This window comes from Anabas testudineus, chromosome 18 (assembly GCF_900324465.2).
Source record: "Anabas testudineus chromosome 18, fAnaTes1.2, whole genome shotgun sequence".
Taxonomy (NCBI): domain Eukaryota; kingdom Metazoa; phylum Chordata; class Actinopteri; order Anabantiformes; family Anabantidae; genus Anabas; species Anabas testudineus.
The window spans coordinates 9,652,260-9,724,348 of record NC_046627.1 but is presented as its reverse complement, the minus strand read 5'-3'; the positions used below and the strand labels follow the sequence as shown (position 1 = coordinate 9,724,348).

General features: G+C 37.9%; 5 protein-coding genes across 5 annotated transcripts; all 5 read left to right on the top strand.

Moving 5' to 3' along the window:
- Positions 1-20,402: 20,402 nt before the first annotated feature.
- LOC113168286 (low affinity immunoglobulin gamma Fc region receptor II-like) lies at positions 20,403-25,802 on the top strand. The gene is made up of 5 exons (XM_026369304.1): positions 20,403-20,433; positions 20,552-20,596; positions 20,880-21,137; positions 24,309-24,554; positions 25,789-25,802. The coding sequence occupies exons 1-5, from the start codon at positions 20,403-20,405 to the stop codon at positions 25,800-25,802; spliced, it is 594 nt and encodes a 197-aa protein (XP_026225089.1).
- Positions 25,803-30,095: 4,293 nt separating this feature from the next.
- On the top strand, positions 30,096-34,051 carry LOC113168285 (low affinity immunoglobulin gamma Fc region receptor II-like). The gene is made up of 7 exons (XM_033326765.1): positions 30,096-30,193; positions 30,306-30,350; positions 30,645-30,905; positions 30,992-31,237; positions 31,466-31,555; positions 32,047-32,103; positions 33,996-34,051. Exons 1-7 carry the CDS (start codon positions 30,139-30,141, stop codon positions 34,049-34,051), a joined length of 810 nt encoding a protein of 269 aa, XP_033182656.1. The 5' UTR covers positions 30,096-30,138.
- Positions 34,052-35,354: 1,303 nt separating this feature from the next.
- On the top strand, positions 35,355-40,573 carry LOC117153116. The gene is made up of 5 exons (XM_033326764.1): positions 35,355-35,385; positions 38,256-38,516; positions 38,603-38,884; positions 39,020-39,217; positions 40,383-40,573. Exons 1-5 carry the CDS (start codon positions 35,355-35,357, stop codon positions 40,571-40,573), a joined length of 963 nt encoding a protein of 320 aa, XP_033182655.1.
- Positions 40,574-43,321: 2,748 nt separating this feature from the next.
- LOC113168284 (low affinity immunoglobulin gamma Fc region receptor II-like) lies at positions 43,322-48,750 on the top strand. The gene is made up of 7 exons (XM_026369301.2): positions 43,322-43,355; positions 43,476-43,520; positions 43,695-43,955; positions 44,042-44,287; positions 44,458-44,589; positions 46,693-46,761; positions 48,734-48,750. Exons 1-7 carry the CDS (start codon positions 43,325-43,327, stop codon positions 48,748-48,750), a joined length of 801 nt encoding a protein of 266 aa, XP_026225086.2. The 5' UTR covers positions 43,322-43,324.
- Positions 48,751-51,592: 2,842 nt separating this feature from the next.
- LOC113168283 (Fc receptor-like B) lies at positions 51,593-53,449 on the top strand. The gene is made up of 6 exons (XM_026369300.1): positions 51,593-51,623; positions 51,725-51,766; positions 52,015-52,275; positions 52,363-52,608; positions 52,818-52,963; positions 53,441-53,449. Exons 1-6 carry the CDS (start codon positions 51,593-51,595, stop codon positions 53,447-53,449), a joined length of 735 nt encoding a protein of 244 aa, XP_026225085.1.
- Positions 53,450-72,089: the final 18,640 nt, after the last annotated feature.

The following is a 72,089-nucleotide window of genomic DNA, read 5'->3' as shown; positions in this document are numbered from 1 at the left end:
CAGCCTAGACTTAAATACTGAGACTGTCTGAGTCCCGAACGCTATTTGGAAGGCTATTCCATAACTTTGGGGCTTTGTAAGAAAAAGCTCTGCCCCCAGCTGTAGTTTTCATAATATGAGGTACTGACAGGCAGCCTGAAGCCTTTGATTGAAGTAGGCGTGGTGGATCATAAGGTACTAGCATCGGGATGCAATCACACCAAGGTCTTCTACTGTTGCACTAGATGTAACAGAAAGACCATCTACGGCGTGATCTCAAATCTTGCTTCTAGCTGCAGATGATCCTATAACTAGTACTTCTGTCTTATCAGGATTTAGCAGAAGGAAGTTAATTAGCATCCAGTCTCGTATATCCTTTACACATTGCTCAACTTTATTAAGCTGTTTTTTCTTATCTGGTTTTGATGAAACATATAACTGTGTGTCGTCAGCATAGCAATGAAAGGTTATACAATGCTTACGGCTTATGTTGCCCAGAGGAAGAGGTAGAGGGGGAAAAAGGCAGTGGGCCTAAACCTGAGCCCTGTGGACCACCAAACTCCACTGGAGAGCATGTGCAGTAATGGCTGTTTGGATAACGATCAGTCAAATAGGAACTAAGCTAGGAGAGGGCTGTTCCCTTAATTCCTACAACATTTTCTAATCTGTGAAGGAGAATACTATGATCAGTGGTGTCAAAAGCTGCACTGAGGTCAAGTAGCACAAGCATAGATACCCTGATCAGAGGCCAACAGGAGGTAATTTACTACTTTAACAAGTGCAGTCTCTGTGCTGTGATGAAGCCTAAATCCTGACTGATAGAGTTTGTGTATGTTATTTCTATGAAGATACGAGCATGGCTGTCCAGCTAATATCTTTTCGAGAATCTTTGAGATAAAGGGGAGGTTTGATATCGGCCTGTAATTGGACAGCTGACAGGGGTCGAGATCAGGTTTCTTGATTAGCGGTTTAATAACTGCTAATTTAAAAAACTTTGGGACCTACCCACAGCTGAGTGAAGAATTGATTATTTCCGTCAGGGGTTCTATTATTTCTGGCACTATCTGTTTTAGAAAGTGTGTCGGTCTAGGGTCTAATGTACCAGGTTGATGATTTTGCAGAAGAGATGAGTGAAATTAGTTCATTCTCTTCAAGGTGAGTAAAGTAATCTAGGTACTGATCTGCTGTGGTTAGTTTATCATCTGCATTAATTACATTGTCTGGTTTCAAAGCCTGGGGTATGGGGTCTGGGGCCCTCTGTTAAGATTGCTGTCCAATCCCTGTAGGACCGAAGCAGGACCTTAGTTTGCATTGCTGGCAGTGAGTCAAACCTGTCAAAACTATCTACCAAGCAAAGCTGGACTGGGTTGAGAATCAGTACCCCGAAGTCTGAGGCCATGGTTCTCAGCAGAAAAAGACGGCCTGCCCTCTCCAGGTTGGAGGAGAGATCCCGCCTCAAGTGGAGGAGTTTAAGTATCTAGGGGTCTTTTTCACGTGAGTGAACAAGGAGCTGAGCCGAAAGACGAAAAATGTATTTATTAATCAGTCTGCCTTCCTACCCTAAAGGATGAGGTCCCAGATACAAGAAACTAAAATGAGTTTCGCTCACAGGGTGCCAGACCGCACCCTTACACATAGGGTGAGGAGCTCCGTCACAAGAGAAGGGTTTGGAGTGGAGTCACTGCTCCTCCACATCGAGAGGAGCCAGCTGAGGTGGCTAGGTCATCTGTTTTGGATAACGCTGGGATGCGTTCCAGAGGAGGTGTTCTGAACATGTCCCACCAGAAGAAGGCCCTGGGGAAGACCAAGGACACATTTGAAGGATTAGGTCTCTCGGCTGTCCTGGGAATGCCTCGGTGTTTCCCCAGAAAAACTGAAAGAGGTGTTTAGCGAGAGGGAAGTCTGGGCATTCCTGCTTAGACTGCTGCCTCTGCGACTTGACCCCATATAAGTAGACAACAGTCTGCAGACAGACCTACTGCCTATGTAGAACATAGTGTAGTGGTGCAGTCATGTGGCCGAAGAAAGTATTATAAAAAAAAAAATCTTCTTTACAGCTTAACAGTTTACTCTTTAAACATTTTTTACTATTGAAGCACATTTGACACCACCCTAACCTCGAGGAAGTACTTCCTTACACAACAGATATTTTCTGAAACAGTCTGATGTGAACGTCTCTCTTCGTGTCATTCCACAACATTTATTTTCATTTGGGGTCTGCGCTCTGACTGGACCTCTCCAACAGGCAGAGTTTGTGTCTCCACAGTTTTGCTGCATCACCCGGTCTGAGCTTCAACTTGCAGGCAACCACAAGGACATTATCCTGTAGGACAGCAAATCATCATGACAATACCACCATACATTGTTGCTGTGATGATATTTTCATGTTGATATGTGTTGCATAGGTTATCATTTTATGACACACATATTGGTACACATATATTTAAATGTGGCTGCCTGTCCACACTGGTATCTCCATTTTTTGTGTCACCTGATATGAAATATTTTGAGATTTGTGTACAATATGCACATTACCAGACCAAAAGCTGTATTTGGCCTCATTTCATTAGGTTTAAGAAATCACCCAGATGAGGAAAATGTACAGATGTAATAGCCCTAATAGAAGGACATAAACAGGGTCATACTGCTGTATTAACAGTGTGTGTGCTGCAGGACGACAGTTAAGAATACTGGTTTAATAATGGAGGTGGAAGAAAAAGCAACAGTCATACATGTAATGTTAACATTTGTATTACAGCAACAGCAGTTTGTATAAGAATTCAAATATGTGTAACTTTAAATAAATATCACATCCTTATTGCTTAGCTGGTTTAGTGAGTGATGCTTGAAATTTTTGCACTCATTTCTATAAAGATGGAGTCTTCATCAATAGCAGCTCTACAGCAAACAATCAACAGTGTTTTCAAGTCTGATGAAGGACTCTACAAGCGTGAACACTGATTCAAACAGATGACACTTTCATTGAATTTTAATTATGTATGAAAAAAAATGTTTATTATATTTAATTCTTAAATTCTTAAAAGGTTACACAAAATAATTAACTAATGACTGCAGAACTTCACACAGAGATTCCTCCTCCGTCAGACCACAGCTGTCAATCTCTTCCTTATTTTAAGAACCTTGTTCATTATAGTGATGGAGGCTCTGCTGCTGCTTCATTTTGGGAAATTTAAAATTAACTCATCCACTCAAATGTAAAATGTTATAATAAATAACATTTGCATCTTGTGCCCATACATTTGGTGTAGAATGGCAGTAATTCTTTAATTTTCTGTCATTGTAATTAGTTTTTTAATACTAACTGTCAGAAATGAGCCTGTATCAGCCACATGTTCAGCTTGTCCAACTCTATTTTGTGTAACTTGTGAAATTGAGTTTTAAAAATGGAAATGGAAATGTTTAGTCATACTGTTAGTGTTGTACTGCAGGGGGCAGAGTAGTACTAGACTTAATTGAATGTGTGTTTCTGTGTGAAAGAAAGACAAAAACAGTAAAGTAAAGAAATAAGACGAGGATAATCATGATACTGTTACTGCATTTATGTGTGTATTTATGGAAACTTGAAAATCAAAGCTTGATATCGGCTGTTGATGAAAACAAATTACTTCATCGTCAACAATGTCAGATAAAGGTTAATAATTGACGGATTACAGAAGATTTTGTAACAGACATTTACTGTTTTATTTGGTGCCATAATGAAGAAGCTATTTCAGTTTTTCTCACCTAATGACAGCTCAGCTTTGCTCCAGCATTCCCACAACCCTTAAAAAGACAAATGGTTAAAAGAATGGATGGAATTTTCAGTTTTACTTTGTGTTTAGTGTTAAGTTGCTAATGTTAGCATGCTAATACACTAAAGATGACATATATAGAAATCACCAAACCTGACAAATGTCAGTGTGTTAGCAGTGTCACTGTGAGATTGTTACAACACAGAAATGAACCATTCTCTCACCTTTCTGCTGTGGTTTCAGCTGAAATGCAGCATAGAGGCTGTAGATGTAGTATATTTATAACTCTGATACCTGTAAAACGTTTTGGTCTACTGGTCATTTCAACTTTTCAATTTGATATTTTTAAATCCACAGTTGTGCTTTGCTTCACCCACTGATGTTTACCCACTAGATTATTTCTGCTGCAACAGTAGAGAGAAGTTCGTAATCTAAAACAATCATCACATTTACAGCAATGAAAGCAGGAAGTGACACCTCTGAGCACCTATGTCACACTTCAGTCTGATGTTCAGTCAGCAGCAAGACAACATGGAGGTCACAGCTCTCTGCATCAAACTGCGTGAGTACTGAGTCTGACTCTGTTACTTTATAGTACAAACTTTTAGCTGCAGTATTGTGAATTTCTGTATCAGCACCTTGATCTCACAACCATCTGTTGCTTTTTTTTTTGTCTCTTTAGTGATGATTGTGATGATGCTGATGTGTGAACATGATCAGAAAGTTTGTAAGTACCAGTTATTTACTCACGGAACACATTCAGCCTTTGAAGTATATGTTTTTACTGTTGTTTTGTGATTTATTCAAAAGAAGTCTGAAAGAGGAAAATGTGTTTATATTCTATTCTGGTGATTTTTGATTAGTGGTTAGAATAAAGGGTTTGTACAATCATTACAGGAATCATGCTCCCATTAATTATTTTACACTAGATCAATCTTTTATTCTTACATTTTGAAAATATATTCCAGCTGTTTTATGAGTCTCTTTCTTCTTCTTTATTTCAGATGCAGTTTCTCTTCGTATTGATCCAAACAGAGCACAGTTCTTTGAATATGAGTCAATAACTTTCTATTGTGAGGGGGTCTCTTATTGTGAAGTTGTACATGAGTCCAAAGGGAAAACACCATCATGCAAAAGCCCTAATAAAACAACATCAACAGAATCGTATTGTTCCATAAAACATGTTTATCTAGCTGACAGTGGAGAATACTGGTTTGAGACTGGAGGGAGGAACAAAAGTAACAATGTCAACATTGTTGTCACTGGTAAATTTTTATCATGACAACAACATTTTGTCATTAACTCAACATGAGTGTTTCATTAAATCAGCTTTTACATCCTTGTTGTTCAGATGGTTCAGTGATCCTGGAAATTCCTGCTCTTCCTGTGATGGAGGGAGAAGCTGTAACTCTGACTTGTAGAAACAAGATGACTTCCTCACAGACCTCAGCTCATTTTTATCATTATGGAGGCTTGATCAGTAACAGGTCTGAAGGAAACATGACCATCCACAATGTTTCCAAATCTGATGAAGGACTCTACAAGTGCAGAATCTCTGGAGCTGGAGAATCAGCAGAGAGCAGGTTGACTGTGAGAAGTAGAGGTGAGACACAGAAGCTTTTGAAAATAGAGTTGATAGGTAGATGTGATATAAATGACAGCTGTAGCTTTAGATACTGTATATACTTTTAGTCTTTAAATCTTTAAAAATTAAAGTCTTTAGACTTTACATTTGTTAATTTTCAAATCCTTGTCAAAATATTGAGAAAGTCTCTGCATGTTACAAGAAGATTTTCTATACTCATTTCAGATGGTCGCAAAGACACAGTTACTCCGTCATCTAAAGAGACTGTTACTCCGTCTTCCTCTTCCAGTTCCACCCCATTTGTCGTTGTCAAGGTTTTCCTGCTGGTTATGCTGTTGTTGGTGGGTCTACTTAATTGTGGTTAGAAATTAAGATTTCTGTCACAGAGGTAAAAATAAAGAAGGAAAAAATACATTTTACTGAAACATTTGCTGCTGTTAGAGCTTCTTACTTATATAGTGCTGCTTACCAACATGTCCGTAACAGTGTGGATAGGTGGGTCCAAACTAACTGTGAATTTAGTTTAAAACAGGACAACTTCAACAATTTTTACTATTTTATTTCTTTATTTATTTTTTTGCGAACTACAGTTGGGTGTAGAGGCAAAATGTCACCACAAGGTTTAGGCAGCAGACTTAAGTTTGAACTTAAATGTAAACTCTTTTTTTTATATACTAGGGTTGTTGTTGCTTTTTGTTAAATTAAGGACTCCAAAATGTCAAACTGGTTCTGAAAGACACAAATATTCTAAATGATTATTGACAATTTTAGATTACATGTAAATGCAGTGTGTTGTAGTGTGGGACTATTTTGGGCTTTTACTAGTTTTTTTTTTTTTTTTCTTTTTCTTCAGCTCTCTTGACTAGTTCCAAAGCAACTTTACCAGAAATGCCTTCATTTCTACAATCCAGTAGGTAAGAGCAATAAAAAAATAACTCATATATACATATGAATGGTTTCATGTCACTAGTAACTTAAGGTAGCTGTATGATTGCAAAACTTGTCTAGAGTATGTGGATTTGGATTTTCTTGTGTTAAATAACTTTAGTTGGAAACAAACACACATATTAACTTCGTTTTCAGACAAGTTCATTTTCTAAGCACCAAGCATGATACATTGGACATTTTCACAATTAACAAATTGTCATTACAACATAGAAATCAACATATACTGTAAGTACAAATTAGAAATCAGCTATTAGAATCACTCAGTGAGAAATGCAGCTTTTATTTTGATGTTTTTAAAGGCTTCAAATGTAAGTATTAAGTAAATATGCCAGCTAAAATGTCATCTAAATTAGATCTTTTTAAAAGGGTGTTACTATAGTTAGAAATCTTTGTAGTAAAATTAAGTTTAATTAATAAATCAATGTGTCAGTAGTCATGTTTCACAGTTTCATGATACAGTTTACAGGAAGTATCTTGTCATCATTTTAGCACAGAAGGATTTTTTTGTTGGTCTTTGTTGTCTTCATCTGTTAAATGATTAACAGCATAAAGTTTGGAAATAAGTTTTGGGGAAAAAATGGTCAGGTGTAAATTACTTTCTACAGTAAAGTGACATGTGGTAATTTGTATTATTTATTATACTTGTTCTGTATGTTTTTTGATTCTTACAGGTTTCAGAGAGTGAGTTGACTGAATGAGGAGCTTTAAACACCAATTACCCTCAGTGTTTGTAAATGAATAACGCAATGATTTGACTTTGACAGTAAGACAGCTGTATGTTTAATGAAGTCACTTAACAAGCTGTTTCAAAGCCATTTGTGTACTATAACATATAAATGATGCATTTTTACATCTGTGTTTACTTTTAAATGAAAAATAAAAACAATAAACACTGCATTCTTCATCTCCTTTACTTATTTAAGGCCATGTCTCTGTTTTGTCAACTTGTTTCATCAGCAGCGTCTGTTCACACATGTGAAAATACATTTCAATAGCACAGAGCTGCTGCTGACTTTTAAATAGACTCGTTGTGGTCAACTTCTATAGTCACTTCATTTAATGAAGCAACACTAACACTCTATCTTACTTCTTTGCGGTCAACAACGTCATGTTCCTGTGAAGCAGATGCAGCACGTCTGACCTTTTGTAAAGTATCTACAAGAGGCATGATAGAAAAAAAGTCTGCTCATGCATTTGTACATTTTATATATACTGGATAATAATGTGATGAATTCTACTAGGGTCATTATAATCAGACAGTTTTTTAGTTTATTTGTTTCCTTGTGTTTATTTAAATTATGATTGAAAACATGGTGTAGTTGGGCACTCTTGGGGTCTAAGTGAGTATTACATAAACAATAAAGCTGCAGTATATATACATATTTACATTTACATTTAGTCATTTAGCAGACGCTTTTATCCAAAGCGACTTACAAGTGAGGAACAAGGCAAGCAAACAAAATCTAAGTCAAGGAGTTTGCTTTGCAAAGTGTTTCTGTTTCAAGAGATGTGAGAACAAAAGAGTAGAAAAGTTTTTTTTTAAGTGCAAAGGAAGATGCGAAGAGTTCTGTTTTCAGCAGTTTTTTAAAGATTGCAAGTGAGGTGGCTGAGCGTGCAGAGATAGGCAGCTCATTCCACCATCGTGGGATCACTGAGCTGAACAGTTTTCCTTGCAGCCACAGGAAGCCAATGCAAAGATCTGAAGAGCGGTGTGACATGAGACCTTTTTGGTTGATTGAAAATGAGGCGTGCTGCTGCATTTTAGATCATCTGTAGAGGTTTGGTCGTGGATGCCAGTAACCCCATCAGCAGTGCATTGCAGTAGTCTAGACGAGATAAGATCAACGCCTGAACAATGAGTTGGATCGTTTACTCCGTAAGGTAGGGTCTGATCTTTCTGATATTGTGGAGGGCATATCTACACGACCTAGAGACTGTGGCAATGTATTCCGTGAAGGTCAGTTGATCATCAATGATGTTTCTGGCTGACTTAGTAGGGACTATCACTGCTGATCCAATGTTAATGCTGATGTTGTGTTGAGTTGAAGGTCCGTTTTGGGAATGTTGAGTTGAAGGTGTCTTTTTCTCATCCAGGCAGAAATGTCAGAGAGACAGGCAGAGATGCGAGACAAGACAGTCGAGTCATCCGGCGGAAAAGAGAGGAAGAGCTGTGTGTCATCTGCATAGCAGTGATAAGAAAAGCCATGAGAATGGATGATAGAGCCTAGAGAGGAAGTATAGATTGAAAAAAGAAGAGGACCGAGGACTGAGCCCTGCGGTACATCGGTGGAGAGGTTATGAGAGTTGGAAACACGACCCTGCCAGGATACCTTGAAGGTTCGTTCGGACGGAAGCCAGGCTAGAGCTGATCCAGAGATGCCCAAGTCTGAGAGATTGGATTGGCTGCTCCTCCTACGGTAGGCGTATCGTATCTCTTCCTGTTGTCGACGCTGACTCGCTTTTCAGTTGCTCTGTTTGTTTCGCTAAATTTAACAAACTTTAAGCTAAATTATAGTGTTTGCGAAAAGCACTACTGGCGTAAGAGTTATAACATACACCTGTGTTGCTTAAGGACCATTCATAATACTTAATACTCTTGTTTTCTTGTGTTGTGAGGTCTGCTAGCTAAACTCTGTTAGCCATGGCTGCTTCTCCCTCTTCTTCTTCTTCTCCCTCTTCTTCTTCTCCCTCTTCTCCTCCTGCTCTCTCTTGCTCGGTGTGTCATATGTTTAGTTTTTCCTCTGCCTCCTTTAGTGAGAAGGGAATTTGTAATAAATGTAGTTTATTTGCAGCTTTGGAGGCGAGGCTGACTGATTTGGAGACTCGGCTCCGCACCGTGGAAAACAAGCCAGCTAGCCAGGTCCCGGTAGCCGGTGTGGAGCCAGCTAGCGTAGCTCCTGTTAGCCGTCCCCCGGCAGTTCCCAAGCAGCCGGGAAGTCAGGCCGGCTGGGTGACGGTTCGTAGGAAGCATAACCCTAGACACTCGCCCAAGGTTCACCACGACCAGGTTCACGTTTCCAACCGGTTTTCCCCACTCAGCGACACACCTGCTGAGAAACCCACTCTGGTCATTGGCAGCTCTATAGTCAGAAACGTGAAGTTAGAGACTCCAGCGGCCACAGTCAAGTGTATTCCTGGGGCCAGAGCGGGCGACGTCGAATCCTATTTAAAACTGCTGTGTAAGGATAAACGTAAATATAGTAAGATAATAATTCACACAGGAGTTAATGACGCCCGATTACGCCAATCGGAAGTCACTAAAATTAATGTTGAATCGGTGTGTAACTTTGCCAAAACGATGTCGGACTCCGTAGTTTTCTCTGGACCCCTTCCCAATCTGACCAGTGACGACATGTTTAGCCGCATGACGTCATTCAACCGCTGGCTGTCTAAGTGGTGTCCCGCTAACAACGTGGGCTACATAGACAATTGGAAAACGTTTTGGAGAAAACCTGGGCTGATTAGAAGAGACGGCATCCATCCCACTTTAGAAAAACTAGTCCATGCATTTGTTACTTCCAGACTGGACTATTGTAATTCCTTATTAGTGGGATGTCCCAATAGCTCATTAAAGAGCCTCCAGTTAATCCAAAATGCTGCAGCCAGAGTTCTGACTGGAATTAGCAAGAGAGATCATATTTCTCCATTGGCTCCCTGTAAAATCCAGAATTTAATTTAAAATTCTTCTCCTAACTTATAAATCCCTTAATAATCAGGCTCCATCTTATCTTAAAGACCTCATAGTTCCATATCTTCCAAGCAGAACTCTCCGTTCTCAGACTGCAGGTTTACTTGTGGTTCCTAGAGTTTCCAAATGTAGAATGGGAGGCAGAGCCTTTAGCTACCAAGCCCCTCTCCTGTGGAACCAGCTCCCAGTTCAGGTTCGCAGACACCCTCTCTACATTTAAGACTAGACTTAAAACTTTCCTTTTTTATAAAGCTTATAGTTAGAGATGGATCAGGTGACTCTGAACCATCTCTTAGTTATGCTGATATAGGTTATTCTGCTGGGGGACCTCTATTGATAAACTGAGCTCCTCTCCTCTCTCCTTTCTCCTGTATCAATGCAAATGCCACCATTGCATGTCATTAACTTTGTGTCTTCTCTCTCTTTTAGTTGTGTTTCCTCCTCTCTGTCTCCCTCTCTCTGTACTTTTCTGCAGGTGTCCTCGGCCTGGAGCTGTACATCTCCAGAATCCAGTTCATCTGCCCAATGTTCTTGATGCTTGTTGTTGTCTTTATTGCCTGCTGTTCTTTTCTCCCTTCTCTTTCCACTCACCCCAACCGGTCGAGGCAGCTGGTCGCCCACTATGAGCCTGGTTCTGCTGGAGGTTTCTTCCTCTAAAGGGAGTTTTTCCTCTCCACTGTTGCCTAAAGCTTGCTCAAATGGGATTGTTGGGTTTTCTCTATAATTTTTTGTATAAATATTTTCTGTAAGGTCTTAAACCTTGCACTGTAAAGTGCCTTGAGATAACTTCTGTTGTAAATTGGCGCTATACAAATAAAGTTGAATTGAATTGAATTGAATTGAATTGAATTGAATTGAATTGAGAGTGCAGTCATGAGAATCTGATGGTTCACAGTGTCAAAGGCTGTAGACAGGTCTAATAGAATAAGGACAGAAGAGTTACCTGCAGCTTTAGCCACCCGTAGGGATTCCACAACATTCAGAAGTGCTGTTTCTGTGGAGTAAAACATATACATAAAAAATAAAAAAAATTCCCCACTTGCTCCTTCTTGGTGCTCCTTATTCATACAAGCTCGGGTCCTCTACCAGAGGCCTGGGAGCTTGGGGGTCCTGCGCAGTATCTTAGCTCTTCCTAGGACTGCACTCTTCTGGACAGAAATCTCAGATGTTGTTCCTGGGATCTGCTACAGCCCCCAGTGTTCTTATTACCACCGGTACCACTTGGGGCTTCACCTTCCACATCTTTTCCAGCTCTTCTTTCAGCCCTTGGTACTTCTCGATCTTCTCGTGCTCCTTCTTCCTTATGTGGCTATCACTTGGGATTGCTACATCTATCACTACAGCCTTGTTCTCCTGTTTGTCCACCACTACTATGTCGGGTTGGTTGGCCATTACCAGTTTGTCAGTCTGTATTTGAAAGTCCCACAGTATCGTAGCTCTGTCATTCTCAACCACCTTTGGAGGTGTGTCCCATTTTGACTTTGGGACTTCCAGCCTGTACTCAGCACAGATGTTCCTGTACACTATGCCAGCCACTTGGTTATGGCGTTTCATGTATGCCCTGGCTGCTAGCATTTTGCATCCTGCTGTTATGTGCTGGATTGTTTCAGGGGCATCTTTGCACAGCCTGCACCTGGGGTCCTGCCTGGTATGGTAGATCCCAGCCTCTATCGATCTTGTATTCAGAGCCGGCTCCTGTGCTGCTAGGATTAGTGCCTCTGAGCTGTCTTTCAGTCCAGCTTTGTCCAGCCACTGGTAGGATTTGTTGACATCAGCCACTTCTTCTATCTGCCGGTGGTACATACCGTGCAGGGGTTTGTCCTTCCATGAGGGTTCCTCCTCGTCCTTCCCTTGCTCCTCTGGTTTCTGCTGCCTGAGGTATTCACTAAGCACGCCATCCATTGGGGCCATCTTCCTGATGTATTCATGGAGCTTAGTTGTTTCATCCTAGATAGTGGCTTTGACGCTCACTAATTCAGGGTTCAGGCCTAAGCAGAAGAGCAGTGGGAACATAGCATCTCCTTGGTATATGCCACACTTGATGTTGACTTGGGCAGTCGACTTGAAGTTGGCCTCTAGGGTTGTTTTCCACTTTCCTATTGAGTTCTGGATGAAGGTTCTTATAGTCCTGTTGATCTTGTACAGTTCTAAGCATTCCATGATCCATGTGTGAGGCATTGAGTCATAGGCTTTCTTGTAGTCAATCCAGGCAGTGCACAGGTTGGTATGTCTGATTTTACAGTCTCTGGTGACTGCTTTGTCTACCAGTAGCTTGTGCTTTGTTACAAATTCCTTTCTGGGCACTGCTCATGTATTGATTCATGTGCCTGCTCATCTTAGCTGCTATGATGCCTGACAGGAGCTTCCATGTTGTGCAGAGACAGGTTATTGGGCAATAGATGGATGGGACTGCTCCCTTCAAGTCCTTCAGGATCAGGACTGTTCAGTCTTCCATTAACCATTCAGGGTGGGTTCCATCCACTATTTTGTTTATATAGCTAATAGTGGATGGAATATATAAACGTTATCTGATATTTCTGAGCTAATAAGTCACAGTCCTGGTATTTCATGCCTTTATTGAACAGCAAACATTTCCTGTACACCTCAGACATATTGTTAAGATGTGTGGTGTGACCAGCTCTCTTGAGGTCTGGGCTACTCCAAAATGGAGATGGGAGAGTCATTCTTTTCCTGACTAACTTTGATGTTTAGGGTCATTGTCCTGCTGCATCACCCAACTTTGTCTGTGCTTAACCCAGATGTTATTTAGCTAATTCAATGTATTATTGGGTCAAAAGTTTTAGGTAGTCAACAAGAAAGAATAGGCATAACAAACGGATCAACTAAGCAAAGACAAAACAAAAGAAACAACAGGCAAAACAACAGAGTCCCAAAAACAGAGTTTACAGGGGCGGAATTAATTACGATAACCTAGTGCTAGTCAGAGATAGCACATTAGATACAGGGTTAACACAAACTAGTTTTAAAGAGAACAGCAGAAAAACTACCATGAGCAGCTGCTTACCAAAGAGTACAGCAGCCCCTGAGGTGTCAGTGAGTGGCCTTTAAATACTCCCAGGTGTCTGTGGTTTGCCAGTGGAGGTAGCAATGCTGGTTCAATTAGAAGAGGAGGGGCAGGCAGAGCAATGGGACGTTCAGAAAATGTTGTTGCAAACGGTCTGATTAGTTCTGCGATTGTGATCTTTCCATTTTTCCTTTTTCATACATTTGCAACTATTTCTCTTTAAACATTTTACTTTTAGTTTGGCATTATGGAATACAAAGTGTAGATTAATGAGAATGAAAAGAATTTATCTGTGTTTCCAACTACTACTACTACTTTCTTAGTGTTGTGCTGCAGGGGGCAAAGTAGGACTAGTGAATTGAATGTGTGTTTGTCTGTGTGTTTCTGAGTGAAAGATAAAAACAAAAATGAAAATAAAGAAATAAAAAGAGGAAAATAAATAAATAGCCTCAGGGTTAACAGTGTCATTATCAGAAAAATATTTTAATTTGTCCAATACTTAAGAAAAATAACTTAATATTTTTTGGGATTGTTACAATACAGACATGAACCATTCTCTCAACTTACTGTACTGCTGTAGTTTGAGCTCAAATGCAGCATAGCGGCTGTAGAAGTAATATATTTTTAATTCTGATACCTGTAAAACACTTTGACCTACTGGTGATTTCAGTTCACCCACTGATGTTTAACCACCATATTATTTCTGCTGCAAGAGAGAAAGTTTGTGATCTAAAAAAATCCTCACATTAACAGCAGAGGTAAGAAACAGGAAGAGGCCCCTCTGTGCATCTACGCTACACTTCGGTCTAATGTTCAGTCAGCAGCAAGACAACATGGAGGTCACAGCTCTCTGCATCAAACTGAGTGGGTACTGAGTCTGTCTGTTACTTTATAGTACAACGGTTTAGTTTTGTGTTTTTCTGTATCACCACATTGATCTTATAACCATCTGTTGCTTTTTTCTTTTGTCTCCTCAGTGATAATTGTGATGCTGCTGAATGAACATGATCAGAAAGTTTGTAAGCACCAGTTATTTACTCACTGAACACATTTAGCATTTTAAGGATATGGTTTATAGTTTTTAGTCTTTGTTTTGTGATTTATTTACAAGAAGTTGTAAACTTAAATTGCTTTATTTCTTATTCTGGTGATCCAACAAATTCTGACTTGAAAAACTTTGTCTAATTATCGCAGTACATATGCTGCTGTTTTTTACACTAGTTCAATCTTGCATTCTTACATTTTCTTTTTCTTTATTTCAGATGCAGCTTCTCTTCGTATTGATCCAAACAGAGCACAGTTCTTTGAATATGAGTCCCTAACTTTTTATTGTGAATGGGTTTCTTATTGTGAAGTTGTTCGCGAGTCCAATGGGAAAACACCCTCATGTAACTTCTCTCATAAGAGAACAGCAACAGGGTCGTCCTGCACTATAACAAATGTTTTTCCAACTGACAGTGGAAAACACTGGTTTGAGGGTGAAGGGGGGAACAAAAGCAACAGTGTCATCATCACTGTCACTGGTAAGTTTTTATCATGACAACAACATTTTGTCATAAACTCAACATGAGTGTATCATTAAATCAGCTTTTACATCCTTGTTGTTCAGCTGGTTCAGTGATCCTGGAAATTCCTGCTCTTCCTGTGATGGAGGGAGAAGCTGTAACTCTGACTTGTAGAAACAAGACAACTTCCTCACAGACCTCAGCTCATTTTTATCATTATGGAGACTTGATCAATAGCAGCTCTACAGGAAACATGACCATCCACAATGTTTCTAAGTCTAATGAAGGACTCTACAAGTGCAGCATTTCTGGAGCTGGAGAATCAGCAGAGAGCAGGTTGATCGTCAGAGGTGAGACACAGAAACATTTGAAAATAGAGTTGTTAAGTAGATGTCGCATATATGACAACAGTTACACTAGATATAGTAAGCACCACATTATATTAGTTAATTGTCAAATAGCTGTCAAAATGTTGTGGAAATACAATACAATACGTTCTATACTAATTTCAGATGGTCAAAAACAGAGGGTTACTTCCACTTCCAGTTTCACCCTATGGATCATTGTCACGGTTTTACTGCTGGTGCTGGTGGTGGTGGTGGTGGGGGTACTTCACTTCACTGTCAAAGGTAAATACAATCAAGTTAAAAATACACTTAATATTTGCTTTTGTAAGAAATGTACAGTTATTCAATGCTGTGTCCCAACATTTTAGACACAGTGTCAATACGTGGGTTCAAACAAGATGTGAATTTAGTTTAAAGTAGCAGAATGTTTTCTTAGTGGATATTTAGTACTTTGAAGTATGTTTAAGTATAATTTTTGACAAAGTTTGGTGAGAGCAAAGGAAATGTGCCATAGGATGACAATAATTAACATATATCAACAACATATTTGTGTTAATGTTTACTAGATTTGTACCTAATGTATACTTAATATATAGCAAGTCAGTGCCAAATTTGAATCTTCCAAAACTAATTATGGAAGAGGTTTTTAGCACAGTTTTGTTCTAATCTAGTGAAACTGACTCTCTTTGTGTTCAATTTATAAGTTTAACTTTTCAATGTATAAAGCAAGACTTCTTCTCCTTCTCATTATTTATTGTTACTGTTATTTTTCCTCTATTGCAGTATTGTTTTACGTTTCCACACTGAGACCTGGATCAGGCTCGACAGGGAATCAAACAGGTGAGAAAACAAGACATGTATCAGTAAACTGGTATGGACATACACATGACTTCCTCATCTACAGTAAGATAATTTCCCTGCCTTCTTTTATTAAGAGCACAAGGTCAAGTTATCAAAGTATTTCAGACAAAGCAGAACATTAAATGTAGTTAAATATATGGAACATGGAGACAATGATCCAAGTGTCCATTTAAAACAAATAACAAATTGACCAGTTGGCAACAAGAAAGTTTACTTTGTTTTAGTTGTTTAATGATGATAAATGAGACAAATCCTAATTAGTCCAGAAGCTACAATTAGCAATTAACCCTGCATGATATACACCCACCATTAATCCCAATCATCTATTTGCAACTCACTTTAATTTAAACTTTACCTCTACCAGGGAGCCTGATCTTCTTTAAACTAAGACAAATCTTTATTTAGGAAGACTTTCCATTAACTTACAATGTCTTTCCGTTGGAACTGATCTTCCTAAGGACTGGTGCTATAGTTGTTGTAAGTTGTGTTTGTATTATTGCTTTGTTTGTATTATTGTTTTGTTTGTATTACTGTTTCCTGCACCCCAACCGGTCGAGTGCTCTATAAATAAATGTATTATTATTATTATTATTATTATTATAACTGTAGCTCTTAATTCATTCTAATTAAAAAATAGGTTACATCACAACATGGTCATTACATTACTTCCAAAATTTGGTTGCAATTAGTTGTATAGGAATGTAACCTTTAGGAGGCAGGGTCACTAGAGCACAAAGCTGATTTATGTTGTCACAACGAGTTTGCCCAACAACTTTTAAAAAGACCAATTTAAAAATATGTTTCCAATCTGATATATTTACACTTTTGTGCACAAAATAGTTTCTTCTTACTTAAAAAAAACTTAAAATAAGTGTAAACATGAACATGAATTATTTTATTTTGCAGGAATTTTGCTGTTGTTCTTCTATAACTTGTGTTAGATAATTCAGTGGTCACTTTTCCCAAAAGATCTAACTCATTCTGACACAATGAAACACATTTATGGCAACAGATAAAATAACCTTAAGCTGATTTAGAGTATCATTACTGATGGTGCCTGTCAGGAGTTTGTCACCTATGATGAGTTTCACCTATGATGAATTTCACTCCTTGCTAAGAAACCCTGCAGTCAGACAGATGAGACACAGACAGCGTAGTCTTTGTACAAAGGGCACCTCCTCAGTGTAACACCCTGAGAGAGTACACCGAGGGAGTTCCTTGGTCCTTTATTTATAGTCATGTGATATAAGAATGTACACAGTGTGAGTGGGTGTGATGATGTGTATGTGTGTATGTCTCTATGTCTGTGTGTGGGAGCCGGGCTACTCCGGTCCTGTGGTTATGTGTTATGGGTGAAGGCTGTGTGTTTTCTCTTAACAGTGCTGTTGATGTGCCACCTAAATTACACTGCCTCTGTCTTTATTGGTTATAGATGATTCATCATGTTGATCGTTTAGTCATTATTCATTAAAAACCCATTTAAATAGTAGCTGATGTTGTGAACAACCAACACTAGAGACAGAGACACTTTTACATTAAAAGTAAATTCAATGTGTATGTTTTTACAACATGTTGACATAAACTTTTCTTAATGTAGAACCAGCTGCATCTGCTCCTTTGGATGGTACCAACCCACCCTTAACAGACGATCTGTACTATTCTACAATCAATGAGGTAAGAACATGAGCAATAGAAATTCATATCATTTGAGATGATTGTAGAGGTGATACAGTGGGGTCAAAAATGGGTCGGCTGTTGTCTGTGGACATGCTCTCACCATGCAAATGTTAGGTTAGAGTTAATTTGTGACTTTAATTTGCCCAGACGTGTGAAATGGACTCCACCTTTCACCCAATGACAGCTAAGACTGAATACTTGACACTATGAGTTCAAACAGTTAAGATCATGGATGGATGGATTGTAGAGACCGAAATCTACTGCGATTTCAAACCTGACTTAGATTTTCTTATATTTATATATTTTTCCTCACATTTTTTTGACAACAAATATCCATGTTTATCTATTAAAGTCATCTTCACCTCTTAAATTATAGCAGTTCTATGAGTTAGATTTTTTCAGTACATTTTCTGTGTCTTACAGGTTTCAGTGAGCTGACTGAAGGAGGAGCTTTAAACACAGTTACCCTCAGTGTGTCTAAACTAATACCATGATGACTTGTGAAAATAAGGAAGTAAGCCAGTTGTTTGTTTAGTGTAGTAACTAATCAAGCTGTTTCAAATTTATATGTGTTTACTACAAAATAAAAGTGATGTGTTCATACTTGACCATAATGTGAACTACAGCTACTCCATAACAAACAGTCTTGTGTGTAGAATGCACAAATAACACATTACAGCTCACCTGGAAGAAAACAGGTGAGGTTTATTAGTATTATTATGGTGACAGTCTGCAGTGATACCCGCTCTCTGTGTTGAACATGGTCTAGCGTGCAGTGGCCAAAACAAGTACTACAAAAAAACACAAAAACATCTGTCATATAAAAACTAAAAAATTTTTTTCTACCTGTTTTACAAAAAAAAGAAAGAAAACAGCAGCAAGAAAAGCTATTTTCACTTTCACAAAATAGTAAGTGAAACTATTTTTAATTATTATTTGAACCACATTTGACAGACATAATCGAGATTCAAGAGAGTAAAAGGAGACCCAACCTGATGACCTTGAGTTTTCCACTCATGTCACTAGATCAGCCGTCCATTGACATCTATTAGACCATTAAATATCAAGCAGTGAGTAGATTTGTCCTTTATGTGTATTTCAAATGAAAGTATAGAAACTCAAAGTATTTCACACTGAAACCAGGAGAAAAACATAAAACATGTAGAGAGACTGGATTTTGCTCAGTTTACCTTTTCTTGAGGTGACAGATGTCAGCTACTCTTAGCACTGACATACAACACACAACAAGCAGCTCTAAGGCAGCATTAAATTACTTTTTGACAACTTGGAACATCAGGAAATGTGCAGATAGAAATGTTTTCACCATTTGTCTTGGCTTTTCAATTGTATAGTAAAATAAATGAAAATAAACTTACAATCAAGAGAACATGGTCCTGTTCTTTGTCTGTGGATTCAGAGGTTGGTTGGACAATATGATGATGATGATGATGATGATGATGATGATGATGATGATGATGATGATGATGATATGTCCTGACAACATATCCACAAACTGAAAGGAGCTCTGGAGCAGCTTTGTTCTTACACAAACAATCCACTGAAATCAGGGGGATGAGAATAAAAACTGTGAATTTATATCACAGATCGTTTTGCAGGATGCAGCAGAACATAGGTCTAAATAACTTACATGTAATAACATGGTATAAACTGTGTGATCTAGCAACAACCACCAGAGTGCACTGCTTACTAGGTTTTTAAGTCAAGCTTTTGTAAACCACTTCTCACAAATTAGATTGTATATTCAGGAACAATTTAATTCTAATTATCTACTAAAATAACTTGTCCACTCAGCTGTAAACTGTTATAATAAAGATAATAATAAAAATAAACTTGTCTTGTCTTGTACTGCAGTTGCATCTGTTCATAATTTGTCTGTATCCTGAACATCCATCTTCTTCCACTTATCTGGGGCCAAGTCGCAGAGGCAGCAGTCTAAGCAGGAATGTCCAGACTTCCCTCTCCCTAGACATCTCTTTCAGGTCTTCTTGCGAAACACTGAAGCATTCCCAGGACAGCCGGGAGACCTAATCCTTCCAATGTGTCCTAGGTCTTCCCCAGAGCCTTCTTCCAGTGGGACATGTTCAGAACACATCCTCTAGAAGGTGTCCCAGGTGTATCTAAAGCAGATGACCTAGCCACCTCAGCTTTATATGTTACTTATAGAGAGCCTGTCTTGTGACTCAGCTCCTTCATCACCATGACAGACCTGTACACCGACATTATTACTGCTGGAGATCCGTTTGTCAATTTTATGCTTCCAGGAGATTAAGTATCTTGAGGTCTTGTTCACAAGTGTACCTCACTTGTAAACAAGACTGTGTTGCCTGTGTTTGCGACAAAGTCAGAGAGGCCAGACTGAGATGGTTTGGACATGTTCAGAGGAGGGATAGTGAGTATATTGGTAGAAGGATGTTGGAGATGGAGCTGCCAGGCAGGAGGACAAGAGGACGACCAAAGAGGAGATATATGGATGTCTTAACAGGGTTAACAGTGTCAGATAAAGGTTTAACAGAGGACTTTTCATAGTGTCTTTGCCAGAAAAATATTTTAATTTGTCTAATATTGAAAATAAGGAATTTTCACAAGTAATATAATTTTCAGTCAGCACCATTTGTACTGTACTTTGTGTTTAGTGTTAATTTACTGATGTTAGAGTGCTAATACACTAAGGATGACATGTTGAAATCACCAAACCAACCAAACATCAGTATGTTAGCAGTGTCACTGTGAAATTGTTACAATAAGACATGAACCATTCTCTCAACTTACCTTTGTGGTTTGAGTTGAAATGCAGCATAGCGGACGTAGTATATTTTTAACACACGTATCTGTAAAAGGTTTTGGCCTTCTAGTGATTTCAGTTCACCCACTAGATTATTTCTGCTGCAACAGTAGAGAATGTCCGTAATCTAAAAAAATAATCACATTAACAGCAGAGATATGAAAACAGGAAGAGGCCCCTCTGAGCACCTACATTACACTTCAGTCTGATGTTCAGTCAGCAGCAAGACAACATGGAGGTCACAGCTCTCTGCATCAAACTGCGTGAGTACTGAGTCTGTTTCTGTTACTTTCTAGTACAAACTTTTAGTTTTAGGTTTTTTTCTGTATCACTACATTGATCTTATAACCATCTGTTGCTTTTTTTTTTTTGTCTCTTTAGTGATGATTGTGATGATGCTGCTGAGTGAACATGATCAGAAAGTTTGTAAGTACCAGTTATATACTCACTGAACACATTTAGCATTTTGAAGGATATGTTTTCATTTTTGTTTTGTGGTTTAAAAGATGTCTAAAACAGGAAAATGTGTTTATTTCTTATTCTGGTGATCAAACCATTTTTGGATTAGTGGTTAGAAAGAAGGGTTTGTCCAATCAATACTGGAAACATGCTGCCATTAATCATTTTACACTAGTTCAGTCTTTTATTCTGTTTTTTTGAAAATATATTCCAGCTGTTTTGTGAGTCTCTTTATTTTTCTTTGTTTCAGATGCAGCTTCTCTTCATATTGATCCAAACAGAGCACAGTTCTTTGTATATGAGTCACTAACCTTTCATTGTGAGGGGGTCTCTGATTGTGAAGTTGTACATGAGTCCAAAGGGAAAATATCATGTAATAAAACTAATAGCAGAACATCAACAGGGTCGTCCTGCACCGTTACAAATGTTTATGTAGATGACAGTGGAAAATACTGGTTTGATGCTGGAGGTGGGAACAAAAGCAACATTGTCAACATCGATGTCACTGGTAAGTTTTTATCATGACAACAACATCCATCCATCCATCCATCCATTTTCTTCCGCTTATCCGGGGCCGGGTCGCGGGGGGAGCAGCTTAAGCAGAGATGCCCAGACTTCCCTCTCCCTAGACACCTCCTCCAGCTCTTCCGGGGGGACACCGAGGCGTTCCCAGGCCAGCCGAGAGACATAGTCCCTCCAACGTGTCCTGGGTCTTCCCCGGGGCCTCCTCCCGGTGGGACAGGACCGGAAAACCTCCCCTACGAGGCGTCCCGGGGGCATCCGAAACAGATGCCCAAGCCACCTCAACTGGCCCCTCTCGATGCAGAGGAGCAGCGGCTCTACTCCGAGCTCCTCCCGGGTGACTGAGCTCCTCACCCTATCTCTAAGGGTGCGCCCAGCCACTCTGCGGAGGAAACTCATTTCGGCCGCTTGTATCCGCGACCTTGTCCTTTCGGTCATGACCCAAAGCTCATGACCATAGGTGAGGGTGGGAACGTAGACTGACCAGTAAATCGAGAGCTTTGCCTTTCAGCTCAGCTCCTTTTTCACCACGACGGACCGGTACACCGACCGCATTACTGCTGCCGATGCACCAATCCGTCTGTCAATCTCACGCTCCCTATTTCCCTCACTCGTGAACAAGACCCCAAGATACTTAAACTCCTCCACTTGAGGGAGGATCTCCCCCCCAACCTGGAGGGTGCAAGCCACCTTTTTCCGGTTGAGAACCATGGCCTCGGACTTGGAGGTGCTGATTCTCATCCCAGCCCCTTCACACTCGGCTGCAAACCGCCCTGCCTGCTGGAGGTCCCGGTCTGATGAGGCCAACAGGACAACATCATCTGCAAAAAGCAGAGATGAAATCCTGTGATTCCCAAACCGGATTCCCTCCGACCCCTGGCTGCGCCTAGAAATCGGTGACAAAGGGCAGCCCTGTCGGAGTCCAACATGCACCGGGAACATGTCTGACTTACTACCGGCAATGCGAACGAAGCTCCTACTCCGGTCATACAAGGACCGAATGGCCCTTAACAAAGGGTCCCGAATCCCGTATTCCCGGAGTACCCCCCACAGGATGCCACGAGGGACGCGGTCAAACGCCTTCTCCAAGTCTACAAAACACATGTAGACTGGATGGGCGAACTCCCATGAACCCTCGAGCACCCTAGCAAGAGTATGGAGCTGGTCCAGTGTTCCACGGCCAGGACGAAAACCGCATTGTTCTTCCTCGATCCAAGGTTCGACTAGCGGCCTAACTCTCCTCTCCAGCACTCTGGAATAGACTTTCCCAGGGAGGCTGAGGAGTGTGATCCCCCTATAGTTGGAACACACCCTCCGGTCCCCCTTTTTAAAAAGAGGAACCACCACCCCGGTCTGCCAGTCCAGAGGTACTGTCTCTGATCTCCACGCGATGCTGCAAAGGCGTGTCAACCAAGACAGCCCTACAACATCCAGAGACTTAAGGTACTCGGGGCGAATTTCATCCACCCCTGGTGCCTTGCCACCGAGGAGCTTACTGACTACCTCGGTGACTTCGACCAGGGAAATGGACGAATCAACCTCCGAGTCCCCAGCCTCTGCTTCCTCAACAGAAGCCGTGTCAACGGGGTTGAGGAGATCCTCAAAGTATTCCTTCCACCGTCCTACAACGTCCCCAGTCGAAGTCAGCAACTCCCCACCTCCACTGTAAACAGTGTTGGCGGGAAACCGCTTTCCCCTTATGAGGCGCCGGACGGTTTGCCAGAATTTCCTTGAGGCAGACCGATAGTCCTCCTCCATGGCCTCGCCGAACTCTTCCCAGGTCCGAGTTTTTGCCTCTGCGACCGCGCGGGCTGCGGCACGTTTGGCCTGCCGATACCCATCAGCTGCATCAGGAGTCCCACAGGCCAACCAGGCCTGATAAGACTCCTTCTTCAGCTTGACGGCTTCCCTTACTTCCGGTGTCCACCACCGGGTTCGGGGATTGCCGCCACGACAGGCACCAGAGACCCTACGGCCACAGCTCCGAACAGCCGCATTGACAATGGAGGTGGAAAACATGGTTCACTCGGACTCAATGTCTCCAGGCTCCCTCGGGACCTGATTGTAGCTCTCCCGGAGGTGGGAGTTGAAGACCTCTCTGACAGAGGGTTCCACGAGACGTTCCCAACAGACCCTCACAATACGTTTGGGTCTGCCAGGTCTATCCAGCTCCCTCCTCCGCCATCGGATCCAACTCACCACCAGGTGGTGATCAGTTGACAGCTCAGCCCCTCTCTTCACCCGAGTGTCCAAGACATATGGTCGGAGGTCAGATGACACAACCACAAAGTCGATCATAGACCTCCAACCTAGGGTGTCCTGGTGCCACGTGCACTGATGGACACCCTTATGCTTGAACATGGTGTTCGTTATGGACAAGCTGTGACTAGCACAGAAGTCCAATAACAAAACACCACTCGGGTTCAGATCAGGGAGGCCGTTCCTCCCAATCACGCCCCTCCAGGTATCACTGTCATTGCCCACGTGGGCGTTGAAATCCCCCAGTAGGACGACAGAGTCCCCAGTCGGAGCACCTCCCAGTACCCCTTCCAGAGACCCTATGAAAGCTGGGTACTCTACACCGCTATTTGGCCCGTAGGCACAAACAACAGTGAGAGACCTATCCCCTACCCGAAGGCGCAGGGAAACAACTCTCTCGTCCACCGGGGAAAACTCCAACACATGGCAGCTGAGCTGGGGGGCTATAAGCAAGCCCACCCCTGCCCGCCGCCTCTCACCATGGGCAACTGCAGAGTAGAAGAGAGTCCAACCTCTCTCAAGGAGTTGTGTTCCAGAGCCCAGACTGTGTGTGGAAGTGAGCCCGACTATCTCTAGCCGGTACCGCTCAACCTCCAACACAAGTTCAGGCTCCTTTCCACCCAGTGAGGTGACATTCCATGTCCCAATTGCCAGATTCTTTGTCCAGGGATTGGGTTGTCGAGGCACCTCCACACGGCTGCCACCCAATCCACACTGCACCGACCCCTTATGCGCCTTCCTGCGGGTGGTGGGCCTACGGGAAGGCGGTCCCACGTCGCTCCTTCGGGCTGCGCCCGGCCGGGTCCCGTGGGAGAGATCCCAGCCCTGACAACAACATTTTGTCATAAACTCAACATGAGTGTATCATTAAATCAGCTTTTACATCCTTGTTGTTCAGATGGTTCCGTGATCATGGAAATTCCTGCTCTTCCTGTGATGGAGGGAGAAGATGTAACTCTGACTTGTAGAAACAAGACAACTTCCTCACAGACATTAGCTCATTTCTATAATTACGGAATCTTCATCAGTAACAGCTCTACGGGAAACATGATCATTAACAGTGTTTCCAAGTCTAATGAAGGACTCTACAAGTGCAGCATCTCTGGATTTGGACAATCCCCAGAGAGCAGGATGATCATCAGAGGTGAGACACATCAATATTTTAAAATACAGTTTATATGTAGATGTGATATAAATGACAACTGTAGTTTTAGATATAGGCTTTAAGATTTAGATATGTCTTTACATCTTTAAAAACTTAAATCTTTAGACCTTACATTTTATTTGTTAATTTTTAAACTCTTGTCAAAATATTGTAAGTGTCCCTGCATCTTATAAGAATACTTTGTACACTCATTTCAGATGGTCAGAAAAAGACAGTTACTCCCTCTTACTCTTCCAGTTCCAATCCATGGATTATTGTTAGGGTTTTCCTGCTGGTTCTGCTGGTGTTGGTGGGGCTACTTTTTTTTGTCAAAGGTTTCTGTCACAGAGGTAAAAACAATAAAGTGAAAAATACATTTTGCCAAAACATTTTGCTGTTGTTAGAGCTTCTTACTTATAAAGTGCTGCTTCCCAACAAGTCAGTAATAGTGTGGATAGGTGGGTCCAAACAAACTGTGAATTTAGTTTAAAAAAATGTCAAACTGGTTCTGAAAGACACACATATTCTAAGTGATTGTTGACAATTTCAGATTAAATATAAATGCAATGTCATCTGGGGTGGGACTATTTTGGCAAGATGCTGATTTGTTTTTTTTTTGTTTGTTTTTTTTAGAAGCAGCTGTATCAGCTGGAGAATGTGGATTTTCTTATGTTAAATAACTTTAGTTGGAAACAAACACACATATTTATTAATTTTTTAGACAAGTTAATTTTCCAAGCACCAAGTATAATACATTGTCGTTTTCACAATTAACAAATTGTAATTACAACATAGAAAACATATAGTGTACGTGCAAATCAGAGATCAACTTAGAATTAGAATCACTCAGAATGACATGCAGCTTTTATTTTGATCTTTTAAAATGGTTAAAATATAAGTGTCAGGTTAATATTCTAATCTAAATGAAATGTTTTTGAAATGGTGTTACTATAGTTTGGAATATTTGTAGTTAAATTAAGGTTAATGAATAAATCAATGTGTCAGTAGTCATGTTTAACAGTTTCATGAACCGGTTTACAGGTATTTTGTCATCATTTTAACACAGAAGGATTTTTTTGTTGGTCTTTGTCGTCTTCATCTGTAAAATTATAGCGTCAAGTTTGGAAATAAGTTTTTGGGGGAAAAAAGGTTCAAATTAAACTTTCAGCAGTAAATTGACATGTTGTAATTTGTTTTATTTATATTTGTTCTGTATGTTTTTTATTTCTTACAGGTTTTGGAGAGTGAGTTGACTGAAGGAGGAGCTTTAAAGGCCAGTTACCCTCAGTGTTTGTAAATTAATAACACAATGATTTGACTTTGACAGTAAAACAGCTGTATGTTTAATGTAGTCACTTAACAAGCTGTTTCAAAGCCATGTGTTTACTACAAAATATAAATGATGCATTTTAACATCAGTGTTTACTTTATATAATATAAACACTGCATTCTGTATCTCCTTTACTTCTTAAAGGCTGAGTCTCTTTTAATCAGTTTCTGCCAGTTTTATCGGCTTGTTCCATCAGCAGCGTCTGTTCACACATGTGAAAATACTTTAAACAGCATAGAGCTGCTGCTGACTTTTAAATAAACTCGCTGTGGTCAACTTCTAACTTCATAGTGTTGCTTCATTTAATCTGAAACACTCTAACACATCTTACTTCTTTGCGGTCAACAACGTGATGTTCCTGTGAAGCTGATGCAGCACATCTGACCTTTGACTGACAAGTATCTACAAGAGGCCTGATAGAAAAAAAGTCTGCTAATGAATTTGCACCTTATATATAAAATTCCCCACTCGGTCCTTCCTTGGAGCGGTCTTATTCCTTTAAGCTCGGGTCCTCTAACAAAGGCCTGGGAGCTTGAGGGTCCTGCGCAGTATCTCAGCTGTTCCTAGGACTGCACTCTTCTGGACAGAGATCTCAGATGTTGTTCCTGGGATCTGCTGGAGCCACTCTCCCAGTTTGGGAGTCACAGCCCCCAGTGTTCCTATTACCACAGGTACCACTTGGGCCTTCACCTTCCATATCTTTTCCAGCTCTTCTTTCAGCCCTTGGTACTTCTCGATCTTCTTGTGCTCCTTCTTCCTTATGTGGCTATCACTTGGGATTGCTACATCTATCACTACAGCCTTGTTCTCCTATATATATATATATACATATATATATATCTTCTTCTTCTTCTTCTCTTTCGGCTTTTCCCATCAGGGGTCGCCACAGCGAATCATCCTTTTCCACCTCACTCTATCATGAACATCTTCTACCCTAACACTAGCCAACCTCATGTCCTCTGTTATAACATCCATATATCTCCTCTTTGGTCGTCCTCTTGTCCTCCTGCCTGGCAGCTCCATCTCCAACATCCTTCTACCAATATACTCACTATCCCTCCTCTGAACATGTCCGAACCATCTCAGTCTGGCCTCTCTGACTTTGTCGCTAACACAGGCAACGTGAGCCGTCCCTCTGATGTACTCGTTCCTTATTCTGTCTAACCTGGTCACTCCTAAGGAGAACCTCAACATCTTCATCTCTGCTACCTCCATCTCAGCCTCTTGTCTCTTTCTCACTGCTACCGTCTCTAACCCATACAGCAGAGCTGGTCTCACCACTGTCTTGTACACCTTTCCTTTGAGTCTTGCTGACACTCTTTTGTAACACAACACTCCTGATACTTTCCTCCACCCGCTCCAACCTGCCTGCACTCTCCTCTTCACCTCTTTTCCACACTCCATCACACTGAACTGTTGACCCCAAGTACTTAAACTCCTGCACCTTCTTCACCTCAGCCCCCTGTAACCTAACGCTTCTACCTTGATCCCTCTCGTTTAGACACATGTATTCTGTCTTACTACGACTGACCTTCATGCCTCTTCTTTCCAGAGCAAACCTCCACCTTTCCAGCTGTTCCTCTACCTGCTCTCTACTCTCACTGCAAATTACAATGTCATCTGCAAACATCATTGTCCAGGGAGATTCCTGTCTGACCTCATCTGTCAGCCTGTCCATCAACATAGCAAACAAGAAGGGACTCAAAGCTGATCCTTGGTGTAGTCCCACCTCCACCTTGAACTCCTCTGTCTGACCTACAGCACATCTCACCACTGTCATACTTCTCTCATACATGTCCAGAACTACTCTGACGTACTTCTCTGCCACTCCCGACGACCTCATACAGTACCACAGCTCCTCCCTCGGCACCCTGTCATACGCCTTCTCTAAATCTACAAAGACACAATGCAGCTCCTTCTGACCATCTCTGTACTTTTCCATCAACATTCTCAAAGCAAAAATGGCATCAGTGGTGCTCTTACGGGGCATGAAAACCATACTTCTGCTCACAAATCTCCACCTTCTTCCTAAGCCTGGCTTCCACTACTCTTTCCCACAGCTTCATTGTGTGGCTCATCAACTTTATTCCTCTGTAGTTGCTGCAGTTCTCCGTGTCACCCTTGTTCTTAAAGATCGGAACCAGAACGCTTCTCCTCCATTCCTCATCACCTCTGTTGCCCTCACCAACCTGCCCATTAAAGTCTGCTCCAACAACTACTCTCTCTCCTCTGGGGATACTCTCTATGACCTCATCAAAGTCACTCCAGAATGTCTCCTTCTCTTCTAACTCACAGCCAACCTGTGGCGCATACCCACTGACTACATTCATCATCACCCCTTCAATTTCTAGCTTTAGGCTCATCACCCTGTCTGAGACTCTTTTCACCTCTAGAACACTGTTTACAAACTCCCCCTTCAGGATCACTCCTTTTGAATGATTCGCATGGTTATTTTGGCAATTTTTACGCCGAATGCCCTTCCTGACGCAACCCTCTCTATTTATCCGGGCTTGGGACCGGCACAGAAGTCACTGGCTTGCAACCCCTGTGGCTAGATTATATATATATATATATATATATATATATATATATATATATATATATATATATATATATATATATATATATATATATATATATATACTAGGGTCATTATAATCAGACAGAATTGTTTTATTTCTTTTTTTTTATATAGAAGTAAGAAAACCTGGCTATTTCTCTACCTAAAATGCTAATAAAATTTTATCTGATATTCTTGAGCTGATAAGTCACAGTCCTGGTATTTCATGCCCTTATTGAACAGCAAACATTTCCTGTACACCTCTGACATATTGTTGTGTAGTGTATTTTTCGTTGTTACTTTGTCTTGTTTGCTTCATATTAATGTAATGTAATGTTCGCATTTTGCCTGCATTTCGCAGTGATTACGTTTGTTACTTTGTATTTCTGTTTATGGTTTTTGTTTGTACTTACTCAGCGTATTCTTCGGGTCTCTTTATGTTGGTACTTGTTAGTGTTTGGTTGGTTTCCCCCTCTTCCTGTGTTTTGTTAATAAATGTATCCTCCCTGTCAGTCCCATTCCTCACAACATCATTTTTAATGGGTTAAAGTGTAGGCTCTGACTGGGCCACTACCAAATGGAGATGGGAAACAACCATTCTTTTCCTCCTTAACTTTGATGTTTAGGGTCATTGTCCTACTGCATCACCCAACTTTGTCTGTGATTAAGTTATATGTTATTTAGCTAATTCTATTCATTGTTGAGTCAAAACTTTTACGTACTCAACAATAAATAATAGGCATAACAAATGGACCAACTGAACATGGACAAAATAAAAGAAACAACAAAGAGTCCCAAAAACAGAGTTTACAGGGATTGAACTAATTACAATTACCTAGTGTTCCAAGTCAGAAATAGCACATCAGATACAGGGTTTACACAAACTAGTTTCAGAGAGCAGCAAAGCAACTGCCACGAGCAGCTTCTTACCCAAGAGTACAGCTGCCCCTGAGCTGTCTGTGGTTTGCTGGTTGAGGTAGCAATGCTGGTTCAATAAGAAGAGGAGCAGCAATGGGATGTTCAGAGAGTGTTGTTTGAAAGTGTCTGATTACTTCTGCTGATGTATTTCCAGTTTTCCTTTTTCATAACTCTGCAACAATTTCTCTTTTAAAAAATCCACTTTTAGTTTGGCATTATGGAATAGTAAATGTAGATTAATGAGAATGAAAATAATTTCTTTGTATTTCCAACTACAACATGCTTGGTGTTGTACTGCAGGGGGCAGAGTAGGACTTGTGAATTAAATGTGTGTTTGCATGTGTGTTTTTCTGAGTTAAAGATAAAAACAAAAAATAAACTAAAGAAATAAAAACATGAAAATCAAGTTACTGATACTGCATTTATGTGTGTATTTGTGGAAACTTGCAATCTTAGAATAAGCTATTAATAAAAAAATAACCAAACATCAGTGTGTCAGCAGTGTCACTGTGAAATTGCTACAATAGGACATGAACCATTTTCTCAACTTACTGCTGTGGTTTGAGTTCAAATGCAGCATAGCGGCTGTAGAAGTAATATATTTTTAATTCTGATACCTGTAAAACACTTTGACCTACTGATGATTTCAGTTCACCCGCTAGATTATTTCTGCTGCAAGAGAAGAAAAAGTTTGTGATCTGAAAAAAAATAATTCACAGCAGATGTGAGAAAACACGAAGTAACACCTCTGTGCACCTACATTACACTTCAGTCTGATGTTCAGTCAGCAGCAAGACAACATGGAGGTCATAGCTCTCTGCATCAAACTGTGTGAGTACTGAGTCTGTCTCTGTTACTTTATAGTACAAACATTAAGTTTGTGTTTTTTTCTGTATCAGCACATCTTATAACTATCTGTTGCTTCTTTGTTTTGTCTCCTCAGTGATAATTGTGATGCTGCTGCTAGGTGAACATGATCAGAAAGTTTGTAAGTACCAGTTATTTACTCACTGAACACATTTAGCATTTTGAAGGATATGGTTTATAGTTTTTAGTCTTTGTTTTGTAATTTATTTACAAGAAGTTGTAAACTAAAATTTATTTATTTCTTTTTCTGGTGATCCAACAATTTCTGACTTGTAGTTAGAATTAAAAACCTTGTTCAATCATCGCTGTAGTTATGCTGCTATTAATCATTTTACACTAGTTCAATCTTTTATTCTTATATTTAGAAAATATATTCCAGCTGTTTTGTGAATCTCTTTCTTTTTCTTTGTTTCAGATGCAGCTTCTCTTAATATTGATCCAAACAGAGCACAGTTCTTTCAATATGAGTCACTAACTTTTTATTGTGAGGGGGTCTCTTATTGTGAAGTTGTTCGCGAGTCCAATGGGAAAACACCCTCATGTAACTTCTCTCATAAGAGAACAGCAACAGGCTCGTCCTGCACTATAACAAATGTTTTTCCAGCTGACAGTGGAAAATACTGGTTTGAGGGTGAAGGTGGGAATAAAAGCAACAGTGTCATCATCACTGTCACTGGTAAGTTTTTATCATGACAACAACATTTTGTCATTAACTCAACATGAGTGTATCATTAAATCAGCTTTTACATCCTTGTTGTTCAGCTGGTTCAGTGATCCTGGAAATTCCTGCTCTTCCTGTGATGGAGGGTGAAGCTGTAACTCTGAGATGTAGAAATAAGACGACTTCCTCACAGAACTCAGCAGATTTTTATAATTATGGAGTCTTGATCAATAGCAGCTCTACAGGAAACATGATCATCCACAATGTTTCTAAGTCTAATGAAGGACTCTACAAGTGCAGCATCTCTGGAGCTGGAGAATCAGCAGAGAGCTGGTTGATGGTCAAAGGTGAGACAAAGAAACATTTGAAAATAGAGTTGTTAAGTAGATGTCGCATATATGACAACAGTTACACTAGATATAGTAGGCACCACATTATATTAGTTAATTGTCAAATAGCTGTCAAAATGTTTGGGAAATACAATACAATAGGTTCTATACTCATTTCAGATGGTCACAAACAGAGGGTTACTCCCTCTACCAACGAGACACTTACCCCCTGTTGTAAAGAAACAGTTACTTCCACTTCCAGTTCCACCCCATGGATCATTGTCACGGTTTTGCTGGTGGTTCTGCTGGTGGTGGGGCTAATTCTCTTTGTCAAAGGTAAATAAAATCAAGTTTAAAAATACATTTCCTATTTCCTTTTGTAAAAAAAATAGGTATTCAAAGATTCATCCCAACATGTCAGACACGGTGTGAATACGTGGGTTCAAACAAGATGTTAACTTAATAAAAACATGTTTTTAAGCACCAGAATGTTTTCTTAGTGGATATTTAGTACTTTGAAGTATGTTTAAGTATGATTTTTAACAAAGTTTGGTGAGAGCAAAGGAAATGTGCCATAAAATGACGATAATTAAAATATAGCAACATTATTTGTGTTATTGTTTACTAGATTTTTGCTTAATCTATAGCAAGTCAGTGCCAAATTTGAATCCTTATTATGGAAGACATTTTTAGCACAGTTTTGTTCTAATTTAATGAAACTGACTCTCATTGTGTCCATTTTATAAGTTAAACTTTTTTAATCTAAAAAGTGAGACTTCTTCTCCTCATGGTTTTTTATTGTTGACGTCATTTTTGCTGTATTGCAGTATTGTTTTATGTCTCCACACTGAGACCTGGATCAGGCTCAACAGGGAATCAAACAGGTGAGAAAACAAGACATGTATCTGTAAACTGGTCTGGACATATACATGACTTCCTTATCTACAGTAAGATAATTCCCCTGGCTTCTTTTATTAAGAGCACAAGGTCAGGTTGTCAAAGTATTTCAGACAAAGCAGAACATTAAAATGTAGTAAAATATATGAAATATGGAGACAATGATCCAAGTGTCCATTTAAAACAAATAACAAATTGACCAGTTGGCAACAAGAAAGTTTGATTTGTTTTAGTTGTTTAAAGATGTATTATATGAGACAAATCCTAATTAGTCCAGAAGCTACAATTAGCAATTAACCCTGCATGATATACACCCACCATTAATCCCAATCATCTATTTGCAACTCACTTTAATTTAAACTTTACCTCTACCAGGGAGCCTGATCTTCTTTAAACTAAGACATATCTTTATTTAGGAAGACTTTCCATTAACTTACAATGTCTTTCCGTTGGAACCGATCTTCCTAAGGACTGTTGCTATTGTTTTTGTAAGTTGTGTTTGTATTATTGTTTTGTTTGTATTATTGTTTCCTGGACCCCAACCAGTCGAGGCAGATGGCCATTTAACTTGAGCCTGATTCTGCTGAAGGTTTCTTCCTCTAGGGGGAGTTTTTCCTCTTCACTGTTTGCCTAGTGCTTGCTCAAGCTGATCATGTTGGGCTACATGTGTTTTTGTTTCTTTTGTTAAGCACTTTGTAACATATGTTTAAGAAAGTGCTCTACAAAAACATTTATTATTATTATTACTGAGGCTTTTAATTTATTTGAACTAATTAAAAAATAGGTTACATCAAAACATGGTCATTACATTACTTCCAAAATTTGGTTGCAATTAGTTGTATAGGAATGTAACTTTTAGGAGGCAGGGTCACTAGAGCATAAAGCTGATTTGTGTTGTCATAATGAGTTTGCCCAACAACCATCTAAAGGTCCAATTTAAGAATAACTGTTTCAAATCTGATATGTTTACACTTTTGTGCACAAAATAGTTTCTTCTTACTCAATAAACTTAAAATAAGTGTAAACTTAAACATGAATTATCTTATTATGCAGGAATTTTGTTGTTGTTCTTCTATAACTATTGTGTTGGATAAGTCAATGGCCACTTTCCCCAAAAGATCTAACTCATCCTGACACAATGAAACACATTTATGGCAACAGATAAAATAACCTTAAGCTGATTTAGAGCATCATTACTGATGGTTCAGTTGTTGTGTCAGCTAAATTACAGTACCTCTGTTTTTATTGGTCATTATTCATTAAAAACCCATTTGAATAGTAACTGATGTTGTGAACAACCAACACTAGAGACAGAGCCATTTTAACACTAAAAGTAAATTAAATGTGAATATTTTTGCAACATGTTGACATAAACTTTTCTTAATGTAGAACCAGCTGCATCAGTTCCTTTGGATGGTTCCAACCCACCTTCAAAAGATGATCTATACTATTCTACAATCCAGTATGTAAGAACATAGGCAATACAAATTCATGTCATTTGAGATGATGGTAGAGGTGATACGGTGGCGTCAAAAATGGGTAGGCTGTTGTCTGTGAACATGCTCCCGCCATGCAAATGTTAGGTTAGAGTTAATTTGTGACTTTAATTTGCCCATACGTGTTTAATGGATCCCACCTCTCACCAATGACAGCTAAGATTGACGACTTGACTCTGAGATCAAACAGTTAAAATCATGGATGGATGGATTTTAGAGGCTGAAATCTACTGCGTTTGCAAACCTGACTTAGATTTTCGTATATTTCTGTAAATTTTTTTGACAACAAACATCTATATTTATCTATTAAAGTCATCTTCATTTCTTAAATTATAACAGTTATACTATTTATATTTGTTCAGTACGTTTTCTGTGTCTTACAGGTTTCAGTGAGCTGACTGAAGAAGCTTTAAAACACAGTTACCCTCAGTGTGTCTAAACTAATACCACGATGACGTGTGAATTAGCATTATTATGGTGAAAGTCTGCAGTCATACCCACTCTCTATGTTGAACTTGGTTTGCAGTGCAGTGGTAAAAACAAGTATTACAAAAAAAACAAAAAAAAATCTGCCATTTAAGGACAGTTTTTCTCCCTGTTTTACCAAAAAAAAAAAAAAAAAGATGCATAATATGTCTGTATTGAACAAATTATAAATAACTGATGTAGGAAATAGTAAGTGAACTATTTTTAATTACTATTAGAACCACATTTGACAATATCCTGTACAATACTTTCATGAACTTGTAAATTTATTTTTTCCCATTATGATGGCAAATTGTCCAGGACCAGAGGCATCAAGGAAGCTCCAAATCTTAATGTTAATACCACCATACTTTTACTGGAATACGTAAACTGTGACATTAGGCAGACAACAGACAAACAGCTGAGGTTCCTCAGTGCAGTCCCTCTAGACTACAGGTCTTTAGAGGTCCAACCTTATATGAATAAATACATTTTAACAAAAGGGAGACTTAACCCTATATAGACTCAAGTACAGCCAGACTAGACATGAATGGTCCCAAATGTCACTAAAGGTGATCAGGACCTATGAACCCCAGTATTGGTGGTTTGGTTATTGGTTTCCCCAGTTACGAGCCACATGTTGATGTGGACCTGCATAAATCACTGAACCCCTAAACCCTTGGCACTTGAAATGTGGCGACTGTTAAATTGTGTCCACAATGATATCTCCAAGGGGTTAATTTTTACGTGTAAATTATTATTATAAAAAATAGACTTAATCTAAAATTCGGTCGACCCAAACAGAGTGAACACAAACAGCAGCAATGATACACTGTCAATTAACAAGCAGCCACAATGGAAACTAACAGACATAATCGAAATTCAAGAGAGTAAAAGGAGACCCAACCTGGTGACCTTGTGTTTTCCACTTCTATTAGACCTTTGAATATTAAGCAGCTTTACACATTGAGTAGATTTGAATTTTATGTGTATTTCAAATGAAACTATAGAATCTCAAAGTATTTAATTCTGAAACCAGCAGAAAAACGTGTAGAAAGAGTAGATTTTGCTCAGTTTACCTTTTTTTGTGGTGACAGATGTCAGCTACTCTTAGCACTGACATACAACACACAACAAACAGCTCTAAGGCAGCATTAAATTACTTTTTGACAACTTGGAACATCAGGAAATGTGCAGATAGAAATGTTTTCACCATTTGTCTTGGCTTTTCAATTGTATAGTAAAATAAATGAAAATAAACTTACAATCAAGAGAACATGGTCCTGTTCTTTGTCTGTGGATTCAGGGGTTAGTTGGACAATATGATGATGATATGTCCTGACAACATATCCACAAACTGAAAGGAGCTCTGGAGCAGGTTTGTTCTTACACAAACAATCCACTGAAATCAGGGGGATGAGAATAAAAACTGTAAGTTTATATCTATATTAAGGACTCTACAAGTGCAGCATCTCTGGAGCTGGAGAATCAGCAGAGAGCTGGTTGACTGTGAGTAGAAGTGAGGCACAACAACATTTTAAAACAGAGTTTATATGTAGATGTGATGTAAATGACAACTGTTGCTTTAGATATAAACCTTAAGTCTTTACATCTTTAAAAATTAAAGTCTTTAGACTACATTTTATTTGTTAATTTTCAAACTCTTGTCAAAATATTGTTTCTGCTGGTGTTGGTAGGGCTACTTTACTTTGTCAAAGGTTGCTGTCACAGAGGTAAAAAAAAATAAATTATAAAATACATATTACTGAGATATTTGCTGTTGTTAGAACGTAGATTAAATGTGAATGCAATGTGTTCTAGAGTGGGACTATTTTGGCAAGAAACTGATTTGTTATTGTTTTTTTTAAACCAACTGCATCAGCTGGAGGATGTGGATTTTCTTATGTTTAATAACTTAGTTATAATAGCTGGAAACAAACACACATATTTATTAGTTTAGACAAGTTAATTTTCCAAGCACAAAGTATAATACATTGTAGTTTTCACAATTAACAAATTGTAATTACAACATAGAAATCATTATATACTTTATGTAGAAATCAGAAATCAACTATTAGAATCATTCAGTGTGACATGAAGGTTTTATTTTTATGTTTTAAAAGGTTTCAAATGTAAGTATTAAGTAAATATACCAGCTATAATGAAAGGTAATGAGATGTTTTTAAAATGGTGTTACTATAGTAAAAAGTAATACATTTTTAGTTAAATTAAGTTTAATTAATAAATAAATGTGTCAGCTGTCATGTTTAACATAAACCCGTTTACAGGAAGTATTATGTCATAATTTTAGCACAGAAGGATATTTTGTTTGTCTTTATCGTCTTCATCTGTTAAACGATTGCATCAAGTTTGGAAATAGGTTTTGGGGCAAAAAAAGGTGCCAATTAAACTTTTTGCAGGAAAGAGACATGTTGTAATTTGTATTATTTATATTTGTTCTGTATGTTTTTTGTGTCTCACAGGTTTCAGAGAGTGAGTTGACTGGAGGAGGAGCTTTAAAGGCCAGTTACCCTCAGTGTTTGTAAATTAATAACACGAGGATTTGACTTTGACAGTAAGACAGCTGTGTGTTTAATGAAGTTACTTAACATTTACATGTTTCATGTGTTTACTATAAAGCATAAATGAGGCATTTTTACATCTGTGTTTACTTTTACATGAAAAATGACATGTCCCTTTTAATCAGATTCTGACAGTTTTATCAGCTTGTTCCATCAGCAGCGTCTGTTCACACGTGTGAAAATACTTTTAAACAGCACAGAGCTGCTGCTGACTTTTAAATAAACTCGCTGTGGTCAACTTCTAACTTCATAGTGTTGCTTCATTTAATCTGAAACATGCTGTCTTACTAATTTGCGGTCTATAATGTGATCACGCCTCACATATGACGTGTCTACAAGAGTCCTTACAGAAAAAAGTCTCATGATGCATTTACTTTAGCTTGATATTTTTCCTCTCAGAAAATGTATATGTTGGATGTTAATGTGATGAATTCTACTAGTCATTATAATCAGACCGTCTTTTTTGTTTGGTTGTTTGCCTTGTGTTTATTTAAATTGTGATTGAAAACATGTTGTAGTGCTCCTCTCTTGTGGTCTAAGCGAGTATTACAAACAAACAACAAAAAAGCTGCTGCATAGCTATATATATATACACACACATATACACACATTAATGACAATAAAAATAACTTCATTTGTGTTTTGGATTAGGACCAGTGAATTCAAAATTTGTTTGCGTGTGTGTTTCTGAGTGAAATATAAAATCAAAAAAGAAATTAAAAAAACAAAATCAAGTTACTGATGCTTAATTTATGTGTGTATTTGAACTTTAAAGATTTTGGGAGATTGTTACAATAGGGACTTGAACCATTCTCTCAGCTTACTGCTGTGGTTTGAGCAACATAGCGGCTGCAGAAGTAATATATTTTTAATTGTGAAACCTGTAAAACACTTTGACCAACTGATGATTTCAGTTCACCCACTGATGTTTACCCACTAGATTATTTCTGCTGCAAGAGAGAAAAAGTTTGTGATCTAAAAAAAATCACATTACACATTAACAGTAGAAGTAAAAAACAGGAAGAGACCCCTCTGTGCACCTGCATTACACTTCAGTCTGATGTTCAGTCAGTAGCAAGACAACATGGAGGTCACAGCTCTCTGCATCAAACTGCGTGAGTACTGAGTCTGTCTCTGGTACAAACTTTCAGCTCAAGTTTGTGAATTTCTGTATCAATAATCTGTATCAGCACTTAGATCTTATAACCATCTGTTGTTGTTTTTTTTCTTCTATGTCTTTAGTGATAATTGTGATGATGCTGCTATGTGAACATGAACAGAAAGTTAGTAAGTACGAGTTATTTACTCAATGAACACATTCAGCATTTTGAAGGATATGTTTTTAGTTTTTAGTCGCTGCCTTGTGATTTATTTACTGGAAGACATAAACTAAAATTTCTTTATTTCTTTTTCTGGTGCTCCAACAATTTCTGACTTGTAATTAGAACGAAAAACTTTTCAAACCTAATCATCGCTGTAGTCATGCTGCTATTAATCATTTTACACAAATCAATCTTTTATTCTAATATTTTATTATTATATTTTGAAACTATATTCCACCTATTTAATGAATATATTTCTTTTTCCTTGTTGTAGATGCAGCTCCTCTTCTTATTCATCCAAACAGAGCACAGTTCTTTGAATATGAGTCAATAACTTTTTATTGTGAGGGGGTCTCTTATTGTGAAGTTGTTCGTGAGTTCAAAGGGAAAACACTCTCATGTAGCTTCTCTAATAAGAGAACATCAACAGGGTCGTCCTGCACCATAAAAAATGTTTATTCAGCTGACAGTGGTGAATACTGGTTTGAGGATGGAGGGGGTAATAAAAGCAACAGTGTCAACATCACTGTCACTGGTAAGTTTTTATCATGACAACAACATGTTATCATAATCTCAACATGAGTGTTTCATTAAATCTGCTTTTACATCCTTGTTGTTCAGCTGGTTCAGTGATCCTGGAAATTCCTGCTCTTCCTGTGATGGAGGGAGAAGCTGTAACTCTGACTTGTAGAAACAAGACGACTTCCTCACAGACCTCAGCTGATTTCTATAAAGATGGAGTCTTGATCAATACCAGCTCTACAGGAAATATGATCATGAACAGTGTTTCCAAGTCTGATAAAGAACTCTACAAGTGCAGCATCTTTGGAGCTGGAGAATCAGCAGAGAGCTGGTTGACTGTCAGAAGCGAGACACAGCAACATTTGAAAATAGAGTTGATAGGTAGATGTTATGTATAGTATATGACAACAGTTACACCAGATTTAGACTTTAACCAGTATATTATATTAGTTTATTGTCAAATAACTGTCATAATGTTTTGGAAATACAATACAATGCGTTCTGTACTCATTTCAGATGATCAAAAAGAGAGGGTTACTCCCTCTGCCAACGAGACAGTCATTCCCTCTGGCAACGAGACAGTTGCCCCCTGTTGCAAAAAGACAGTTACTTCCACTTCCAGTTCAACCCCTTGGATCATTGTCACGGTTTTGCTGCTGGTTCCGCTGGTGGTGGTGGGAATACTTCACTTTGTCAGATGTTACCGGCACAGAGGTAAAAAGTTAAAAATACTGTTAACATTGGCTGTTGTAAGAAATGAACACTTATCCTATGTTGCATCCCAACATGTTGTGAAGACGTGGGTCCAAACAAGCTGTGAATTTAGGTTAAAAAAAGGATATGTTTTTAGTTTTTAGTCGCTGCCTTGTGATTTATTTACTGGAAGTCATAAACTAAAATTTCTTTATTTCTTTTTCTGGTGCTCCAACAATTTCTGACTTGTAATTAGAACGAAAAACTTTTCAAACCTAATCATCGCTGTAGTCATGCTGCTATTAATCATTTTACACAAATCAATCTTTTATTCTTATATTTTATTCTTATATTTTGAAATATATTGGAATCGGAATATATTCCACCTATTTAATGAATATCTTTCTTTTTCCTTGTTGTAGATGCAGCTCCTCTTCTTATTCATCCAAACAGAGCACAGTTCTTTGAATATGAGTCAATAACTTTTTATTGTGAAGGGGTCTCTTATTGTGAAGTTGTTCGTGAGTTCAAAGGGAAAACACTCTCATGTAGCTTCTCTAATAAGAGAACATCAACAGGGTCGTCCTGCACCATAAAAAATGTTTATTCAGCTGACAGTGGTGAATACTGGTTTGAGGATGGAGGGGGTAATAAAAGCAACAGTGTCAACATCACTGTCACTGGTAAGTTTTTATCATGACAACAACATTTTGTCATAATCTCAACATGAGTGTATCATTAAATCAGCTTTTACATCCTTGTTGTTCAGATGGTTCAGTGATCCTGGAAATTCCTGCTCTTCCTGTGATGGAGGGAGAAGCTGTAACTCTGAGATGTAGAAACAAGATGACTTCCTCACAGACCTCAGCTGATTTCTATAATTATGGAGTCTTGATCAATACCAGCTCTACAGGAGATATGATCATGAGCAGTGCTTCCAAGTCTGATAAAGGAGTCTACAAGTGCAGCATCTCTGGAGCTGGAGAATCAGCAGAGAGCTGGTTGACTGTCAGAAGCGAGACACAGCAACATTTGAAAATAGAGTTCATAGGTAAATGTTATATATAGAATATGACAACAGTTACACCAGATTTAGACTTTAACCAGTATATTATATTAGTTTATTGTCAAATAACTGTCATAATGTTTTGGAAATACAATACAATGGGTTCTGTACTCATTTCAGATGATCAAAAAGAGAGGGTTACTCCCTCTGCCAACGAGACAGTCATTCCCTCTGGCAACGAGACAGTTGCCCCCTGTTGCAAAAAGACAGTTACTTCCACTTCCAGTTCAACCCCTTGGATCATTGTCACGGTTTTGCTGCTGGTTCCGCTGGTGGTGGTGGGAAACTTTGTCAGAGTTACGCCAGAGTAAAAGTTAAAAACTGTTACATGTTGCACCCATGTTGTAACGTGGGTCCAAACAAGCTGTGAATTTAGGTTAAAAAAATTTACAGTTTAAGTACTTTTAAGTATGTTTCAGTATGATTTTGACTAAGTTCAGTTTTGTTTGTAACTTTTAGGAGACAGGGTCACTAGAGCACAAAGCTGACCTGTGGTGTCACAATGAGTTTGCCCAACAACCATCAAAAAGTAAAATTTAAAGAAGAAAAAATGTTTCAAATGTGATATATTTACACTTTTGTGCACAAAAAAGTTTATTCTTACTTAATGAACTTAAAGAGCTATTGGTCATAGTAAGTTTGAACTTAAACATGAATTATCATAGTTCTATGTTGTTGTTCAGCGTTAACTCTTGTGTTAGATAGGTCAATGGTCACTTTTCCCATCTATCTAACTTATCCTGACACAATGAAACACATTTATTGCAACAAATGATTTAACCTTAAGCTGATTAAGAACATACATCATTACTGATGGTGCTGTTGATGTGCCAGCTGAATTAAACTACTGTCTGTCTTTAGCAGTTATAGATGAATCATCATATAGATCCTTTAGTCATTATTCAGTATAAAGCAACTTCAATAGTAGCTGATATGAGTATCCAACACTAGAGACAGGGCCACTTTTACATTAAAAGTAAATTAAATGTGAATATTTATTCAACATGTTTACATAAACTTTTCTTAATGTAGAACCAGCTGCATCAACTTCTTCGGATGGTACCAACCCTACCCTTAACAGACAATATAATCTATTCTACAATCTAGTAGGTAAGAATGTGGGCAATACAAATTCATGTCAATCGAGATGATGGTGGAGGTGAAGCGGTGGGGTGGAGTTTGATGAGTTTGACGACTTTTCAAATTGCAGCAGAATCTTGACGAGGTTTCTGTTGTTTAATATATATTTTTTTCTCATTTGTAAAACAGGTGAAAAGCAGAGACGTTTTAGACTTGACCACAATGTGAACTACAACTACTCCTTAATTAAGAACACAGATGTCACAGATTGTTTTGCATGATGCAGCAGGACATATGTCTATATGTATATGTAATAACATCTTACACTCTGTGTGATCTAGTCAACAACCACCAGAGTGCACTGTTTACTTATTTAGTCCAGCTTTTGAAAACCACTTCTCACAAATTTGATTGTACATTAAAAAAATAATATTAATAATTCCAATTATCTACTGAAATAATTAATCCACTCAGATGTAAACTGTTATAATAAAGATAATAATAAAAAGAAAGTCAGTGTCTTGTACTGCAGTAGTTTATATCTGTTCATGCTCTTTCTGTATCCTGAACATCCATCCATCTTCTTCTGCTTATCCGAGGCCAAGTCATGGAGGCAGCAGTCTAAGCAGGAATACCCAGACTTCCTTTTCCCTAAACTCCTCTTTCAATTTTTCTGGGGAAACACAGAGGCAATCCCAGGATGGTCGAGAGACCTAATCCTTGGACAGCCCTTAACAGAGGGCCACAGACCCCAAATCTCATGCACTCCTGGTGCCTTGCCACCAAGGCAGTTACTGACTACATGCGGCTGTGGGTCAAACACAATTACATCGATTATCAACCGAGCCCCGAAGGAAGGCGGGCCCACATCCCTCCTTTATGCTGGGCCATACAGGGTCCCGTGGGAGAGAGGCCACCCACTAGGCGCTCGTCTACATGCTGCAGCCCCATGCCCTGGTTTCAGGGTGGAGCCCCGGTGATGCCAATTCGGGCGGCGTAGCGGTCCTTGATTATATTCTTCTCACAAGAGGTCTTTCTTCTCTCATATTGAATGTTTTATTATTCATTACTTCTCAAGTTTATACATTTGGTGTAAAACAACAGGAATTCTTTAATTTTCTGTTATTGTTGTGACAGAGTCTGTACAAAGGTGCCTCAGTGCAGCTCCCAGAAACATATAAAAAGTATCTACAGACTAGAGGTCTTCATAGGTCCAATGCAAAAAGCCAATTCAACAAAGTCCTGAGGTCTTAGTCAGATTCCACTTTGGGGGACATAAATATCCCTGAGAACCACTGAACTGGTGTAGCAAGAATTGATGGTTGGCCACCTGGCTTCTCCTGGACTAAACACCAAACTACCGAACACTTTGACTTTGAGTGTACATGTAACTCTGCTGCTCTGTGAGCAGACTCTGTGGGCAGTGTGGGAACATGTGACTTGTTACTTTATATTTGTCTCTTATGTGAAATCATCAAACGCTATTAGTCTGCAAATGTGTTTGTTTTGTTTTGTAATTTCTATCAATGTTGTATCGCAGGACGCTTACTGGGACTGGTCAATTGAAAGTCTGTTTGCATTTGTGTGTTTTGGATAAAGGAAAAAATAAAAGAAATGAAACAGATACAGGTTTCACAGAGAACTTGTCATCTAGTGTCTTTATTAGTTTGTTTGATACCATTCTCTTAACTTACTGCTGTGGTTAAAGATGCAATGACGTAGTAGACGTAGTATACTTTTAACGCTCGTATCTGTAAAACGATTTGGCCTACTGGTCATTTTAATTTCTATTTTTAAGTCCATACTTGTGCTTTGCTCCACCCACCGATGTTTAACCACCAGATTATTTCTGCTGCAACAATAGAGAAAGTTTCTGCTCTAAAAAAATCCTCACATTAACACCAGAAGTAAGAAACAGGAAGAGGCCCCTCTGTGCACCTACATTGCACTTCAGTCTGATGTTCTGTCAGCAGCAAGACAACATGGAGGTCACAGCTCTCTGCATCAAACTGCGTGAGTAATGAATCCGTCTGTTGCTTAATAGTACAAACTTTTATTTTAGTAATTTTCTGAATCAATAATCTGTATCAGCACATTGCTCTCATGACCATCTGTTGCTATTTTTCTGCTTAGTGACGATTGTTATGATTCTGCTGTGTGAACATGATCAGAAAGTTAGTAAGTACCAGTTACTTACTCACTGATTTTATAGGATATTTGATGTTTTACAGTATAACACGGGAATTATGCTGCCACTTATCATTTTATACTAGCTCAATATTTATTTGGTTCTGTTATTTTGAAAATCCATTCCAGCTGTTTTATGAATCTTTTTCTTTTTCTTTGTTGCAGATGCAGCTTGTCTTCATATTCATCCAAACAGAGCACAGTTCTTTGAATATGAGTCACTAACTTTTTATTGTGAGGGGGTCTCTTATTGTGTTGTTATACATGAGAACAAAGGTAAAAAGCCTGCATGTATTACAACTGACAAGAGACCAGGAGCAGGGTCGTCCTGCACTGTTACAAATGTTTATACAGATGACAGTGGTGAATACTGGTTTGAGGCTGGAAGGGGTAAAAGAAGCAACAGTGTCAACATCACTGTCACTGGCAAGTGTTTATCATGACAACAACATTTTGTCATAAAGTCAACATGAGTGTATCATTAAATCAGCTTTTACATCCTTGTTGTTCAGATGGTTCAGTGATCCTGGAAATTCCTGCTCTTCCTGTGATGGAGGGAGAAGCTGTAACTCTGACTTGTAGAAACAAAATGACTTCCTCACAGACCTCAGCTGATTTCTATAAAGATGGAGTCTTCATCAGTAACAGTTCTACAGGAAACATGAGCATCCACAATGTTTCTAAGTGTGATGAAGGACTCTACAAGTGCAACATCTCTGGAGCTGGAGAATCAGCAGAAAGCAGGTTGACTGTCACAGGTGAGACACAAAAAGATTTTATAAAATAGAATTTATGAGTAGATGTGATATAAATGACAAATGTAGCTTTAGATACTGACTTTAAACTGCATATTTGTCAATGGTTTTGTGAAAATGTTGTGAATGTTCCTGCACATTATAAGATACAATGCTTTCTATATCCATTCTAGATGGTCACAAAGAGACTCCCTCTTTATATTCTACCCCATGGATCATTGTAACAGCTGTACTGCTAGTTCTGCTGCTGCTGGTGGTGGTACTTCACTTTCTGGAAAGATACAGGCGAAGGTTATGGCACAGAGGTAAAGAAAATAAGATAATGATACATTTTATTTATGTTTTTATCTGCTGTAAAAGATTATTAGAGATTCGTTTTACAGTAACAGAACATTCTACTTGTTACATTTTAAGTTTTTCTATTAAAAATATGTTTTTATTTTAACTAACTGAAATTGACATTGCAAAGTGTGAAAATGTGAAAAAGTATATCAGTCACCTACATCTTTCTTTTATTTTGATTAAACAAAGAGGAATGATACTGTTGAAAATCATTGTGTTAAACATTATATGAGTTAATATCAAATGTTGGGTACATTTTTACTAGAGTTTTTACAATTTTATAATTCACAGTAAATAGTCACCTTTTTAGTTACATTCTCCAAAACTAATTTTTGTTTTAATTTAGTGAAACTGACTGTGATTGTTTCCATTTATTAGTTAAACGTTTTCATGTAAAAAACAAGTCAGCTTTTCTTCCTGGTTTGTATACATGCTGTCATTTTTCCTTTATTGTAGTAGTGGTTTATGTCTCCACACTGAGACCTGGATCAGGCTCAGCTAGAAAACAAACAGGTGAGTAAACAAACCAGACACACTGCCCATGATTTCCTCACGTAAAGTCACATCATTGTGCTGCCTTTCATTGTTAGAAAAACCAAATCTCCAGGTAACACAGTCCTTTAGGCAAAGCAGAAAATTCAATTGTAGTGTAAAATATTAATGTAAAATAGTTTCAGTCTTGATTTATAATGTTTAGCATAGTTTTAGTCATATTTAATACGTAACCTCAAGACAATGATCTAGTGATCAGTTAAAACAAACAACAAATAAATTGGCAAGATTAGGAGCTGTGGTACTGTATGAGGTTGTCGGGAGTGGCAGAGAAGTTCGTCAGAGTAGTTCAGGACATGTATGAGAGAAGTATGACGGTGGTGAGATGTGCTGTAGGTCAGACAGAGGAGTTCAAGGTGGAGGTGGGACTACACCAAGGATCAGCTTTGAGTCCCTTATTGTTTGCTATGTTGATGGACAGGCTGACAGATGAGGTCAGACAGGAATCTCCCTGGACAATGATGTTTGCGGATGACATTGTGATTTGCAGTGAGAGTAGAGAGCAGGTGGAGGAACAGCTGGAAAGGTGGAGGTTTGCTCTGGAAAGAAGAGGCATGAAGGTCAGTCGTTGTAAGACAGAATACATGTGTCTGAACGAGAGGGATCCAGGTAGAAGCGTTAGGTTACAGGGGGCTGAGGTGAAGAAGGTGCAGGAGTTTAAGTACTTGGGGTCAACAGTTCAGTGTGATGGAGAGTGTGGAAAAGAGGTGAAGAGGCGAGTGCAGGCAGGTTGGAGCGGGTGGAGGAAAGTGTCAGGAGTGTTGTGTGACAGAAGAGTGTCAGCAAGACTCAAAGGAAAGGTCTACAAGACAGTGGTGAGACCAGCCCTGCTCTATGGGTTAGAGACGGTAGCAGTGAGACAGAGACAAGAGGCTGAGATGGAGGTAGCAGAGATGAAAATGTTGAGGTTCTCCTTAGGAGTGACCAGGTTAGACAGAATAAGGAACGAGTACATCAGAGGGACGGCTCACGTTGTACTGTGTTAGCAACAAAGTCAGAGAGGCCAGACTGAGATGGTTTGGACATGTTCAGAGGAGGGATAGTGAGTATATTGGTAGAAGGATGTTGGAGATGGAGCTGCCGGGCAGGAGGACAAGAGGACGGCCAAAGAGGAGATATATGGATGTCTTAACAGAGGACATGAGGTTGGCTGGTGTGAGGGTAGAAGATGTTCATGATAGAGTGAGGTGGAAAAGGATCATTCGCTGTGGCGACCCCTGATGGGAAAAGCCGAAAGAGAAGAAGAAGAACATTTTAATTGTTCACATTTGTTTAATGAGGTGTTGAGACTACAGTAGGTGATCAAGGCCAGTACAAAACATTTCAACTCAGAATTCAAGTATATATTAAATAATATGTATACTTGAATATTTTTTTTAGTTAATACCCTTGTGTATGAAACCGTTTTTTTACCTGTGTAATATAAAAATCAGATCATAAAGAGTAAGAATAGTCCTGATATTAAGTATATGGTCCTTTTCTTTTTAATGTGTCTGTGCTGATCTGTTTTTCAGTCTCTGAACGTGTTGATTCAGCTGCTGCAGATGCAGCAACATTTGCTGTTGTAACAAGAAAAGAGAAAGGTACAGTGCATCACCTGCCTTTGTGGTTTTCTTTCATTACTTAATAACTGTATTACATGTGATATACAGACCATAACAAGCACACAAATCAAAAGCATTTGGAGTTGTATGTACTTTTTGGTAAAATGTTTTGTAAATGATTTGTTTTAAAGATGTACAACTATTTAAATTAACGTTAAAAACAGCAGAGTAGAAATGTGACTATGACTTAATAATAAGAATAAGCAGGTTACTACACTGTATACGTGACACTTGTTTGGTTTTGTCTCAGTATTTGTTAGATGTGTGAGTGCTGGTGTTAAACTGAGCTTCTTGCACTAAAACCACAGAGAACAAGGCTGACGAATCTGCAAAGTACAAGGTGTATGTAGAGTAGAGGTTACCGTTAACCTTACAATTGTTTTATGCAAACAGTAGACGAGAAGTTTGTACATGTGGACAACCCAAAGGTGGTGTTCCTGTACAAGTACATTTCTATCCCTCACCAATCTTTGTGAGAAACATAATTACAACCGGACCATGAGTTCTGTTAACACGACTATCACAATTTCACAATTGCCCCAACAGCTTTGTATTGTAGGCCCTAAGCATGATGGGTGAATAACTTTACCTGACTTTCTTCTTACCCTGATGCACCCATCAGTCTGGAACAGGGTAAATCTGGACTCATTAGGCCACATGACCTTCTTCCATTGGACAGCTCTTAATCCAGTTTAGTAGTTTCATCAATCTCCTCAGATGTTTTCTTTGCTTGATACATGCCAATAATTGGATCCTACTGAAACAGATGAAGATTATTTCTATGACCACAGAGTTAAATAACTAGTTACCAGCTGAAAAATAATCATCCATGCAGTAATTATCCAATGGGCGGCGCTTACCTGTTTGCCTAGTTACATCCAGGTAGAGACTTTTTCTTTGGACAGACAGTGTATTTAAACAGTTTCTTCTTACTTAGTAAACTAAAAGAAATGTTTGTCATAGCAAATTTGAATTTGAAAATAAATTTTCTTTGTTACAGGTTGTTGTTCTTCAATACATATTGTGCAAGATAGGTCAATTGTCACACTCACCAAAATATCCAACAATTCTTAAAGCACAGTTAATCACATTCATCATAACAGATAAAATAACCCTAAGATTTAACCGTGGTTTTATGAGCCAGCTTACTTACACTACCTCTGTCATTATTAGTTGAGGAGCTTGATGAGTAATTATTCATTAAAACAACCAACACTAAAGACAGGGACACTTTTACATTAAAACTAAATGAAATGTGAATATTTTTGAAACATGTTGACATAAACTTTTCTTAATGTAGAACCAGCTGCATCAGCTCCTTTGGATGTACACCGACCCACCTTCAACACAAGATCTACATTATTCCACAGTCCATTAGGTAAAAACAGTCATTTGAGATTATGGTAGAGGTGATATGGTCTCAACCAATGATGGTTAAGATTGACTACATGACTCTATCAGTTCCAACATTTAGGATCATCGAAGGATAGGTTGCAGAGCCTGAAATTTTACTGTGATTGTAAATCTAACTTGAGGATATGGATTTGTATTTTCTAATATTTTTGTACTTTTATTTGGCAAAAACATCCACATTGAATTCATTTTCATACACTATCATTTTCAAGCTCTGTGTACAATATATTGTGTTTTCAGAGTTGGCAAGTCGTGATTACAACATAGAGATCACCATATATGTGCAAATCAGAAAGCAACCATTAAAATGACTCCACACAACATGCTACTTTTATTTTAATTCCCTTAAAAGCTTCCAAAACTAAGTTAATATATTAGATTTACTGTAATATGAATGTTTCTAAAATGCAATTCTGTAGTTAGAAAATCAGTTTGGATATACTGTATGTTTTAAGTAAACAAAACACATAAAAATGTTAACAACAAGCTCTAATTTCTATGATTTATATTTGTTCAGTATGTTTTCTGTGTCTTACAGGTCTCAGTGAGAGTTGACTGAAGGAGGAGCTTTAAAACACAGTTACCCTCAGTGTGTCTGAACTAATACCATGATGATGTGGGAAACTAAGGAAGTAAGACAGCTGTATGTTTAGTTTAGTCACTGACAACAAGATGATTTAAACCTATATATGTTTACTGCAAAATAAAAGTGATGCTTTTACACACCTGGAAACACTGTCTGGATTTGGATTTAATGAAGTACATTTGAAGTTAAAAGCAAGTTAAGTTTAAACCCTTTAAATCCTTTGACTAAAGCTTTTTTCACAGATGTTGAACCACCTTTTTCTTCAGCAGTTAAAATGCGGCTCAAAAGCAAAGAGCAGATTAGGTCTTTAATGAGACTCATTGTGGTCAGCTTCTATTCTATTAATGTTACTTCACATAATGTGAAACTTTCAGCTTATTTGTGATCAACAACGTAATATTCCTGTGAACCTGAAAAAGTCTGGTGATGCATTTGCATTAGTTTTTTTTTGCATTTAGACTTTTTAAATTACAGTTGAATCTCTTTTTTTTCTCATTTGTGAAAAATGTGAAAAACAGAGCCGTTTTAGACTTGACCATAATGTGAACAACAACTTCCCCATAACTGACAACAGTCTTGTGAGTAGAGTGCACAAATTACAGCTCACCTGAAAGAAAACATGAAGGTTTTTAGTTGTGTTATGACGACAGTCTGCAGACAGAGCTGCAGCCTATGTACAACATAGTGTAGTAGTGCAGTCATGTGGCCAAAGAAAGTATTACAAAAAAAAACATGACAAAAAAGAAAAAAAAAGGTGGTGGTGGCGCATAAAATGGCAAGTAAACTATTTTATATATTCTATTTGAACCACATTTGACAACCCGAACCTTGAGGAAGTGCTTCCTAACACAAATCTCAGACATTTGCTCTTCGTGTCATTCCGCAACATTTATTGTCAGTGAATATCTGAGCTCGGACTGGACCCCTCCCTCTAAGATGTGGACAACTTGAACAGAGTGAAAACAAACAGCAGCAGCACTGATACACTATCAACCCACAGCAATCACTATGGAAATAAACATATATAATCGACAGACTATGAACAGAACTTGGTTCTCAGAAACAACTCGACCACTCAGTGGACTGTGAGTCCTTATGAAATTAGACCTGTTGGTTCTTCCAAAGTCATGTTGAGCTTGTTGTTCTAGCAACACATCTCACAAACTGAAAGGGACTAAGGGGCAGCTTTGTTCTTTCACAAACAATCCACTGAAATCAGGGGGATGAGAATAAAAACGTGTTGCATGATGCACCAGGACACAGGTCTAAATAACTTATAAAAAACATATAAAAACATGTTACAAACTGTGTGATCTAGTCAACAACCACCAGAGCGCACTGTTTACTAGGTTATTTTATCTACCTTTTGTCAACTACATTACTTCTCAAGTGAATTTGAAAAGTCAACATACAACCAAATAGATAAAATGAACAGAGCCCAGAATACCCGGAATTTCAAAACAAAGTTCAAAAAAAGTTTATCATATTAAATTCTTACATTTTAAAAAAAGTTACACAACTTTAATCACTAATGACTGCAAAATTTCACACAGAGGTTCCGCCTCCGTCAGACCACAGCTGTCATATCTCCCTCATTTTAAAGACGTTGTTCATTGTAGTGATGGAGGCTCTGCTGCTGCTTCATTTTGGGACATTCAAGTCATCCACTCAGATATAATAACATTTGCTTTTCATTATTCTCATACATTATTATGTTAATTATTCTTTTATGCTCATACATTTGGTGTAGAATGGCAGTATTTCTTTAATTTTCTGTCATTGTAAGGATTGTTTTTAATGCTGTTAGAAATAGGCCTGTATCAGCCACATGTTCACCATGTCTAACTGTACTTTGGGTAACTTGTGAAATTGAGTATTAAAAATGTGAATGAAAATAAATAAATAATATTCAGTCATACTGTTAGTGTTGTACTGCAGGGGGCAGAGTAGGACTAGACTTAATTGAATGTGTGTTTGCATGGGTGTGTTTCTGTGTGAAAGAAACACAAAAAGAAAAATAAAGATATAGGAAGAGGATAATCATGATACTGTTACTACATGTATGTGTGTATTTATGGAAACTAGAAAATCAAAGCTTGATATCGGCTGTTGATGAAAACAAATGGTTTTAGGGTAAACAGTGTCAGATAAAGACAGATAAAGATGGGTTACAGAAGAATAAGTAACAGACATTTAACTCCTCCAAGACCACTGAATCATTTTGATCCACTGCCTTTTCATCTGGTGCTGTTATGAAGAAGCTATTTCTGTTTTTTTTTTCCCAATAATTTGGTTAATGTATTAATATTTTTTACCCAATGGTAGACCATGTCCAGGCTGTACCCTGTTTCTCGCCTAATGAAAGCTCAGCTTTGCTCCAGCATTCCCACAACCCTTAAAAAGAAAAATGGTTAAATTAATGGATGGAATTTTCAGTTAATGTCTGCATGCTAATACACTAAAGGTGACATATATAGAAATCACCAAACCTGACAAATGTCACCGTGACATTGTTACAGTACAGAAATTAACCACTCTCTCAACTTTCTGCGTAGCATATTTATCAATCAGATACCTGTCAAACATTTTGGTCTACTGTTCATTTAATTTATATTTTTTAAACCACAGTTGTTCTTTGCTCCACCCACTAATTGTTTAAACACTAGATTATTTCTGTTGCAACAGAAGACAAAGTTTGTGATCTAAAAAAAAAAATCATCAAATTGAAAGCCGAGATAAGAAAACAGGAAGTGACGCCTCTGTGCACCTACATTGAACTTCACTCTGATGTTCAGTCAGCAGCAAGACAACATGGAGGTCACAGCTCTCTGCATCAGACTGTGTGAGTACTGAGTCTGTTTCTGTAACTTTATAGAACAAACATTCAGCTGCTGTATTTTTATTTTCTGTATCAGCACTTTGCTTTTTTCTTTATCTCTTTAGTGATGATTGTGATGCTGCTGAGTGGACATGATCAGAAAGTTAGTAAGTACCAGTTGTTTACTTACTGAATACATTTTCATTTTTGTGCTGTGATTTATTTAAAAGAAGTTGTAAACAGGGAAAGATGTTTATATTTAATTCAGGTGAGCAAACCGTTTCTGATTGTTGTAAAGAAGGGCTTGTCCAATCATTACAGGAATCATGCTGCCATTAATCACTATAGTTCAATATTGTATTCTGCTTCTTTGTACCAGCTGTTTTATGAGTCTCTTTCATTTTCTTTGTTTCAGACGCAGCTTCTCTTCGAATTGATCCAAACAGAGCACAGTTCTTTCAATATGAGTCAGTAACTTTTTATTGTGAGGGGGTCTCTTATTGTGAAGTTGTACATGAGTCCAAAGTAAGAATATCCTCATGTAACAAAACTAATAAGAGAACAACAACAGGGTCGTCCTGCACTATAACAAATGTGTTTCCCAGTGACAGTGGAAAATACTGGTTTGAGACTAAAGGGGGGGAAAGAAGCAACAGTGTCATCATCATTGTCACTGGTAAATTTTTATCATGACAACAACATCTTTGTCATAAAGTCAACATGAGTGTATCATTAAATCAGCTTTTACATCCTTGTTGTTCAGATGGTCCAGTGATCCTGGAAATTCCTGCTCTTCCTGTGATGGAGGGAGAAGCTGTAACTCTAACTTGTAGAAACAAGACGACTTCCTCACAGACCTCAGCTGATTTCTATCAATATGGAGTCTTGATCAGTAACAGCTCTACAGGAAACATGACCATCCACGATGTTTCTAAGTCTAATGAAGGACTCTACAAGTGCAGCATCTCTGGAGCTGGAGAATCAGCAGAGAGCTGGCTGACTGTTAAAGGTGAGACACAATAACATTTAAAAATAGTTTTGATGGGTAGATGTGATATAAATGACAACCGTAGCGTTAGATACTGTATATACTTCAAGTCTTTACATCTTTTAAAAAAGTCTTTATACTTTACATTTTAGTTGTTTATTGTCAAACATTTGTGAAAATGTTGTGAATGTCTATGCATCGTATAAGAATACTTTCTATACTCATTTCAGATGGTCAGAAAAAGACAGTTATTCCCTCTTCCTCTTTCAATTCCAATCCATGGATCATTGTTAAGGTCTTCCTGCTAGTTCTGCTGGTGTTGGTGGGACTACTTCACTTTGTCAAAGGTTGCTGTCAGAGACGTGAAAACAACGAAGTAAATAATGCATTTTATTGAAACATTTGCTGTTGTTGAGCTTGTTGCTTACATATTTCTACATCCCAACATGTCAGTAACAGTATGTATAGGTGGGTCCTAAAAAACTGTAAATTTAGTTTAAAATATGAACAACTTTAATTATTTTTATTGTTATATTGTTATTATTATTATTATATATATATTTTTTTGCAAACTATAGTAGTTGGTTGTAGAGACAAAATGTTACCACAAGGTTTATGCAGCATTAATTCTGAATATGAATGTAAAATCTGTTTTTTTTTTTTTTTTTTTTTTTTTACATATAAGCTTGGGTTGTTGTGGCTCTTTTTAATATTATTACTACTTTCCTAAATTATCAAATAGTTTTGTAAAGACATAAATATTCTAAATGCTTATTGCCAGTTTTTGATTTTATTGCTGGGCTACTTTGCTATACATGCTGATGTTTTTGTTTGTTTGTTTGTTTGTTTTCAGCTCTCTTGACTGGTACCAAAACAAATTTACTAGAAGATACCTTAATTTCTACAATCCAATAGTTAAGAACAATTTGGATCTTCTGGTATGTGTATAAATATATATATATGATAATTTTTTTTTTAATTACCAGAAGATCCAAGTTCTTATATATATATATATATATATATATATATATATATATATATATATATATATATATATATATACACACACACCTATTGGATTGTAGAAATATATATATATATATATATATATATATATATATATATATATATATATATATATATATATATATATATATATATATATATATATATACATATATATATATACACATATATATACACATATACACATATATGGATGATCTCAAGTCAATAGTAACTTAAGGCAGTATGATTCCAAAACCTGTCTAAAGGATGTGGATTTGGATTTTCTTGTGTTAAATAACTTTATTTGGAAACAAACACACATATTCAGTAAAGCACCAAACAAAATACAATCTTGTTTTTATAATTTGTTTTATAAATGTTTTTTACCAAATCGTAATTACAACATAGAAATCAACACATAGCCTACTGTACATACAAATCAGAAATCAGCTATTAATATAACTCAGTGTGACATGCATTTATTATATTATTATTATAATTAACATTATAGTTATATTTATTTTGATATTTAAAAGGCTTCAAATGTAAGTATTAAGTACATTTACAATCGTGTTATACAATGTGATCTAAATGAGATGTTTTTAAAAAGGTGTTAGTATAGTTTTTTTTTTAAATTTTGTAGTTAAAATAAGTTTAATGAATAAATCAGTGTGTCAGTAGTCTTTTAATCCAGTTTACAGGAAGTATTATGTCATCATTTTAGGATTTTTTGTCTGCCTTTATCATCTTCATCTTTTAAATGACAACATCAGGTTTGGAAATATGTTTTGGGGCAAAAAAATGTGCAAACTAAACTTTTTGCAGCAAGGTGACATGTTGTAATTTGCATTATTTAGATTTGTTCTGTATATTTTTTGTTTCTCACAGGTTTTAGAGAGTGAGTTGACTGAAGGAGGAGCTTTAAACACTAGTTACCCTCAGTGTTTGTAAATTAATAACAATAATTTGACTTTGACAGTAAGACAGCTGTTTGTTTAATGAGGTCACTTAGCAAGCTGTTTCAAAGCCATTTGTGTATGTTGCAATTAAACATCTGTAATAACTTTTGAATGAAAAATAAACACTAATCTGTATCTCCTTTATACCTATTAAAGGCTGTGTCTCTTTTAATCAGTTTCATCCAGTTTATCAACTTGTTCCATCAGCAGCATCTGTTCATACATTTAAAAATACTTTTAAACAGCACATAGCTGCTACTGGCTTTTAAATAAACTCGCTGTGGTCAACTTTTAACTCAATAGTGTTGTTTCATTTAATATTATTTCTTTGTGGTCAACAATGTGATGTTCCTCTATATAAATAGAATTGGCATAACAAACAAATCAACAATACAAGGAAAAAACAAAAGAATTAACAGGCAAGTCCCAAAAACTGAGTTTACAGGAATTTAAAAAATTACAGTAACCTATTGCTCCAAGTCAGAGATAGCACATCGGATACAGGTGTAACACAAACTAGTTTTAAAGAGAACAGCAAAACAACTGCCATGAGCAGCTGTTTGCCAAGAGTACAGCTGCCCCTGAGGTGTCAGTAAGTGGCCATTAAATACTCCTAGGTGTCTGTGGTTTGCCAGTGGATAAGCTACATTTGCATTTATTTCTCTCAAAATTCTACTTTTAGTTTAGCATTATGGAATAATATGTTCAGATTAATGTGAAAGGAGTGAAAGAAAAAAACAAAAAAGAAAATAAAGAAATCAAAAAGATAAAATCAAGTTACTCAAGTTCAGTCTGTCTGAAGTCTGATGAAGTGCAGCATCTCTGGAGCTGGAGAATCAGCAGAGAGCAGGGTACTCCCTGTTCCAACAAGAAAGTTACTTCCACTTCCACTTCATGGATCATTCTCACGGTTTCACGGTTTCACACCTATGGCACTGGCACGTGCAGAATCAACTGGCTCCAGGGAGTACAAATTAAACTGAAGAGTGAAAAGCAACTGTGCAGTCTTCAAGAACGAAGAGTTTAGTGATTTTGCAATGCACTGAGTAGTGTTAGTAACTAATAAAAAACGGTATTAACAACAATTCAAAAAAGGTTTGTCAGTTTGAGATATAATTTCTTTCTGTGGTTTTGTGGAAATGGTTCCTCGCTTTTAAAAAAATTACTTCATGCAGTCTACATAAGTTTACAGTGGAGGAACTCAAAATGTTCAGTTTTCTTAACAGACAATCTATACTACTCTACAATCCAGTAGGTAAGAACACGGGCAATGTAAATTCATGTAATTTGAGATGATAGTAAAGATGATATGGCGGGGTCAAAAATGGATAAGCTGTTGTCTGTGGACATGCCCCTGCCATGCAAAGACCTTCATGTTAGTTTAAGTTTGAATTGTGACTTTAATTCCCACAGGTGTGAAATAGACCCCAACTCTCCCCCAGTGTCAGCAAAACGGACTACTTGACTCTGAGTTCAAACTTGTTCTCTGAGTTTATGGAGCCTGATATTTACTGCGATTGCAATTGAGACTTGGAATTTCTTAAAATTTTTTTTCATCTGTTTGACCAAAAACAAATCCATGTTTATTTAATTTTCAAAATGAGTTAGAAATCATATTTGAAAAGTTTGAGCACCAGTTTTTGAAATAATAATTTGATTCTTCTAGCACAGAATATTTTTTTGGGGGGGTATTAAGCCATCAACATCAAAATTATAGCAGTTCTGTGATTCATATTTGTTTAGTACGTTTTCTGTGTCTTACAGGTTTCAGTTAGCTGACCGAAGGAGGAGCTTTAAAACACAGTCACCCTCTGTGTGTCTAAACTAATACCACAATGACGTGTGAAAATGGGGAAGTAAGACAGGGGTATTTTTTGTGTAGTCACTTATTAAGCTGTTTTCAACCTATATGTGTTTGCTACAAAATCAAAGTAATGCATTTATACACATGGAAACATTGTCAAGGTTTTCTTTTTTTATATTTTTATTTCATTCTCCTTTGTGAAACAGGTGAAAAGCAGAGATGTTTAAAACTTGACCATAATGTGAACTACAACTACTCCATAACTTACAACAGTCTTGTGTGTAGAATGCACAAATTACAAATTACAGCTCACCTGGAAGAAAACATGAAGGTCATTAGCATTATTATGCACAGTCTGAAGTCATACTCGCTCTCTATGTTGAGCATGGTGCAGTGGTGCAGTCATGTGGCCTAAACAAGTATTACAAAAACACAAAAAACCTCTGCTTTACAAAACTAATATAAACTATTTTCACTTTCCTGAAGGAAATAGTAGGTGAAACTATTTTTATTTTCACATTTGACAATATCCTGATAACATAGATGAACTTGGAAATATATTTTTCTCTTCATTATAGCAAGTTGTTCAGACCCAGAGACATCAAAGAAGCCCAAAAGCATAACGTTAATACTACCATACTTCTCTTCTGTGATGCTATTTTTCATGTTGATATGTGGTTATCTTTTTGTGCCACATATAAGATAAGATAAGATAAGAAAACCTTTATTAGTCCCACAATGGGGAAATTGCATTTTTACAACAGCTTAAACAGTAGAGTGTCAGAAAGACAGTCTGACCAAAGGAGATGAAAGACTAAACTGGCACAGTCCGAGATAAATAGACTATGAAACCTGATAGTACAAACAGTACAGTAATAAATAAAATATATACATGTAAGTACAGTATATGGATATTACTGGATGGCCGTATTGAAAATGTACATTGTAAAGTTGGTTTATGATTATTGCACAGGTGTAATATGAGTATCAACAGTGTTCGTTGTACAGTCTGACTGCAGCAGGGAGAAAAGATCTGCGTAATCTCTCCTTCGCACAGGGAGGGTGGATCAGTCTGTCACTGAAGCTGCTCCCCAGAGCAGACAAGGCGTCCTGCAGTGGGTGAGACTCGTGGTCCAGCATGGATGTCAGTTTTGCCAGGACCCTTCTCTCACCCACCTCTCGCACTGAGTCCAAGGGACAGCCCAGGACAGAGCTGGACTTCTTGATTACTTTGTCCAGCTTCTTCCTCTCCCTCTCTGTGATGCTGCTGCTCCAGCAAGCCACACCGTACAGGATGGCTGATGCCACTACAGAGTCATAGAAGGTCTTCGGGAGTGCTCCCTTCACTCCAAAAGACCTCAGTCTATTCAGGAGGTACAACCTGCTCTGACCCTTCCTGAACAGGGCATCCGTGTTATGAGTCCAGTCTAGTTAATTGTTTAGGTGAACACCCAGATACTTATAAGAGTCCACTCTCTCAATATCTGTTCCCTGTATGTTCACCAGTGAGGGGACAGCAGGCTGCCGTCGGCGAAAATCCACCACCATCTCTTTGGTTTTCTTCGCATTGATCAGAAGGTGGTTTTGCCGACACCAGGCTACAAAGTTCTGCGTAAGTCCTCTGTACGCCGCGTCTTCATCATCAGTGATCAGGCCGACAATCGCAGAATCATCAGAGAACTTCTGCAGAACACAGCTGTCCGTGTTGTGCCTGAATTCTGCAGTGTAGAGGGTGAAGAGGAAGGGGGCCAGAACAGTCCCCTAGGGGGGTCCCACACTGCAGGTCACACGGTGAGACGTACAGTGTCGGGCTCTCACAAACTGTGGCCTATTTGTGAGATAGTCCAGGATCCACTCTGTAAGATCAAGGTCCACGCCAGCCCTCTCCAGTTTGTCTTTCAAAAGCACCGGCTGGATGGTGTTGAAAGCACTTGAGAAATCAAAAAACATGATCCTTACTGTGCTGCCGGGCTTCTCCAGGTATATATTCATTCATGTTGTGGCTCGAGCTGTTTTAAGTTTAAATGCAGAACTTAAGTTAGTTTGGCTGCCGTACCAACCAAACCCCAATTCTTTTAAATGTCACATCAAACTGTTTGGTGGAAAATGTAAACTATGACATCAGTCAGACAAAAGACACACAGCACACTCAGCACAGATGTTCCTCAGTGCAGTCCCACTAGTCTACAGGTCTTTAGAGGTCCAACCTGACATGAATAAATACATTGTCAAAAAACGTTGATTCAAGTACAGCCAGATTAGATGTGAATAGACGCAAATATCAACAGGGCTGATCAGGATCTATGAACCCCAGTATTGGTTGTTTGGCTGCTGGTTTCCCCAATTCCTTGCCACAAGTTGAAATGGACCTGGATAAATCATTGAACCCATAAACTCTTGATACTTGAAATGTGGCTGCCTGTCCACAATGATATCTCCAAGTGGATTCATTATTAAAGTATAAATTATTATATAGATGTCAGCTACTCTTAGCACTGACATACAACACACAACAGGTCTTTGACAACTTGGAATATCAGGAAATGTGCTGATAGAGATGTTTTCACCAATTCACTTGACTTTTCAACTGTATAATAAAATAAATTAGAAACAGTCTGACGCACATGAAAACACTGCCTTGTTCTTTGTCTGTGGATTCAGAGGTTATTTCGACAAGATGATGATGATGATGATGATGATGATGATGATGATGATGATATGTCCTGACAACATATCCACAAATTGAAAGAAGCTCAGGAGCAGCTTTGTTTTTAAACAAACAATCCACTGAAATCAGGGGAATCAGAATAAAAACTGTGAATTTATTTTATAGAACATGTTGCAGGATGCAGCAGAACATGGGTCTAAATAACTTACAGGAAATAATAACATGTTACAAACTGTGTAATCTGATCAACAACCACCAGAGTGCACTGTTTACTAGGTTATTAAGTCCAGCTTTTGCAAACCACAAATTTGATTGTATATTGAGAAACAATTCTAATTATCTATTAAAATAACTCATCCACTCTGATGTAAACTGTTATAATAAAGATAATAGTAAAAAGAAAGTTGTCTTGTTCTTTAGTAGTTTATATCTGTTCGTGCTTTGTCTGTATCTGTCTGTGTCTGTTGGCTGTACTGAAGGATTCCCAGTACAGCTGAGAGACCTAGTCCTTCTAATGAATCCTAGGTTTTCCCCAGGGCCTTCTTCCAGCGGGACATGTTCAGAACACCTCCTCTAGAAGGCGTCCCAGGTGTATCTAAAGCAGATGACCTCGCCACCTCAGCTTTATATGTTACTAATAAATAGAAATCTTTGTCTTTCGCCTCAGTTCCTTCTTCACCATGACAGACCTGTACACTGACATTATTACTGCTGTAGATCTGTTTGTCAATCTTATGCTCCCACACTATCTCACTTGTGAACAAGATCCCAAGATACTTAAACTCCTCCACTTGAGGCAGGATCTCTTCTCCAACCTGGAGAGGGCAAGCCACCTTTTTTCACATTGTCCACAAAAAGTAGGGATGAAATTCGGTGATCCCCTGACTGGACTCACTCCGGCCCCTGGTTTTGCCTAGGAACTCTATCCATAAAGATAATGATCGGACCCGGTGATAAGAGGCAGCCTTGTAAGAGTACAACATGCACTTGGAACAGGTCTGACTCATTGCGAACGAAGCTCCGTCTCCGGTTGTGCAGAGACTGGACAGCCTTAACAGAGGGCACCAGACCCCATACTGAGGTACTTACTGTAGGACAAAGCCTGCCAAATCTGTCCAGCTTCATTTTATTGGAGCTGGACGCAGCTCACTACCAGATGGTGATTAGCTGACAGCTCAGCCGCTCTCTTCACCTGCCAAATCTTATGGTTGCAGGTCAGACGATACAATCACAAAGTCGCTATTCAATCTCTGACCCATAGTGTCCACCTGGAAATATTCCAACACGTGCGACATAGCGGTCCTTGATTATATTCTTCTCACAAGGGATTCATAAACTGCTCTGTCGCCCAGCAGCTGTTTGTGTTTGGAAGCCCCGAGCAACATAGGTCCTGGGGTCATTTGGGGACACAAACCCCTCCACCACTATAAGGTGGCAGTTTAAGGAAAGGTGTATCCTACCACCATGTTATACGATTTAAAATGTATCTACAGACTAGAGGTCTTCATGGGTTCAATGCAAATAGACCTGCAGAAAGCCAATCCTACAAAGTTCTGAGCTCTAACTGAGATTCCACTTTGGGGGATATAAATATCCCTGTGAACCACTGAACTGGTGTAGCAAGGACTGGTGGTTGGCCAACTGGCTTCCCCTGGAAAAAACACCAAACTCCCGAACACTTCAGTTGACTTTGAACGTACATGTAATTCTGCTGCTCTGTGAACAGACTCTGTGCGCAGTGTGGGAACACATGTGACTTGTTGCATTATATCTGTCTCTAATGTGGCAACATCAAATGTTATTAGTCCACAAATGTGCTAAAAAAATCTTCTATCAATGTTGTACTGCAGGAGGCAGAGTAGGACTAGACAATTGAAAGTCTGTTTGCATTTGTGTGTTGTGGATAAAGACAAAAAAAAAAAAAAAAAGAAATTAAACAGATACAAGTTTCACAGAGGACTTGTCATCTAGTGTCATTATAAGTTTGTTTAATACTATTCTCTTAACTTACTGCTGTGGTTAATGATGCAATGATGTAGTAGACGTAGAATACTTTTAACTCTGGTATACGATTTGGCCTAATATATATTTTTAAATCCACAGTTGTGCTTTGCTCCACCCACTGATGTTTAACCACCAGATTATTTCTGCTGCAACAATAAAGAAAGTTTCTGGTCTAAAAAAATCATCACATTAACAGCAGAAGCAAGAAACAGGAAGAGACGCCTCTGTGCACTTACATTACAGTTATTAGTCTGATGTTCAGTCAGCAGCAAGACAAGATGGAGGTCACAGCTGTCTGCATCAAACTCTGTGAGTACTGAGTCTGTCTCTTTTACTTTATATCACAAACATTTAGGTGAAGTTTGTATTTTTCTGTGTCAATAATCTGTATCAGCACTTTGATCATACAACCATCTGTTACTTTTTTACCTCTTAAGTGATGATTGTGATGATTCTGCTGCTTGAACATGATCAGAAAGTTTGTAAGTACCAGCAAATTACTCATTGTTTTTGAAGGATGTTTTCATTGTTGTTTTATGGTATAACACAGAAATCATGCTGCCATTTATCATCTGCAATATTTCTTTACTTCTGTAATTTTGAAAACATTTCCAGCTGTTTTATGAGTCTCTCCACTCAAATGTAAACTGTTATAAAAAATAACATTTTCTTTTTATTATTTTTATACATTATTATAATAATTATTCTCTTATACTCATACATTTGGTGTAGAATGGCAGTAATGCTTTAATTTTTTGTCATTGTAATGATCTTTTTAATACTGACTGGCCGAAATGGGCCTGTATCAGCCACATGTTCACAGTGTCCAACTGGACTTTCCGTAACTTGTGAAATTGACTATTAATGGTTGTTCAATGGGTAGACAATTGGCTTTAGATGGTTTGGGGTTCAAACCCCATCACAGACACCACGTGTGTCCTTGAGTGAATGGAAATAAATAAATAATATTCAGTCATACTATTAGTGTTGTACAGCAGGAGGCAGAGTAGGACTAGACTTAATTGAGTGTGTGTTTGCATGTGTGTGTTTCTGTGTGAAATACATTAAAGTCTCTAAGAGGACTGGATCATTATGATCTCCTAACTTTTTATCTGATGCCATTATGAAGAAGCTATTTCTGTTTTCTTTTTCAATAATTTGGTTAATGAATAAATATTTTTACCCTGTGATCGACTGGTGACCTGTCCAGGGCGTACCCCGCCTCTTGTCTAATGACAGCTGTAGTTTGGCTCCAGCATTCCCACAACCCTTAAAAAGACGAATGGTAAATTAAAGGATGGAATTTTCTGAATCAATTTTACCTTGTGTTTAGTGTTAATTTGTCAATGTTAGGATGCTAATACACTAAGGATGACATATATAGAAATCAGCAAATATCAGTGTGCTAGCAGTGTCACTGTGAGATTGTTACAATACAGAAATTAACTATTCTCGCAACTTACTGCTGTACTACAGTATATTTATAAGTCCACAGTTGTGCTTTGCTCTTACCACTGATGTTTAACCACCAGATTATTTCTGCTGCAACACAAGAAAAAGTTTGTGATCTAAAAAGATCATCACATTAACAGCAGAGATAAGAAAGCAGGAAGTGACACCTCTGAACACCTACATTACACTTCAGTCTGATGTTCAGTCAGCAGCAAGACAACATGGAGGTCACAGCTCTCTGCATCAAACTGAGTGAGTACTGAGTCTTTCTGTTACTTTATAGAACAAACATTCAGCTGCAGTATTGCGATTTTCTTTATCAATAATCTGTATCAGCACATAAATCTTATAAACATATCTTTCTCTTGTTTGTCTCTATAGTGATGATTGTGATGATGCAGCTGTGTGAACATGAACAGAAAGTTTGTATGTACCAGTTATTTACTAAATGAACACATTTAGCATTGTGAAAGATATGTTTTTACTGTTGTTTTGTGGTTTATTTAAAAGAAGTCGAAAAAAGGAAAATGTGTTTATTTCTTATTCTGGTGATGAAACCATTTCAGATTAGTGGTTAGAAAGAAGGGTTTGTCCAATCATTACAAGAATCATGCTGCCATTAATCATTATAGTTCAATCTTTTATTCTGCTTCTGTGTATCAGTTGTTTTATGAATCTCTTTCTGTTTCTTTGTTGTAGATGCAGCTTATCTTCGTATTGATCCAAACAGAGTACAGTTCTTTACATATGAGTCATTAACTTTTTATTGTGAGGGGGTCTCGTATTGCGAAGTTGTACATGCATTCAATGGGAAAATACCCTCATGTAAAACCTCTAATGAGAGAACAACAACAGGGTCGTCCTGCAACCTAAAAGATGTTTTTCCAACTGACGGTGGTGATTACTGGTTTAAGGATGAAGAGGGGAACAAAAGCAACAGTGTCAACATCACTGTCACTGGTAAGTTTTTATCATGACAACAACATTTTGTCATAAACTCAACATGAGTGTATCATTAAATCAGCTTTTACATCCTTGTTGTTCAGATGGTCCAGTGATCCTGGAAATTCCTGCTCTTCCTGTGATGGAGGGAGAAGCTGTAACTCTGACTTGTAGAAACAAGACGACTTCCTCACAGACCTCAGCTGATTTCTATAAAGATGGAGTCTTCATCAGTAACAGCTCTACAGGAAACATGATCATCCACCGTGTTTCCAAGTCTGATGAAGGACTCTACAAGTGCAGCATCTCTGGAGCTGGAGAATCAGCAGAGAGCAGGTTGACTGTCGGAGGTGAGACACAGCAACATTTTATAAAAGAGTTCATATGTAGATGTGATATAAATAGTAACTGTAGGTCAAGATATTGACTTTAAGAAAAACGGTATATTTGTCAATGGTCAAACTTTTGTGAAAATGTTGTGAAGGTTCCTGCACATTATAAGATACAATACTTTCTGTATCCATTCCAGATGGTCAAAAAGAGACTTCCTCTTCCAGTTCCACCCCATGGATCATTGTCACCATTTTACTGCTGGTTCTGCTGCTGGTGGTGGGGGTACTTCACTTTGTCAAAGGTTACAGACAAAGGTTATGGCACAGAGGTAAAACAATAAGATAAATGATACATTTTATTTATATTTTTAGCTGCTGTAAGAGATTTTACAGGTGGTTAGGTGGATTTTTTGTTTGTTCAAAGCATTAGTTAATGTCAGCTAGTTTTAACACAAAATTCTACTTGTCACATTTTAAGTTCTGTTTTTTTTATGTTTTTATTCTAACTAACTGAAATCAATATTACAAAGTGTGATAATGTGAAGTATTCCAGTCACCTGTATCTTACTGTTATTTTAATTAAATGAAGAGGACTGTTATTGCTGAAAATCATTGTGGTAAACCTATTTTTACAACACAATTATATGAGTTTATTTCAAATGTTGGGTACATTTTTACTAGAGTTTTACAATTTTACAATGCAAAGTAAATAGTCCCCCCTTTAGTTGCATTCTTCAAAACAGATTTTTATTCTAATTTGGTGAAACTGACTCTGATTGTGTCCATTTATGACTTAAACATTTTCCTGTAAAAACAAGTCAGCTTCTCTTCCTGGTTTTTAGTGATGCTGTTATTTGTCCTCTCTTGCAGTAGTGGTTTATGTCTCCACACTGAGACCTGGATCAGGCTCAGCTGGAAGTCAAACAGGTGAGTAAACAAACCAGACATAATCCAAGTCCATGATTTCCTCATGTAAAGTAAGATAATTATGCTGTCTTTATTTATTAGGAACACAAATCTCCAGATAACACAGTCCTTCAGACAAAGCAGTAAATTCAATTGAAGTGTAAAATATTAATGTAAAATTGTTAAACCAATTTAAAAAGTCTTGCTTTATAACATTTAGCATAGTTTCAGTCATATTTATTACAAAACATCAAGACAATGATCTAGTGTCCAGTTAAAACAGATAACAAATTCATTAATAGGCAAGATGAACATTTTTTTTTGTTTCAGTGTTTTAATGATGTTTTGAGATTACGGAAGATGATTAGGGCCACTATAAAAAAAAAATAATGATAAAAAATTTCAATTCAGAATTCAAATAATATCTTTTTGTATTCTTAATCCTCTTCTGTATGAGACAGATTTTCTACCTGTGTAATATAAAAATCATAAAGATCATAAAGAGTAAAAGTAGTCATAATGTTAAGTATTTGGTCCATGTCTTGTTAATGTGTCTGTGTATACTGCTGATCTGTTTTTCAGTCTCTGAAAGTGTTTATTCAGTTGCTGCAGACGCAACATATGCTGTTGTAATAAGAAAAGAGAAAGGTACAGTGCATCACCTGCCTTTGTTGTTTTGTTTTATTACTTTATAACTGTCTTACATGTGATATACAGACCATAATAAGCACATAATTCAAAAGCATTTGGAGTTATATCTGCATTAATATTGGTAAAATGGCTAAAATGTTATGTAAATTATTTGGTTTAAAGATGTACAATTATTTACATTAATGTTAAAAACAGCAACACCAACTTGCTTGGTTTGTCTCAGTATTTGTTAGATGTGTGAGTGCTGGTGATAACCTGAGCTTCTTACACTAAAACTGCAGAAGAAAACCTCAGAGAACAAGGCTGATGCATCTTTAGAGACCAGGGTGTATGCAGAGTAGAGGTTACCATTAAGCTGACAATTGTTTTAAACAAAAAGTAGCCACACAATATGAGTATGAGAATATCCAGTCTTGCAGTTTAACATGCAGGTACATGACACACATACATCCACCACAGACCACAACCATCTATTTGCAACTCATTGTTAATTAATGTAGCTCTTTATTTATTCGTACTTATTAAATCATTGTTTTCGCAACATGATTATTACATTTACCTTCAAAATTCTGGTTGCAATTTAGTTATATAGGAATGTGACTTTTAGGAGACAGAATTGCTAAAGCCAAAAGATGATTAGCTTATCTTAGCTGAAAGCTGCAGTGAGCTGATGTGATAACAAACAACTGTGGTTTTATGGAGACATTTACTGTGTCTTTGCAAGCGATTCACAATTTAAGCATATTGCCTCCTGGAATTGTTATCTAAGAATATGCCCATGCCATCATGGAAGAAAAAATCCATTGGTGGAATAACCTGGTCCTTTAGTATATACAGGTAATCAGCTGACCTCATTCTTTCGATACAAAACAATGCTAAATCTAGACTTGACAAAATGCAGCAACTCCAGATCATAGCTCTGCCCCCCCAGGCTTGTACAATAGGTACCAAGCATGATGGGTGCATCCCTTTACCCTCCTCTCTTTTTACCCTGATGCTCTCATCATTCTGGAACAGGGTAAATCTGGACTCAACAGACCACATGACCTTTTTCCATTTGACAGCTCTCAACCCAGTTTTAGTAGTTTCATCAATCTCCCTAGACGTTTTCTTTACTTGATTCATGTCAATAATTTGATCCCTAATGAAACAAATTAACATATTTTCCACGACCACAGGATGTGTCTTCTGACATGGTTATTTAAGTAATGAGAAACTACTCACTGCACCAGTTAGGGTTAAAAAAAACAGTTACTGGCTGAAAAATAATCATCCATGCAGTAATTATCCAATGGGAGGCTCTTACCTATTTGCCTAGCAAAATTAAACTTCCTCTCTTGTTGTCAGCTGACGATGAATCATCATATAGACCCGTTTACTACATGTTGGGCCTTGATGATACTCAACAGCTTGATGAGCGTCATTGCTCATTAAAAACCCATTTGAATGGTAATTAATCAACAACACCAGAGACAGGGACACTTTTATTTTAAAAGTAAATGAAATGTGAATATATTTGCAACATGTTGACATAAACTTTTCTTAATGTAGAACCAGCTGCATCAGCTCATTTGGATGGTACCAACCCACCCACAGGAGACGATGTATACTATTCTACAATTCAAGAGGTAAGAACATGGGCAATACAAATTTATGTCATTTGAGATGATGGTAGAGGTGATATGGTGGGGTCACCTATGGGTTGGCTGTTGTCTGTGGACATGCTCTCCCCTGGTACTCTGACTTCCTCCCACCATCTAAAGATATTCATGTTAGGTTAGGGTTAATTGGTGACTTTAATTTGCCCATATGAGTAAAATGGACCCCACATCTCAACCAATGACGGCCAAGATTGACTACGTGACTCTTTCAGTTCCAACAGTTCATTTTCCAAGCTCTATGTACAATGTATTGTAGTTTTCAGAGTTGGCATGATTACAACATAGAGATCAACATATATGTACAAATCAGAAATCAAGTATTAGAATGACTCCACACAACATGCAACTTTTATTTTAATTCCCTTAAAGGCTTCCAAAACTAAGTAAATATATTAGATATGTTGTAATATAAATGTGATGTTTCTAAAATGCAATTATGTATTTAGAAAATCAGTTTGGAAATAAGTTTTACAGGAAGAAAACAGAAAAATGTTAACAACAAGTTATAATTTCTATGATTTCTATTTGTTCAGTATGTTTTCTGTGTCTTACAGGTTTCAGTGAGAGCTGACTGAAGGAGGAGCTTTAAAACTCAGTTACCCTCAGTGTGTCTGAACTAATACCACAATGATGTGTAAATAACAGGAAGTAAGAGAGCTGTATGTTTACTGTAGTCACTTTTCAAGCTGATTAAAATGTGTTTACTACAAAATAAAAGTGATGCATTTATACACCTGAAAACATTGTCTGGATTTAGATTTAATGAAGTACATTTGAAGTTAAAAGCAAGTTAAGTTTAAACCCTTTAAGTCCTTTGACTAAAGCTTTTTGCAGAGATGTTAAACCACTTTTTTCTTTAGCAGTGCATCTGTTCACCCGTGTGAAAACGCAGCTCAAAAGCAAAGAACCGATGAGGTCTTTACTGAGACTCATTGTGGTCAGCTTCTATTCTATTAGTGTTACTCCACATAATGTGAAACTTATTTGTGGTCAACAATGTAAAATTCCTGTGAACCAGAAAAAGTCTAGTGATACATTTGCAGTAGAATCTTGACAAGGTTTTTTTTTTATATTATTAATTTGTTTTTTTTTCTCATTTGTGAAAACTGTGAAAAGCAGAGACATTTTAGACTTGACCATAATGTGAACTACAACTACTCCATAACTAACAACAGTCTTTAACAACAGTTTTAGTAGTGTTATGAAGACAGTGCAGTCAGGCCTGCTCTCTATGTAGAACATAGTGTAGTGGTGCAGCCATGTGGCCAAAGAAAGTATTACAAAAAACAGGACAAAATAATCTGGGGATCAAGGGGGACATACAATGGCAAGAAAAACGAACTAAAACTAAACTTTTCTGGTTTTCTGCATAATTATTTCTTTATTTAATAACTAAAAGATATTTGATGTAGGACATAGTAAGTAAACAATTTTATATTTACTATTTAAACCACATTTGACAACCCGAACCTTGAGGAAGTGCTTCCTATCACAAAATCTCAGACATATTCTCTTCTTGTCATTCAACAATATCTCTTTTCAGTTTAGGTCTGCGCTCTTACTGGACCTCTCCAACAGGCAGAGTTTGTGTCTCCACAGTTCTGCTGTATCACCTGGTCTGAGCTTCAGCTTTCAGACAACCACAAGGACATTATCCTGTAGGACAGTAACTCATCATACCATTACATCATACTTTGCTGCTGTGATGATATTTTCATGTTGATATGTGTTGCATCATTTTATGACACATATATTGGTTTATGTTGTGGCTCCAGCTTTTTGAAGGCTAACTGCTGCACTTAAGTTTGGCTACTATTACCAACTCCAATTCCAATTCATTTAAACCCCATGTGTCAAACTCACGGCCCGCAAGATCATTTCTATATTATTGTTATTAATGGCCCATAATACATTACTTTACAGTCATTTAGCAGACGCTTTTATCCAAAGCAACTTACAAATCATTCCAAGTTACAAGGGTAGGCAGCGTGAGGAGGTTTTGCCTAAGGACCCCTACTGGAGGTAGCCATAGCTGGGATTCGAACCCCAGTCTCCCACATGGGAAGCGGTGATGTTACCACTACACTAACCAGCCGCAGACATAATGGCGATAAGAAGCGCTGGTAACACAATAAACTACAGATCCCATAATGCAGCGCTTCAGCTGCCGAACACATTCCACGTTAATCAAGTCTAGTTCATGATGCTGCAGGTTATTATGAAGCTGGTCCTCAGGATGCCAAGTAATGTTGAACCATATCACAAATACGCACTTTGCTGATAAACTGAGTTCTCACGGAGCTTTGGTGACTTTGACGAAAAAGAAAATCATTTGGAGTTGCTTCGCAGCCCATTTACTGTCGATGTGTAAACTTCACCTGTACAGATTCAGATGGAGCTGATTGAGCTGCAGTGTAATGACTGAAGGTAAAGTAGGACACTGCAGGACCCGCACAGTTTATTCACTCCATTCCCGCAGAAATGTCCCAGCTCCGTCCACATGAGGCTCGGACCTTGTTTATGTTTGGTAGAACAAATCTTAGTGAGAAGCTGTTCTCAGTGATGAAGACTAACAAAACAGCACACAGGAGTCGTCTCACTGGTGAGAACCTACAGTCCATCCTGAGAATCTCCACAACACAGAACCTCACAACAAATATAAACGAACTTGTTGACAAAAAAATAAATGCAGCTCTGATAAAATGGCATAAGAGCAAAGACTGAATGATTTGATTTGTTATTGCTGAAAAGCACAAATTTTATTTGTATTTCCAGGTTTTGTTATGCAGCATGTTCATATTTTGAATTTGTATAATTTTGACAGGATATATTTTTATGGAGAGTAAAATCTTTTGGGATATTTAAAATTTAAGTTTATTTTTTATATAAAATGACATAAGAGTAAAGAAATTTGAATGTTTGTTCTTTTAATGTTTACTTTATTTCTAACTTGTTTAATTTAGAGAGGATATATTTTTATAGAGAGCAAAATAGTATAAGTTATTTAAGGTTTATGTTAAAAAAAGTTAAGTTTTAAAAGTTTCAGTGTTCAATAAATGTTTATCCTGTTTGGCCCGCGACCTAAAGTGTGTTTTGGATTTTGGCCCCCTGTGCAATTGAGTTTGACACCCCTGATTTAAACATTAGATTGAACAGTTAACCTAAACTGATATCAACCCAATGAACACCAGAGCACAGCCAGACTGGATGTAAATTAACCTAAATGCCACTAGGGGTGATCAGGATCTGCAAACCACAATATTGGTGGTTTGACTCCTAGTTTCACCAATTACTAGCCACTTTTTGAAGTGGACCTGGATAAATCACTCAACCACTGAACCCTTAAACTCTTGGTACTTTAAATGTGGCTGCCTGTCCACAGTGATATCTCCAAGGGGATTAATTATTAAAGTATACATTATTATTATATAAATAGACCTAATCTAAAAAAGTGGTCGACCCAAACAGAGTGAACACAAATAGCAGCAATGATACACTGTCAATCAACAATCAGCCACAATGGAAACTGACAGACATAATCGAGATTCAAGAGAGTAAAAGGAGACCCAACCTGATTAGACTGAACAGAATTTGGTCCTCAGAATCAAGTTGACCAATCAGTGGACTGATCAGCACCAAGTGAGTCCTTATAAAATTAGACCTGTTGGTTATTCCAATGTCATGTTGAGCTCGCAGTCCTGGAAACATATCCACAAACTGAAAGTGGCTCAGGAGCAGCTTTGTTCTTACACAAAAAAATCCACTGAAATCAGGGAGATGAGAATAAAAACTGTGAATTTATTTCACAGAACGTGTTGCAGGATGCAGCAGGACACAGGTCTAAATAACTTACTGGTAATATCATAAAACTGTGTGATCTAGCAACAACCACCAGAGTGCACTGTTTACTAGGTTATTAAGTCCAGCTTTTGTAAACCACTTCTCAAGTGGATTTAGAGAATCAAGACACAACCAGATAGAAAGAATGAATGGGGCCCAGAAAATCAAAAACACATGCAAAACCAAGTCCAAAAAGTTTGGAATTTCAAAACAAAGTTCAAGAAAATTGTTGATGCTGTTGACTATTTTTCTTCATTTGTTTTTTGTGTAACATATTTTTTTTTGTCACCTAATATGAAAGATTTTGAGATTCATGTACAACATGCACTTTACCACACCAAACAAATAATAACAGCAACCACATAAAAGCTGTATTTGGCCTCATTCCATTAGGTTTCAGGGAAAAATATATACATGTAATGTGCAGCAGTGTACAGCAACAGCAGTTTGTATAAGACTCCAAATATTAGTAACCTTAAATATCAAATCCTTGTTGTTCAGTTGGTTCAGTTATCTTGGAAATTCCTGCTCTTCCTGTGATGGAGGGAGAAGCTGTAACTCTGACTTGTAGAAACAAGACGACTTCCTCACAGACCTCAGCTGATTTTTATTTTTTTAAGAATTTAGTGTTGTACTGCAGGGGGCAGAGTGGGATTAGACTTGAATTGAATGTGTGTTTGCATGTGTGTTTCTGTGTGAAATACATTAAAGTCTCTAAAAGAACTGGATTATTATGATTTCCTAAGTTTTCACCTGGTGCCATTATGAAGAAGCTATTTCAGTTTTCTTTTTCAGTAATTTGGTAAATGAATAAATATTTTTACCCTGTGATCGACTGGTGACCTGTCCAGCGTGTACCCCGTCTCTTGTCTAATGACAGCTGTAGTTTGGCTCCAGCATTCCCACAACCCTCAAAAAGACAAATGGTAAATTAAAGGATGGAATTTCTGCATCAATTTTACCTTGTTTTTGATGTTAATTTGTCAATGTTAGCATAGTAATGCACTAATGATGACATAGAAATCAGCAAATATCAGCGTGATAGCAGTGTCACTGTGAGATTGTTACAATACAGAAATGAACCATTCTCTAAACTTACTGCTGTGCTGTAGACGTAGTATATTTTTAAATCTGATACCTGTAAAACATTTTGATCTACTGGTCATTTTATTTATATTTTTAAGTCCACAGTTGTGCTTTGCTCCAACCACTGATGTTTAACCACCAGATTATTTTTGCTGCAACAGTAGAGAAAGTTCGTAATCTAAAAAAAAT

Bases quoted from the DNA above. Each gene is read 5' to 3' on its own strand.
- LOC113168286 (XM_026369304.1), top strand. From the start codon at position 20,403: ATGGAGGTCACAGCTCTCTGCATCAAACTGC. The intron at 20,434-20,551 runs GTGAGTACTGAG...TTGTCTCTTTAG, and splicing joins AGCTCTCTGCATCAAACTGC to TGATGATTGTGATGATGCTG. The intron at 20,597-20,879 runs GTAAGTACCAGT...TCTTTGTTTCAG, and splicing joins TGAACATGATCAGAAAGTTT to ATGCAGCTTCTCTTCATATT.
- LOC113168285 (XM_033326765.1), top strand. From the start codon at position 30,139: ATGTTCAGTCAGCAGCAAGACAACATGGAGGTCATAGCTCTCTGCATC. The intron at 30,351-30,644 runs GTAAGTACCAGT...TCTTTGTTTCAG, and splicing joins TGAACATGATCAGAAAGTTT to ATGCAGCTTCTCTTAATATT. The intron at 30,906-30,991 runs GTAAGTTTTTAT...CTTGTTGTTCAG, and splicing joins TGTCATCATCACTGTCACTG to CTGGTTCAGTGATCCTGGAA.
- LOC117153116 (XM_033326764.1), top strand. From the start codon at position 35,355: ATGGTCCTGTTCTTTGTCTGTGGATTCAGGG. The intron at 35,386-38,255 runs GTTAGTTGGACA...TCCTTGTTGTAG, and splicing joins CTTTGTCTGTGGATTCAGGG to ATGCAGCTCCTCTTCTTATT. The intron at 38,517-38,602 runs GTAAGTTTTTAT...CTTGTTGTTCAG, and splicing joins TGTCAACATCACTGTCACTG to CTGGTTCAGTGATCCTGGAA.
- LOC113168284 (XM_026369301.2), top strand. From the start codon at position 43,325: ATGGAGGTCACAGCTCTCTGCATCAAACTGC. The intron at 43,356-43,475 runs GTGAGTAATGAA...TTTTCTGCTTAG, and splicing joins AGCTCTCTGCATCAAACTGC to TGACGATTGTTATGATTCTG. The intron at 43,521-43,694 runs GTAAGTACCAGT...TCTTTGTTGCAG, and splicing joins TGAACATGATCAGAAAGTTA to ATGCAGCTTGTCTTCATATT.
- LOC113168283 (XM_026369300.1), top strand. From the start codon at position 51,593: ATGGAGGTCACAGCTCTCTGCATCAGACTGT. The intron at 51,624-51,724 runs GTGAGTACTGAG...TTATCTCTTTAG, and splicing joins AGCTCTCTGCATCAGACTGT to TGATGATTGTGATGCTGCTG. The intron at 51,767-52,014 runs GTAAGTACCAGT...TCTTTGTTTCAG, and splicing joins TGGACATGATCAGAAAGTTA to ACGCAGCTTCTCTTCGAATT.